Source organism: Gigantopelta aegis, chromosome 4 (assembly GCF_016097555.1).
Source record: "Gigantopelta aegis isolate Gae_Host chromosome 4, Gae_host_genome, whole genome shotgun sequence".
Lineage (NCBI taxonomy): Eukaryota > Metazoa > Mollusca > Gastropoda > Neomphalida > Peltospiridae > Gigantopelta > Gigantopelta aegis.
Window position 1 is genome coordinate 30,793,710 of NC_054702.1, and position 52,033 is coordinate 30,845,742.

At 35.6% G+C, this 52,033-nt stretch overlaps 2 protein-coding genes and 1 long non-coding RNA gene across 3 annotated transcripts in view; 2 read left to right on the forward strand and 1 right to left on the reverse strand.

The window, feature by feature from the left end:
* Positions 1–2,571, forward strand: part of LOC121372013 — a 7,736-nt gene extending 5,165 nt beyond the window's left edge. The window contains exon 3 of the long non-coding RNA XR_005957878.1: positions 2,127–2,571. This is a non-coding gene — a long non-coding RNA (uncharacterized LOC121372013). The remainder of the gene's footprint in view (positions 1–2,126) is intronic.
* A 4,652-nt stretch (positions 2,572–7,223) lies between these two features.
* Positions 7,224–26,136, forward strand: LOC121372014 (DNA-directed RNA polymerases I and III subunit RPAC1-like). The gene is made up of 11 exons (XM_041498252.1): positions 7,224–7,398; positions 10,713–10,784; positions 11,914–12,021; positions 13,949–14,081; positions 16,425–16,541; positions 17,823–17,872; positions 18,680–18,742; positions 20,017–20,083; positions 22,336–22,455; positions 23,276–23,392; positions 25,746–26,136. The coding sequence occupies exons 1-11, from the start codon at positions 7,339–7,341 to the stop codon at positions 25,880–25,882; spliced, it is 1,044 nt and encodes a 347-aa protein (XP_041354186.1). The 5' UTR covers positions 7,224–7,338; the 3' UTR covers positions 25,883–26,136.
* A 5,358-nt stretch (positions 26,137–31,494) lies between these two features.
* LOC121370366 (GDP-D-glucose phosphorylase 1-like) lies at positions 31,495–46,958 on the reverse strand. Its single transcript, XM_041495532.1, has 10 exons — positions 46,790–46,958; positions 44,081–44,170; positions 42,077–42,193; positions 40,746–40,943; positions 39,547–39,642; positions 38,980–39,038; positions 37,353–37,455; positions 35,278–35,378; positions 33,539–33,750; positions 31,495–32,654 (listed from the first exon to the last, which is right to left on the reverse strand). The coding sequence occupies exons 1-10, from the start codon at positions 46,814–46,816 to the stop codon at positions 32,515–32,517; spliced, it is 1,143 nt and encodes a 380-aa protein (XP_041351466.1). The 5' UTR covers positions 46,817–46,958; the 3' UTR covers positions 31,495–32,514.
* Between the last annotated feature and the right edge of the window lie 5,075 nt (positions 46,959–52,033).

Genomic DNA, 52,033 nt, shown 5'->3' on the forward strand with positions numbered 1-52,033 from the left:
CAATCAGTCTGTGTAATTTCACCTCTCTGGTTATAGTACTTTCATCAGAATCAAGCATTTAACCGGTGTAATGTGTGAACTATATCAGGCCTCAGACCACAATTAATTTCGCTATATGTTTCTATATAGCCTTAGTGGCTATAACATTTTTATTAATATAAGCAGGCCCGTGAAGTTTTGTATGTACCTTTGCCTGCATGGGGGACACATACCCTGAAAAGGACAACCCCTGTTGTCCAGCTCTTTCTCCCAGCATATTGGTTTAAACAGACACACCCTCTAAACCAGGCCGGAGTACACCCATTTTACACAAAAAGCACTACTTTTGCATGGGCCGGAATTACCACAAACAAGTCTTCAATGTCAACAAGTTACACATGTTTACAAACTACATGCTATCCCCTGTCACTTCAGTCAAACAGTTGCCACTTCATAGCTGTCTGCCATGAAATAATCACAGTCAAACAGCAGACTACTTGCGCGGTGAAACTTCCGGATTTTGGACAACCAAATGGGAAGATAACTGTAATCTGAGGCCAGCTACAGTGAAAATATAGACATTTTATTTACGTTTTTGTAAAAGTTCATGATTAAATTATCTCCCTTTGTGTCCTTTCTTCATATTTAAGTTTGATGATTACCAATGCATCTGATTTTTTTTTTTTTTAAAGAAAAATAATCTGAACAACTGTACCTATAAAAAAGGGATATGAAGTGCAATTACAATAAAATATCTAAAACATTGAATACGAAGCTAAATAATGATGCCACAAAGAAAGAATGAAATGTTTTATTTAATGATGCACTCAACACATTTTATTTATGGTTATATGGCATCAGACATATGGTTAAGGACCACACAGATTTTGAGAGAAAACCCACTCGCCACTTCATGGGCTACTCTTTCCGATTAGCAGCAAGGGATCTTTTATTTGCACTTCCCACAGGCAGGATAGCACAAACCATGGTCTTTGTTGAACCAGTTATGGTCAGTGCAAGTGGTTTACACCTACCCATTGAGCCTTGCGGAGCACTCACTCAGGGTTTGGAGTCGGTATCTGGATTAAAAATCCCATGTCTTGACTGGGATCCGAACCCAGTACCTGTTGACAGATGGTCTAATCACGACGCCACCGAGGCCGGTTAATGATGCCACAATGTCCTGTCATTGAGTGTAAGTTCATTTTAACAGTGTTCAATTCATTTTGTTTTGTGGGTTTTGGAGGATCGCTTTGTCAGGTATATTTGCACAGCAGTATTATTAATTCAATAAAATTAATTTTTATTCAGATTTCTTTTAAAAAGTCTAAGATCAAGTAAATCTTCTGGAAAAATGCCATCCGAAGAAATATATCATGATGTTACATGTTTTCGATAAGATAAGCGAAAGATATTAACAAAAAGCGAATAAAAAAATTAGGAAAGATGTATAAAGAAAAATAAATAGACCATTTCATGGTGTTTTTTTCGAATACAATTTTTATGTCAACTCATGCTTTGTGAAAATATGGTTTTTACACATTACAAGCTGACATAAAAATCGTATTTGAAAACCCCCATGAAATGGCCTCTATTTATTTGTAATTTTGCAGGCAGATATTTTGTTAATGTAATATCGATATAACATAATGACAAATACCTACGGTGATATTCAGATACGGTGGAAATTTTTAGTATGAAATTAGGGTTACTTTAAGTAAAACCTTTATTTTTGACCAAATTCTATAAAAAATAATGACTACGTATCAGAATTATAATATGTTTGACATCCAATAGCCGATGATTAATATATCAATGTGCTCTAGTGGTCTTGTTAAACAAAACAAACAAAATCTATATCATAGAATATGCCTACCAGTCCAAATTCCCTGTGTGTGTATTCCTTTAATACAGGTATTTTAACGATTTGAGATTCACATTAGGTGGTCGCTGGCCACGTTAGACAGGTGACGCATTTACATTAAAAATTGTTTGGGAGGGATAAAAGTGACCGCTTATGGCAAGTGTCCGCTGATTACAGGTAGCTGCTAGGACAGGTTTGACTATTAGAAATAATGTATTGGAAATATTAGAAATGAGTGAAAATATTTATGAAATGAACTTTCTTTAATAAAATTTGTTTTCAGTTTCAGTGGAGTCCACTGGCATTTTACCTCCCGATGTGCTGGTGTCCGAAGCGATCAAAGTGTTAATGGAAAAGTGCAGGACTATGTTGTCTGAACTCAACCACACAACAGATTCAAAATCCACCGAAACTTACTGAAACCAGTTTGTGTAAAAATGACAAGCACTGTACCAAAACACTTCATAGCTGGTTTATCAAAGGCAGTGTGTGTGTGGAAAAATGTATAAAAGATCTCTAGCTGTTAGCCTATGTGACAGGTTTCTTTTGTGACATGAGATATAGTGTGCCTTTAACCAGTTCTGGAGCACTGGTTGAAATGAGTCAAAACCCAATCTGCTGTTCGGATCCACCGAGGTGATTCGATCCTGTGACACAAGCACCTCGGGCGAGTGCTCAACCAACTGAGCTAAATCCCGCCCCCTGTTATAATAAATGATATACAAGTACCCATCATCTTTGTTGCTCAATGTTGTTAAGACAAAATATTGTGTGGAACGTAGGGTAGGGCCTGGACGTAGATCAGTGGTAATGCATTCACTTGTTGTATAGGTGGGTGTGCAAGGGAGGTGGATTTCAGGTGTTGAAATCCTTCACTGCATAAAATTATTTCTTTTTAAAACTATATTTTACAGGAGAGTATGCCTAGAAACTTTGCTCATCAGTCTGTCTTCCTCCACCCTACCCCCCCCCCCCCCATAATTTCCTAATTATGGACTTTTTTTTTCAATCAGCATATCACAACTGGAATTTCAGACCCTGGTACTGTACTGTCCATAATTAAGTGCATATACAAATATTTTACTTGCCTATGTGATGGCAGTGGGTTTTCTCTCTACTCTCGACCTAGTTTTGAAATAACCCCATTATAGACACCAAACTGCCATAGTTAAAAATTTGCAGGTTAGTGTAATAAGCATAACAATATAAATCCATTTGTTTAATAAACATAGCACGTTTCTTAATACCTTTTTTATGATGTTCTTAGACTGTCATTTAAAAGAAAATTTTAAAAACTATTTTTGACTGTTCTCAACTGTACTGCTATTTAGTTTCTCGATCTAGCCAGTGCTTCATGACTGGTATATCAAAGGCCATGATGTGTGCTATCCTGTCTGTGGGATGCTGCATATAAAAGATCCCTTGCTACTAATTGAAATATGTAGCGGGTTTCCTCTCTAAGACTATATGTCAAAATTACCAGATGTTTGACATCCAATAGCTGATGATTAATAAATCAGTGTGCTCTAGTGATGTCATTAAACAAAATAAACTTTAAAAACCAGTCTCTTGAACATGCCTATCTTAACCCTGGAGGTAAGCCATGTTGCAGTCACATCTTCACAAACATAGGAACTAATAATTAGACTCCTGTTATGAAATGGTGTAATAGTCCTTAAATATAGTGGAAAGTCTGCACCCTTGTACGATTTCAATCAACTTAAAATATACAAACAACTTTATATCACAGATTAGCTACAATAACCTAATAGCTTCCCTCATACAGACCAATAAAATAATATGTGATACTGATTTATGCATAGTAACAAAAATAGATACAACGTGGTTTTCTAATATAAAGTACACGTACTATACCCAGTTCGAACCTCCACTAAAAGTGTTCTTGTCAGTAATTTCAGTTTGGTTTAATATAAAAAGAAATGGAGACACATTTTGGAAATAATTTATGTGCAGTTTGTAAAAATATTCACAAGACAAAGTAAAATTATTGATGTAAAAAAACAACACTTTTAATAGAGGTTGGAAGAGGGTATTAATGTGTAATTATTCTACCAGTTCATGCACAATAACATGTATATAGCCTATCAGAATAATTATCACTTTTTTATGAATGAATGACACAATAAAATATAGGCCTACATGGTGAGCATAATACATTATTTTTATTCCTTAAATATGATATTGACAATACTGAAACACACAAGGGTAATAATCTTTTTATCATATAATCTCAAGCTTAATACAACGTGTTTATGTATGCAGTCAGCCATTACCCGATATTCATATGACATAAAAATATGTGACACAGTGTCTTTTTGAATGGAAATGACGTCATTTTGGATATCTTTACATAAACATAAACTAGTGCTTAATGTTTTTTGTTTTCTGAACACAAGAATATCCAGTGTAATCAAAGTATGTGGTATTTTTCAGATCACAGACTTTCACAATTTGATAATTTTGCAAATTAGATGTAAATTAATCAAGGTCACGACACTAAGTTTATTGACATTTAAAAAAATGTACTATAGTGAAACTCCATAATCATCATTCAAAAACATTTTAATAGCAACTTTACAGAATATAGTGTGTATACTACTGACACGCCTTTGCCATTACTTTTATTTTCATATTTTTAAATACTTGTATTGGTTGTACATGTATTTGTAACCAAAATGAATGCAAACATTAAAGTATATTTTGCATGCATCTTGATGTACGAGGGTTGTGCTTTTACTTATGAATGATATGGCCTCAGATTACAGTTATCTTCCCATTTGGTTGTCCAAAATCCGGAAGTTTCACCGCACAAGTAGTCTGCTGTTTGACTGTGATTATTTCATGGCAGACAGCTATGAAGTGGCAACTGTTTGACTGAAGTGACAGGGGATAGCATGTAGTTTGTAAACATGTGTAACTTGTTGACATTGAAGACTTGTTTGTGGTAATTCCGGCCCATGCAAAAGTAGTGCTTTTTGTGTAAAATGGGTGTACTCCGGCCTGGTTTAGAGGGTGTGTCTGTTTAAACCAATATGCTGGGAGAAAGAGCTGGACAACAGGGGTTGTCCTTTTCAGGGTATGTGTCCCCCATGCAGGCAAAGGTACATACAAAACTTCACGGGCCTGCTGATATTAATAAAAATGTTATAGCCACTAAGGCTATATAGAAACATATAGCGAAATTAATTGTGGTCTGAGGCCTGATATAGTTCACACATTACACCGGTTAAATGCTTGATTCTGATGAAAGTATTATAACTAGAGAGGTGAAATTACACAGACTGATTGTGCATACCACAAGGAATATGAAAACTAATTTATTTATTTTCTAAATATTTTATTAAATTAAAAAACATTTTTTTTGAATTTATTAAAAATTAAAATTAAAATTTTCAACTTTTAAATTTCAGTATCCTCCAAAATAGCATAACATGACCTCTGATGTTACTACAGGTTGTTGCAATATTTTTTAACAGTTTTGAGCTAATAATTTGGTAAAAAAGAGCAAAAGTTGGATTTTGTTAGTCAATATTGAGATTTTAATTTTTTTTACATATTGAATTTTAATGAGTTTCTCAATTATTGCAATTGGACAGAAGATCTGAATATAATGAATATATCACTACTAAATGTAATTAAACACTTTAAATAAATAGTATACAGTTTTTAACAAGATTAAGTACTCTAATAATACATTTCACCTACATTTATGTAAATTACACACTTCAGTCATTTTTCAAAAATGGTCTTTTATCCTTAGAAAATCTAATAGGCTAATATTCTATGCTGTCTGAATGTATTTATTGTGTTCAGTAATCAGATGCTGGTATACTTGTCAAGTTTATTGCAGAAAATGTGCCAAAAAGGTTAACATTTGGCTTGTAATACATATGGCAGAATAATCCATAATGCATATTCAGTGGTCATTACTACAAACATCCTTCCAATCAAGAAATACTACACTGAGGTATCCCAGACACTGGCACATGACTACACTTGTTAACAGTTATCACTGGAAACTGAAAAATATGGTGCAAGTACCTCTTGGTAGGATTTATATCCGCATTTTGTGACAAAATCTTCATTTTCAAAGTTGTCGTCAACAAAACAAATATTATGGTGTATACCTAAGTAATATCTGTAGGGCATATTCATATTAATATGCATTTATATGGACTGTTTTGCCTTTTACAAAGTGGCTACATGTCTAATACAGTAAATGAAGTAGATTAAGTAAATACAGCAGGTCAAAATTGAATATGAGGCCTATCATGTCTAATTTTCCCTGAAATTAGTGTGTAAACATTTGTTGCAAATGGCCCCAATTTTGTGACTTTCACCATCCCTCTGACACATTTCTAATAATGTATCATGAATTCAGTCACCATATCTTTACTAAGCCTCCACTTATCATATCTAAAATGCACAATTTTACAGTTTTAGATTTTTTTGTTTCTCAAAAATTTAAATTTAAGTTTAATATTTAATTAAAAATGAAGTAAAATCTAATGATTGATTTTTTTTCCTTTAAATATTTCAAAATCTTTCCAAGACAACACTGTGCAGATAGAACATATGTAGAAGAAAAAATAGCTGCTCATTGTATGAAGAAATTCCAAAATTTGATAAAGTTATTACATTTTGAAGTTGGTGTCCCTCAAGTTTCCATTGCTAAAATTGGCCATGGCAAGGCACTGTGGTAGGTGTTTTAACACAGCCTCTGTATACTCTCAGTTTAAAGGTGACATACCGATACTTACCGAGCATTGCTTTAATATGTATATCATTGGAATGCATTAGTGTGGGCCAGTTTTTAGGGGAAAAAATGGACTGATAGGCCTCAGATTACAGTTATCTTCCCATTTGGTTGTCCAAAATCCGGAAGTTTCACCGCGCAAGTAGTCTGCTGTTTGACTGTGATTATTTCATGGCAGACAGCTATGAAGTGGCAACTGTTTGACTGAAGTGACAGGGGATAGCATGTAGTTTGTAAACATGTGTAACTTGTTGACATTGAAGACTTGTTTGTGGTAATTCCGGCCCATGCAAAAGTAGTGCTTTTTGTGTAAAATGGGTGTACTCCGGCCTGGTTTAGAGGGTGTGTCTGTTTAAACCAATATGCTGGGAGAAAGAGCTGGACAACAGGGGTTGTCCTTTTCAGGGTATGTGTCCCCCATGCAGGCAAAGGTACATACAAAACTTCACGGGCCTGCTGATATTAATAAAAATGTTATAGCCACTAAGGCTATATAGAAACATATAGCGAAATTAATTGTGGTCTGAGGCCATATAAAAATAATGGTGTGTAACCTATTTCCAATTTAAGAAACGAGAGTAGCCTCCCTTTAGCACTTCCGCTTAATTAATCGAGACTATTTGCACATGGCTGTATTTTTAGTTGTGAGACTAAAAAATAACAAAACAAAATATATCCGAAAAGGTCACAAACCAAGCGTTAGCTCCATATTTTTTTGATGGATCACATCGAGGAAATACGCACTCGAGTTCAGCTGTTAGAACATACAGTTGACAATGTAAGCCAAAAACCAGACACATATGTGACATAGCAGTAGTCCAGCATTGACTCGATTGAGTAGTCAGAACTTGTATGGACTATGCCTATGGTGTATATGGGGGTAGTTCATCAAAATAACCTTCGAGCATACGGTTTAGTTTGATGCACTACATTATAAAGAAAACAGCCTAATATATCTGTTACTGTATATTACTATTCCCATAACATAAAAATTAATTCTGTATTGGACAACTTCAGGGTTAGCTCTGGCCTGGTTAGTCTAAAGGGTCTGAAGTTAAACTTAAAGGGACGTATAAAGTGTGGTTATTTATGGATATTGTTATATACCCTATATATAGCTTGTATTCAAAACTTGTGGCACCATGTTTCTGAACTGAAATAGTGCTACAGATGGACATAAACCAAAAATGTATAACCTACCGTACTCACTAAATCCCGATTGAAGTAAGTTCTGATTATGTTGCATCATATATTAACTGCTGTGTAGGCATTCACTATTTACATTACTTAATGTTAATTCAGGTTTGTTTTCTAAATTTTAACATAATGTTCACCTATATTTTATACTTGCATAAAGAATCACGTTTAAGTACACTGTCCCACATCCTATTTCTTACTCACAGGCTGAGGCTACAGAACAGTGGACGGTAGCTAACCAATGTATCGGTTTATTTATTCATCTAGGTAGAGCAGCTAACACAATGCAGCATAATGTACATCTGAATCAATATTAATAATTTAATAGGAAGGAAAAAAACCCCTTAAACCTGTGAAATAACACTGATTTAGATGTTTGCCGCTTTACACATTGTACAATTATGAATAAATGTACAGTGGTAAAAGTCCAGTGCACTACGACTGGTGTATCAAAGGCCATGGTATGTGCTATCCTGTCTGTGGGATGGTGCATATAAAAGATCCCTTGCTATTAAAGCCGCACACCCTAGTTCCATCCAGCGAAAATAAATTATAATTTGGTTAATCTACAAACCTGTAACACACTTAGATCACGTTTTTATCAAATGGCGTGAAAAAGCAGGTTTTATATCGATAAATACCATGGGAATCCCCATGTTCCAATTGATTGAAATAATTTTGAAAGTTAGTATTCTGATGTCACCAGTAGATGTCGCTCGAAGCACAACAATGCCTACGTCACGACAAATTTCACAGACTTGGGGTGCGTTCTTTTCACCTCTCCTGGACATGTTCCAACTGTTCTGTCCTGGTTGTATCCCCTCTCCAGATATCGTAAGAATTAGCAAAATTATTGGTTTTAAGGGTTTGTAACGTTTTGTATTGAGACACTTACTTGTCTGAACTTTATTGTTACTGAAAATGTTCACGAACTGTGAAGAAATATCTCACAAATGAACAACAAGCAAACGACAACAAATTGGATGTTGATTGCGCGAACCGTGCACGAGAAAACAAACCGAACCAAAATGATAACGGTCACGTGGTATACCAACGTCTGTGACGTTTACACAGGAAGATTCCCTCGAAAAATAGATTGGACCTCGCTTGCTTAACGTTTTTTTCTTGAATGCGCGCGACATTTTAAGAAATACAAAAAATGCATTTCGTGGTTTTACAAACATCAGGATTACCAGGATTACCAAAAAGCACTTCAGGTGAATGGAAATGTGTATTCTAAATAATAAAATGTAAGTAAAGTGCAATTTTATTTGTGAAAAAATGGGTTTAATAGCGAAAAACAACGCCGTAATGGTTAACAACTAGCCGTAACTAGGGCGTGTCCCTTTAATGAGAAAATGTAGCCGATTTCCTCTCTAAGACTATATGTTAAAATCACCACGTTTGACATCCAATAGCCAATGATTACTAAATCAATGTTCTCTAGTGGTGTCGTTAAACAAAACAAACTTTACTTTATTTATGGTGTGTGTTGTGTAGTGAAATAGAGGACTTGCCTGAGGTGTTGAGGAGGGGTTGCAGAATGATTGATATCCTGCAGTGGATCTCTGTGTGTTTTTACCTCTGTCCCAATCTGTGTCCCATAAATAATACATCAAAGATTGTGCTATGTGCCTAGCTCTGGCACTCAACAAATCTGCCAATTGTAAATTATTAAAATGCGGTGAATTTTATTTTAATTTGGCAACAGAATTTCATGTAATAATTGATATTTTAAAAAGAAAATAACTTGATTTCTGCAATTTTTTATTTTTAATGTATAATAGGGATTTCCCTAGAAATTAGGCAAGGCATGGTAGATAGACCAAACACTGGGGCATTCTCATCATTTTCAGGGCACATGTTTTTCATTAAAAATAAACAAAAATTAATTGAAATAAACATTAATGTAATTTATGTGCTTGCTTTAATAAATGAATGGCAAAAGATATAAACGGCATATTTTATTAATTAGTAATACCATTTTGGGTGTTTTATAAAGGCAATTTTAGAAATAATTACTGAAAAAGGCTTGTTTAATCTCAGGGCAGCATGGCACTGATTAAGGTAAGATGGCGCTAGACTATTGAGGCATGGTGCTGCACCATGCTAAAACAAGCTAGGGAAAACACTATATAATTTGGAAATATGTTCAGCTCATCCAGAGCTACATATAGTCCTGCATGGGTCTTGTTGTGGGAATGTGCATTTAAAAGATAATTTGTTGTTGTTAGGGTAGGAGTAGCCTGGCTTTTGTAGTAGGTTTACTTTCATTCTTGACTACTTGTTAAAATAACCACATGTTAAACAACTTAAACGACACCACTAGAGCACATTGATTAATTAATAATGGAATATGAAATTGTCTAAAATGTATGGGGACTGTAACTTTGGTATATCACACCCCTTACTATAGGAATATTTGCCAACTTCAGTGAAATGTGTAGGCCCATAGGTCAAATATTTTTTTAAATAGCATGGAGAAGAAAAAGAAGATGTGTGTTTTGTTTAACGACACCACTGAAGCACATTGATTGATTAATCATCAGCTATTGAATGTCAAACATTTGGTAATTCTGACACACGGTCATCGGAGGAAACCCGCTACATTTTTCCTAATGCAGCATGGGATCTTTTATATGCAGTTTACCACAGACAGAAAAGCACATACCACAGTCTTTGACCAGTTGTGGTGCACTAGTTGGAATCAGAAAAAACATAATCAGTTGAATGGATCCACTGAGGTGGTTAGATCCTGCAACACAAGCATCCCAAACAAATACTCAACCGAGTTAAAGTTAAACATCAACTAATATAGTCTAAAATGAGTTGAGATGTTATTAAACACACATTCCTTTACATTTTTATGTTGTTGTTTTGCTACTTGACTAACAGGTTCACAGTACTGACTTTCCTGGCAGCTATGACGGTTATGATGACACATGGAGTCAGAGCAAATTTGAAAAGGTATACTAATGATTTATATACCATCATGTACAGGCACAGTGGAGCAGGGACGCTGAGGGGGCTTTAGCCATACACACACACCCTCAGTAATTCTGAATCTAAAATATTATTGGTAGTAAATTTTAAGGCAGAGATAAATTTTATTTGTAGAATGCAGGAAATTACATTTCAGGATATCTAGTTCTCAAAAATACCTCCAAACCCCCTTGAAATTTTGCTTTGCACCCTCGATCTCAGTCAACCCCCCCCCCCCCCCCAATGTCTACTTGTTTCCACCATGCCTGGTGTATATTTTGTTCAAACATCTATTCCTACATGTAGATAGCATTAACAAACACTTTAAAAAATAACAAAAGTTAGTTTATTTTTTTTAACGACATCACTAAAGAACATTGATATATTAATTATCACCATTTGGATGTCAAACATTTGGTAATTTCAGCGTATTGTCTTAGAGAGGAAACCCACAACATTTGTCCATTAGTAGCAAAATATCTTATATGCACCATCCCACAGACAGGATAGTACATACCACAGCCTTTGATATACCAGTCATGATGCACTGGCTGGAATTAAAAAATAACATAATACCCATACTCTGGCAGAAACCTTACATGATCCCGCCAACCCTCTCACAAGAGGACAGTATGTATTTTATTGGAGTTGGAGGGGATGGGAGGAAAGTCATGGCCCAACCACTTTTCATTTTACGCTGCCTTAGTTTTAAAGATTTTTAAAAAGCAGATGTTTTCCATATACACCTGCGAGTGGACAGTTACGGATCTACTATTTGAATACTGTAATTTACAGAATTCAGTGTTCTCGCTGCTGCGTTTTCCCCCTCCTTTCATGTTCTGCTGCCCTCCTTTATTTTTCTGCGCCCCTCTTTATTTTCCCGCACCCTACTATATTTTACAGCACCCATCTCAGCTATGGGCCACTGGCAGTCAATATGCCTCTCCTCCATTTCAGTATCTCTCCTATGGCTTAACATATTAAACATTTTAAAATCATAATAATAAGCAAACATCAAAACACTGGACATCACAGTTAGGCCTACATGTATGTGATCTTTATACACCCAACTATCTTAATGATACTTTACTGACATTTTATTTTGAATTTGCAGAATTTTATAATCAATATCATCGACATCAATGAAGACAATATGGAGTTTGATATGATAGGAGTGGATTGCTCAATCGCTAATGCCTTCAGGCGAATACTTCTATCTGAGGTTTGCTTTACTAATAAAACACTTTTATGGAATATATAATATGTGATCTGACAGGAGTAAGTGTTGTGAGGTGTGATAGGTTACAAGGTTGACTCCATCCAATACCAAACTAAAAAAAATTAAAAAAAATTATTGGTATCTTTTCCTTATGTGTGGTGATGTGACTGTTTGTTGCAGCTTTTTTCCACAATGCTTACTGAGATTGCTATGGAGGGGGACACCCGGATTATGAGTTTCAAGTCACACGACAGAGCAGCTTTGGGAAACTGTTGGGTCGTAATTTGGGAAAAGTTTGGTATTAGATTGGAAATATTCATTAGGGGAATAGGGCTGGTGACCGGACCAAAAATGTATGGTAGATTATACCCTGCAATGATAGCATAATACATTCACATTTCCAATATTTGGTCAAAATTGAAGGTTTACTTAAAGCCGCACACCCTAGTTCCATCCAGCAATTTTTTTTTATAATTTGGTTAATCTACAAACCTGTAACACACTTAGATCACGTTTTTATCAAATGGAGTGAAAAAGCAGGTTTTATATCAATAAATACCATGGGAATCCCCATGTCCCAATTGCTTGAAATAATTTTGAAAGTTAGTATTCTGATGTCACCGGTAGAAGCACAACAATGCCTACGTCACGACAAATTTTACAGACTTGGGGTGCATTCGTTTCACCTCTCCTGGACATGTTCCAACTGTTCTGTCCTGGTTGTATCCCCTCTCCAGATATCGTAAGACTTAGCAAAATTATTGGTTTTAAGGGTTTTTAACGTTTTGTATTGAGACACTTACTTGTCTGAACTTTATTGTTACTGAAAATGTTCACGAACTGTGAAGAAAAATCTCACAAATGAACAACAAACAAATCGGATGTTGATTGCGCGAACCGTGCACGAGAAAACAAACCGAACCAAAATGATAACGGTCACGTGATATACCAACGTCTGTGACATTAAAAATAGATTGGACCTCGCTTGCTTAACGTTTTTTTCTCAACAACATGTTTTGTGAAAAAATGCAAAAAATGCATTTCGTGGTTTTACAAACATCAGGATTACCAAAAAGCACTTCAGGTGAATGGAAATGTGTATTCTAAATAATAAAATGTAAGTAAAGTGCAATTTTATTTGTGAAAAATGAGGTTTAATAGCGAAAAACAATGCCGTAATGGTTAACAAATAAACGTAACTAGGGTGTGTCCCTTTAAAGTATGCATGTATGTCGTACAAGAAATTTCCAGTTTATTTGAGTGTCACCATATGAAATTGTCATTATTTTTAGTATAATACATTAATATACAGGGTATTGTGTAATTATGTAGAAAATTGTGTACTCATGTTATTTTTACAAAAACAGGATTTCATCGGTGACATCACTGGAAAGAAAGAAATGTTTTATTTAATGCACTCAACACATTTTATTTACGGTTATATGGCGTCAGACATATGGTTAACAACCACACAGATATTGACTGAGGAAACCCGCTGTTGCCACTTCAGGGGCTATTCTTTTCGATTAGCAGCAAGGGATCCTTTATATGCACCATCCCACAGACAGGGTAGTACATACCACAACCGTTGATATACCAGTCGTGGTGCACTGGCTGGAACGAGATGGGGATCGATCCCATACCGGCCGCACATCGAGCGAGTGCTGTACCACTGGGCTACGTCCCACCCGACTTCACTGGAAGTATTCACGTTCATCTTTCTTCAAGGGTAATTTTGAGAAGATTATAGAACTGTTCCGTATCTCTTTTGGGAACTTCATAAATATGGCAGTACTGATTTTATATCAGATTCTTTTTAATTTAAGTTTTGTACATGACGTCTAAACAAATAATTGAACATGTAAATGATATAATTAAGTAAAGGTGATCTGTAAGCAATGTTTATTTTGAAACATTTTTTTACTTTCAGGTGCCAACTATGGCTATTGAGAAGGTCTTCGTATACAACAACACATCCATTATCCAGGATGAAGTTCTTGCTCACAGACTCGGTCTCATTCCCATTAAGGCTGATCCCAGGTTGTTTGAATACAGACAGGAAGGTAGGTGTTAAAAATTACTTCATCATATTTCTAACACAACTGAACTCCATTGATCAATAGAGCTTTTCTCATACCACTTTGTCTGGTGTCTATACATCAGTCCAGGGAGGGATGTAGCCCAGTGGTAAAGTGTTCCCTTGATGCGCGGTCGGTCTAGGATCAATCCCCATCGGTGGACCCATTGGGCTATTTCTCATTCCAGCCAGTGCTCCGCAACTGGTGTAACAAAGGCCATGGTATCTACTATCCTGTCTGTGGGATGGTGCATATAAAAGATCCCTTGCTGCTAATCGAAAAGAGTAGCCCATGAAGTGGCGACAATGGATTTCCTCTCAATATATGTGTGGTCCTTAACCATATGTGCATTGTCAAATAAATTGAAAATTAAAAAACAAACATTTCTATACATCAGTCCATTGAGCATCTGTCTATCTTTCCCTTGAAATTTTGATTGGATTGTTCTAAAACCTGTTACAGAGATTTCCTGGGGTAAACTTTTTGAAGTAAAATGTACTAGAAAATGTACTTACTCTAGTTATTCACTATCTAATTATTGTGTAACATTATGTCAAGCTGTTGTAAATCACAAAAAAAGAAGATACTTTTGAGAGATCACAGTTGCAAAGGACAGTATCAGGGCTCACCCTGGATCAAAAATACCTGTAGCCAAAATATTAGCCAAATGGAATTTTTATTAGCCATATTGAAAATGCTTTAGCCAAATTTGTTTTACGCAGTACTGTATAGAGTATTTATATATGAATATGAAAATGTATCTTTTTCAGCTAATTGTGTATAAACTGGAATAAATAGGAATAACAAAACCTCAATGGGGGTAGGGGCAGTTAATATATTACTTCGTTTTTTCAGCGGGAGTGGGGTGCGGTGGGGATGGAGTTATGCATTATCTTCAGAGTTTGAAGCCAGTACTCCATACACCCACCCCCACTTCTAAGACCTATGACATTAAATTAACAAACATACAGAAATATGGGGGTGGGTGGATGTTTACTGAGGGTAGTTGTTTTTTCTTTCTTCCTTTATTCCAAAAAAAAAATGTGAGAGCTTTTTTTATATAGAGCTCATTATTTCTTTAAATAGCAATCTTTATGTTAATTTGAATTGTTTGTTGTTTTTTTCATATTTTTTTTTTAAGTGACCCATCAATTCACCACCCCAGACACTTTCATAATTTGTGCCATGTTGCTGTTGATTTCAGTGTCGTGTTAAATGCTTTTGATTTATGCTTGCAAAATACCTCGGCTAAGAATACCGACTTCACAGTATACTCCATTTATTTATAAAAAAAAACAAAATTAAAACAAAATTAAAATGTACGGTCTTTTTAAAATCCAGCTAACTTATTAAATGTCACCTCACAGTCTTACAAATTTATAATTAACATTATCTAACAAATATGATTATTGTAAACTAATTTTATTCAGTGTAATCTGCAATTTGTATAAATACTGCATGTTCATTTCCCACGATAGCGATCTGCATGCGTGCTCTCGACCATGGGTACGAAATTAAAGACAAAGGAATAAACAAAAACTGCAGTTAGGTATTCATTGATGCGTACAACTATTGTTTTTCTACAAATTTACATCAAGATTTACTTTTGCGTAATCGTATTGTTTAATGTCCGCAACGATGTCTCTTGACACGCGGGTGTCGGTTGACTCTGAAGCGTGACGTATATTCACGCCCAGAGTTGCCTCAGTTCAGCCAACGAACGTTCTTCGCGAACTATTTGATTGGTGTTCGTCATGTCCATTTGGTTTAACGTGAAGCGCACAAACCAGTTTAGCTAACGTTTTGTTTTCGCTCGGTCTGGCTGAACTCTGCCCTTGAGATAGCCTACATGTCTTTCGGCCCTGAACTGGCATGTGTATTAAAATTGACACGCATTGTCGGGCTGTTTTTATTACTTTGGTTCAAAGATTTTACAAAGTAAAAATAACAAGTTACAGATCTTCCAGACATTGCTGTCATACACGTTGAATGCATGCCGTTAAAATTAATAACCATGATTATTAAAATAAGCAAACATTATAAGGCCTACGCTGAATTTTGCATAACACCATTTTTTTTGTTACCGGTCGTGAGATCGCCATTACGCTAATTGAATATTTGGTATTATTATTATGTTTGAGGTGTCGGATAGATTATGTAACCGTTTGTTCACATCAGAAGACAGAAAATGGCTTAGCCAAAATTTTAGCCACTTGAAAATTTTATTAGCCATTTTTTGTAAAAATTAGCCAATGGCTAATTTGGCTACCGACAGCGCGAGCCCTGCAGTATCCACTAAAGGTTTTTTTCTGTACTGTGTTTTCCCAGGTGACACAGAAGGTAGTGCTGAAGACACCATTGAGTTCCAGCTGAAGGTGAAGTGTACAAAGAACCCACAACCAAAAGATTCCACACGTCCTGATGAGATGTACAAAGATCACAAAGGTAAATTAGGCCTTGACCTTAACTTTTTTCAGTGGTAGCCTGGTTGTGGTTATAAAATCTGGTAGCCCTCAGTAAAAATCGGTAGCCCCATAATTTTAATAAATTTAAAAAAAAAAAAAAAAAAAGCAAAATCATTTACTTTTATTTAAATGTTGTTCTAGGTGTGGTTTTTTTTTAGATGTTTAAGCGTCTTGTTGATTGCAGAGTAACTGGAGTATCTAGTAGCCTGGCGGACTACTGGGTTTAGTTATCTGATAGCCCGAGCCACAAATGGGTAGCCAAAATACCCTGGGCTACCACTAAGGTCGAGCCGTGTAAATAGTCCCAGTAATGTACAAAGATCATACACTTTAAGGTAAATATTCAAATTACTTAATCACTAATTAACTAATGAAATGTTATTTAGCTTCCACCCCTAACATACCAAATCATCCGGAGATGCTAGTAATTTGAATTATCTCCCTTCAATGACTGGCAATTTTTATAAATCATGAGACATATTCTCATATAAATTATGTTCACCAAATGAAGACAAAACAGACTTGTTCAGACACTGTCCATTTTTATACACTGAAGGCGCCAAGACAAATAATAATTATAATATGAGATATGACATAAACCCATTTACCGCACATCTGTTTGTAATAAATCACATGGCCTCACCTCGGATGGTTTTTTGTGAAGCAGCAGATGAACTGGCAAAGAATAAGAACCTATTGATTACGATGAGCTGAAGCAAATAATCAAAACAAAAAGACAGAAACAAAACCCAAGGACATGGCTCAATCAAAGGATTGACAAGGGAGGAGCAAATCATCATTTTCAGACCGAGAACCGGACATAACAGACTGAACAGCCACCTACACAAACTCAAGCTATGGATTACAGCTACGTATCTATGTGGACAGGGAGAGGAGACAACAGCCTACTTCATCCAGGATTGCAGCCAGCACCAACAAATAAGAGACCAGATATGGCCTGCTTACGTATCCCTGGCAGAAAAATTACATGGCGACAAAAATCACCTCAAGAAAACTGACCAGTTCACCCTGATGTCAGGTAGAATCCTTTAAGTTGAAAAACAACCTGTTTAGAACTCGACAGTCATGATTAGAGTGAACGAGAACATGGGTTTTGCTTATATGACTAAATAAGACACTTAAGAACATCTCAACAAGAGTTTTTAATATTAGTTCCTCATACTGTAAAAGTTTATTCTGGAATTTAGTATTATACACCATCGCCCGTACTGTTACAGTAATAAATCATATTTTCTTTCAGTGACAACTAACTATATGAAGTGGGTTCCTGTGGGCGACCAAGCAAATATAGTAAGTTTTATTTATTTTCTTTTTGACAAACAAAAATACATTGCATCATACATTTCTCTTTTTACCAAGCCATTTTCAACCTGGAGTGTAATAACGCTCAGTGGTAGAGTACTTGTGATGGGTCCATGAATCGTTCGCCCTCTGTGGTCAATTTTTTTCCAGTCCCAACCAGTGTCTTACAGTGGGTACATCAAAGGTCATGGGTCATGGTATGTACTGTTATATCTACAGGAAAATAAATATAAAAGTTGGATTGCTGTTTTAGTGGTAGCCTGTGAGTTACCTCTCTCTCTGTATATCAAAGGCTGTGGAATGTGCTATCCTGTCTGTAGGATGGTGCATATAAAAGATCCCTTGCTACTAATAGAAACATTTTCTTTCTAAGACTATATATCAAAATTACCAAATGTTTGACTTCCAATAGCTGAAGATGAATGAATCGGTGTGCTTTATTGGTGTCATTAAACAAACTTTAACTTTTTAATTTTTAGTTTCTGACTTGCATCCAGTAATTGTACCAATCATGTATTTTTATGGTTAAATGTAAACTTTAAGGTAATTTTTTTTTTTTTTTTTTAAATTCTATTATTTCAACTGATCGCTTATTATATTTGATAGCTGGTTGGCAGTGGGGGTGAGATTTAGCTCAGTCGGTTGAGCGCTCGCCTGAGGTGCTTGCATCGCAGGATTAATTGGGTTCCAACCAGTGCACCACAACTGGTCAAAGTTTTTTTTTTACTGTGATAATTTAATAATTAAAATCCATATATTAATTATTCTGATTAAAAATTGCTTTTACCCTTTCAGTTTAATGCAGGTGATATAAGACCAGTAGATGACATTCTCATAGCAAAGTTACGGCCAGGTCAGGTAGGTAATATTACTAACTTTATTTTAATCTTGTGTCTAGATCTTCTTTCTATAACTTATAGACACTATTTCATATGTCTGTGGGGTGGGACATAGCCCAGGGATAAAGTGCTCGCTTGATGCACGATCAGTCTGGGATCGATCCCTGTCGGTGGACCCAAAAATTATTATCATCCACATTTCTCGCTCCATCCAGTGCACCACGACTGGTATATCAAAGGCTGTTGTATGTGCTATCCTGTCTGTGGGATGATGCATATAAAGATCCCTTGCTACTAATGGAAAAATGTTGCAGGTTGTTTCTCTAATATGTCGAAATTTCCAAATGTTTGACATCCAACAGCTGATGATTAATAAATCAATGTGCTCTAGTGGTGTCGTTAAACAAGGCACAATTTTCTTTCACATGTTTGCACTCGGTTGTTAACCATAACCTGTAGGAATTAATTATTGTTCAAGTGTAACGCAAATTATTTAATATACAGAAACGTTATATAAAGCTGCAATCTCGGGCATATTTGTATTATGTATTCTTTCAGAATGATCATCAACATTAATTTTTCTTATTGTTGAAGACCATTCTTTGAAGGGTTGGAATCTAGCTCAGTCAGTAGAGCTTGAGGTGCTTGGGTCAGAGGATCGAACCTCCTCGGTAGACACATTCTCTTAATGCATGGGTGTAGAAAGTACTCGCCTGCTCACCAAATGCGAGTATAAAATTGTGACGGATGAGTTGATAAATGCAACTCCCAGTACTACGAGCGATGTCTCTTTTTCTGACTAATTAATAGAGGACAGAAACAGATAAGAGCAGGTCAAAGGTCAATACTTCCTAGAAATGGCTTGTTTATGTTGAAAGTATGTTGCCGGTGTGTTTTGAATGGATTGAATGGCGATTGTATGAAGGTCTCAAACAGTGATAGCACATACGTTTATTAAAACTGTGGTTTTGCATTTTGAATAATATTATAACTCAATGATCTAGAAGGATTAGTTTATTTTGCATGTACCACATTTCAAATTGAAATAAGTAAACAGGAAGTGAAGATTTTAAAACACAGTTTAATCAGCAATGGTTGAATTCTCTATTTTCATCCGACGCCATATAACCGTAAATAAAATGTGTTGAGTGCATCATTAAATAAAACATTTCCTTCCTTCACTATTTTCAGGAACTGGATCTAAAAATGTACAGTGTGAAAGGCGTAGGGAAATACCATGCCAAGTTTTTAATACAGAGTTTGATCAGCAATGGTTGAATTATCTATTTTCAGGAACTGGATCTGAAGATGCACTGTGTCAAAGGTGTAGGGAAAGACCATGCCAAGTTTTCCCCTGTTGGTAAGTGTTTAAATGATCACTAAGATCAATGACAGTCACGTTTCGCACCCTTGTTTTGGCTTCGTACATAAGAAGTAAAACATATCCATGGGTAATTTTTTGATATGATATTTTTGTAAAAGGTACTTTTTATTTCTTTCTCTTTTAAAACTTAAACTTAATATTTTGTTCAGAATTATGAAAAATAAAAGCATATCGACCTGTAAACAGCGTTGTAAAAAGAAAAAAAAAAAAAATGTTTTATTTAACGACGCACTCAACACATTTTATTTACGGTTATATGGCGTCAGACATATGGTTATGGACCACACAGATTTTGAGAGGAAACCTGCTGTCGCCACTATATGGGCTACTCTTCCGATTAGCAGCAAGGGATCTTTTATTTGCGCTTCCCACAGGCAGGATAGCACAAACCATGGCCTTTGTTGAACCAGTTATGGATCACTGGTCAGTGCAAGTGGTTTACACCTACCCACTGAGCCTTGCGGAGCACTCACTCAGGGTTTGGAGTCGGTATCTGGATTAAAAATCCCATGCCTCGACTGGGATCCAAACCCAGTACCTACCAGCCTGTAGACCGATGGCCTACCACGACGCCACCGAGGCCGGTGTAAACAGCGTTGTCTGCTTGTTATAGAATTTTGACAGGGGTCACGGTTAGTAGACCGGTATTTATTTTAATGTGTCAAAACATTGTAATAATATAGCTAATTTTGAATTTGAATGACATCAGTATTCCAATGACGTCACTTTGCATCTCCTTACAATAACAATAAATTGGGTTGAGTACATGACGTTTCCATTTTCAGAACGCTGGAAAAATTTCAGTGCAAAATTGCTCTTTAATTTTTTTTTTTTAACATTACTAGTGCACCTGAATGTGTTTGAAGAAAATCTTGTGATAAAAAAAATTGTACCTTTTATGAACTATGGATTTCAAGTGAAATTACGGTAAGATGTTATATTTATTGTGTACAAAGCCAAAACAAGGTTGCGAAGCATGTCTGTCATCGACCTTAGTATGTCAATAAAAAATGAAGACAAGCTAATAAAATTAATTAACAAATATGTCTAGAAAGTGGTCGGTATCCATGTAACAGGGTCGTGGCATGGTCTGGACGGGGGTGGGGGTCGAATATGAATCTATAGTCCGTCCCATCCTACAAAAATGTTTTTAGTAAATAATTTCAGTTTTGTGTGACGTAAGAAAAAAAGTAAAAATGTTTTGGAAATAAATAAAAAAGTAAAAATGTTTTGGAAATAAAAAAAAAAGTTAAAATGTTTTGGAAATAAAAAAAAAACCACCCCCTATTTTTATGTCTTATTTAGAAAACAGTCGGCTAGGGAAATAAATAACTTGTAGTAAATTCTGTAACATGAAAAAAGGCGGACGGACTATAGTAGACCCTTTTTTTCCATGTACACATATTTTATATGAATAGCCTAATATTGCACTTTAAACAATTGTTTTAATCTCAGCAGGGAGTGGGGCGATTTGAACCTCCGATCCTTCATCCCTGTTTAATAACTTAAGGTAATCAGTTAGTTCTCAGCGTAAAAAAGGTTGATAATTTATCAGTGTATGTTAGTGGTGTAACAGTGGTGGAGCGTATGCCTGAAGACAGGTAACAGGATCGATCACCATCAGTAGACTTTCCTGAGCAGGACAAAGCCCAGTCGTAAAGCTCGCCTGAGGCACAGTTGGTCTAGGATCGATCCTCATCGGTGGGCCCATTGGGCTATTTCTTGATGCAGCCAGTGCTCCACAACTGGTGTAATAAAGGCTGTGGTATGTACTATCCTGTCTGTGGGATGCTGTATATAAAAGATACCTTGCTGCTGATCGGAAAGAGCCTCAGCCCTCTACGGACCTGGTCGGGCTGCTGGTGTTTTCTTGCACTTACCAGTGTGGGTGGTCCCTTAACCCACCCACCCGAATCCTTTTCCTGTCTTGGATGGAAGAGCCGGCACATGACAGGCATGTGCTACAACAGCTTGCTCTGCATAAGCACATTAAGCCCAATGACCTGACCCTTTGTCATTGTGGTTTTTAACCATATTTCCGATGCCATATAACTAATTGAAATATGTTGTGTCCTTAAATAAACACTCCTGCCTACCTTTCCAAAATTGATAATTTAAGCAACAAGTTGTAAATAATGGGACTTTTGTGGTTAAAATGTTAAAAATATTTTACACCGTCTAAGAACTAGGACAGTGGATTTAATGGTATATATTTATTACACGAACAGCCACAGCGTCGTACAGACTTCTGCCTGAAATCATTCTCACACGTCCAGTCGAGGGAGAGAAAGCAGAGAGGTTACAGAAGTGTTTTTCTCCAGGAGTTATAGAACTTGATAACATTGATGGTGAGCGGTCTCTTCTCATTTATGATCCACTGAAATTAGTACAAATTATACACAACCAAAGGTATTTACATGTAGTAAAATGCACACAAAAATGTGAAAGAGAATTTGTGCTCTTCATTGCATGTAAAACATGAGTAAATTGATATTATTAAAGTTACAATACACCAAGGTTTGCCAGATAAGAGCTGATGTTCAAGTTTGGTGAATATTTGATTATGATTACTGGTAGATATTTCAGGTTTATCTTTTGTTCTCTTGCCCTTATAAAGTATTGGGTTTTTTTTTATCCCCCGCAATGCGATTTGAGGGGAATATTAAAATGGGCATTGTCCATTCATCCTGCTCCTTCCATCAGTCTGATAGTTTCCAGAACATCACTCCAAAACCATTCAACAGTGTTTGACAAATGTTTGAGAAAGTGACTAGCCCTCACAGAAGATTTGACTAGTGTCCTATATATTATAGTAATACAGTTGATAATTTCCACTAGCCCAGACCAAATATTCACTAACCAGGACCAAGGGCTAGTGGATTTGTCATACTTTGAATGATTTACGGTAACTTCATGAAACGTACACATGGCATAATTTTCGCTAACAACTACTATCTTTATTTAGAACCATCGTGATCTTGAGGTCTTTGATTTGGTCCCTTCAACGTGAAAATAATGAGATTTCACTGTATTTGAGAATAATGTTCTTCTTTTTTTTTGAATTGTAAAATTGTACAGTTGGTTTGTCCAAGAAACATTGGCCAATTAGCTAACTCTAACAAAGCATTACTGCTGTATTGACTTGAGAATGGATTGTTTTTTCACCAGGGGTACTTCGTGCACGCGTCGCAAACCCGAGACGAGACACCTGCAGTCGAGAAGTTTTCCGCCATTCTGATCTTAAAAACTGTGTCAAGCTGAATCGAGTTCGAAATCACTTTATATGTAAGTTATGTGATATTAATTAAAGCTGCTGATAATTATTTCCGAGGTTACATACATGTACATCTTCCTTTTTTAGTTTCACACGAGGTTACATACATGTGCCTTTTTTAGTTTTACACGAGGTTACATACATGTGCCTTTTTTAGTTTCACACGAGGTTACATACATGTGCCTTTTTTGTTTCACAAAGAGGTTACATATGTGTGCCTTTTTAGTATCACACCGAGGTTACATATGTGTGCGTTTTTAGTATCACACCGAGGTTACATACATGTGCCTTTTTAGTTTCACACAGAGGTTACATATGTGTGCCTTGTTAGTTTCACACAGAGGTTACATACGTGTGCCTTTTTTGTTTCACACAGAGGTTACATACTGTACATGTACATTTTTAGTTTCACACCAAGGTTACATAGGTGTGCCTTTTTAGTTTCACACCGAGGTTACATATGTGTACCTTTTTAGTTTCACACCGAGGTTACATACATGTGCGTTTTTAGTATCACACCGAGGTTACATACATGTGCCTTTTTAGTTTCACACAGAGGTTACATACGTGTGCCTTGTTAGTTTCACACAGAGGTTACATATGTGTGCCTTTTTAGTTTCACACAGAGGTTACATATGTGTGCCTTTTTAGTTTCACACAGAGGTTACATATGTGTGCCTTTTTAGTTTCACACAGGTTACATATGTGTGCCTTTTTAGTTTCACACAGAGGTTACATATGTGTTCCTTTTTAGTTTCACACAGGTTACATGTGTGCCTTTTTAGTTTCACACAGAGGTTACATATGTGTGCCTTTTTAGTTTCACACAGAGGTTACATACTGTACATGTACATTTTTAGTTTCACACCGAGGTTACATACATGTGCCTTTTTAGTTTCACACCGAGGTTACATAAATGTACCTCTTTAATTTCACATTGAATTAATTTTAAGCTACTTCAAACACCAGGATGACCAAAAGGAGGTTGATTTTTCTCAAAATAATAATTTAAGCAAAAATGTATATGTTAACAGTAAACAACAGAACATTTTTTATTCCAAATCTTAATTAGCGATATTTCTATTTCAATTGAAAATTGATCAGCAACTACCGTTTAATGTTTAGAATTGTGTAGTAATCTCTGAAACTTGCTCAGCTTAACTGAACAAAATGTTCCCTGAAAAAGGCTTAATGGCTGAAACTGTTTTATACTGCCAAGAAATGTTAAACTATCAGTGCAGAAATACGACTGTGATCAAATACTTATGATTTGCATTTTATATACATTTTTACTTGCATTTAAATTGAGCAGGTTACTAACTAAAACTCTTGATAGACTAGTTGAAACATTCTTCTTTTTTTTTTTTTTTTTTCAACCTAAAGTATTTCTTTTCCTACGTTCACCGGCCTCGGTGGCGTCGTGGCAGGCCATCGGTCTACAGGCTGGTAGGTACTGGGTTCGGATCCCAGTCGAGGCATGGCATTTTTAATCCAGATACCGACTCCAAACCCTGAGTGAGTGCTCCGCAAGGCTCAATGGGTAGGTGTAAACCACTTGCACCGACCAGTGATCCATAACTGGTTCAACAAAGGCCATGGTTTGTGCTATCCTGCCTGTGGGAAGCGCAAATAAAAGATCCCTTGCTGCCTGTCGTAAAAGAGTAGCCTATGTGGCGACAGCGGGTTTCCTCTAAAAAAATCTGTGTGGTCCTTAACCATATCTCTGACGCCATATAACCGTAAATAAAATGTGTTGAGTGCGTCGTTAAATAAAACACTTCTTTCTTTCTTTCTTTTTCCTACGTTCGTGGTTTCGACCCTTTGAACCCGAAAAACTGGCCATGGCGTCAACCTCCAAATACCGCATGTGGTTTTATTTATCAACAATGTTGCTATGTAACATCCTGACCAAGCAACAGCTCTGTTGTATCTGATTTTCTTTATGCTCTTCCTGTGAATTAACTTCCCTGATTCCAATAAGTTTTTTATGGTAACAGGTGTAAATTTTCAAAAAAATATGGCTCAGAAATTGTTCTTTGTTGAACAGGTTAGCCAATGAAAATACAACAAAACAGATTCTTAGAAGTAGAAAAGTAAAAAAAACAATTTTTAGAATTTTTGGGTGATTTTATTTTTGGCCAAGTTATCAGACACCATATAACCCTAAATAAAATGTGTTGAGTGCATCGTTAAATAAAACATTTCCTTCCTTTTGGGCGAGTTCAAAGTGTTAATAGTATGTATTTTATTATCTGCTTTGTTAAAACTCTTATGTCAAACCTGAAATTTATATTAATAAAATAAAAATAGAAATGAGTGAGAATATTTATAAAATTAAGTTTCTTTAATAAAATTTGTTTTCAGTTTCAGTGGAGTCCACTGGCATTTTACCTCCCGATGTGCTGGTGTCCGAAGCGATTAAAGTGTTAATGGAAAAGTGCAGGACTATGTTGTCTGAACTGAACCACACAACAGATTCAAAATCCACCGAAACTTACTGAAACCAGTTTGTGTAAAAATGACAAGCACTGTACCAAAACACTTCATAGCTGATTTATCAAAGGCAGTGTGTGTGGAAAAATTTATAAAAGATCTCTTGCTGTTAGCCTATGTGACAGGTTTCGCTTCTGACAAAGGATGGATACAGAGTCACGATTACCATGTGAGATACCTTGTTGAGGTGTGAAACATTACTTTTTCTATCTAGAGCAAAGGATTCTGAATGGAAAATGTTATAATAAATGACACTCAAGTAGCCACCACATTTGTTGCTTATTGTAGTTGTTAAGATAAAACAATTTATCATCTATTAAAGGCTTTGGTAGGAGATATCGCTGGCACTCTAATTTGTGATATCTCCTGCAATATTCTACTAGGAGATGTCGCTTCTTACATGTATGTTATGTCGCTGTGTATGTTTCAGCACTATGTATGATTAAGTGCTAAACCTATCATTAGTGATGTTACGCCACAATCGTTCTGCTAGTTAACAAGTCAACCGCTGCCAAATATAGTGACATTCAACCCACATTACTGACATTGTTTACAATTGTCACAAATGAAAAGAATGATACGAGGGGGTTATTCTTTTTATCATCCATTGTCTTGTAGTATCATAATTTATCAGCTGTTATTGATAAAAGTATAAAAATCCTAAAATACTTGGCAAGCCTCGGGTTTCATACTTTTACTAACTCGTGCTGATAAATAGAGGAAACACCCCGAGTGTCTTGTGATATCATAATTTATCAGCACGAGTTGATAAAAGTATGAAATTCGAGGCTTGCCAAGGATTTTTATACTTTTATGAAAGAGTGCTGATAAAATTATGATATCACAAGACACAAGGTGAGTATCCTCTATGTATGGAACATGGGTTGGATGTAGCTCAGTGGTACAGTACAGCACTTTCTGGTGGTTAGATGATTTCGGGGGTCAAAACTCTTCTGCTCCCCATCAAAATGAATTTTCTGTTTTTAAATATATTTTCCAAGGGAGCACAAGAAGAAGCCCCTAGAAACACTGCTTGTCAGGCTAGATTCCACCCACCCTTGCATAATTTCCTGCACATGCACCAGGGATACAATAAGCAGGATCAGACAACCACCTCCAGTCCCAACCAATACCTCACGACTGGAAAAAAGAAAGAAGTGTTTTATTTAACGACGCACTCAACACATTTTATTTACGGTTATATGGTGTCAGACATATGGTTAAGGACCACACATATTTTTTTAGAGGAAACCCAGTTGCCACATAGGCTACTCTTTTATGACAGGCAGCAAGGGATCTTTTATTTGTGCTTCCCACAGGCAGGATAGCACAAACCATGGCCTTTGTTGAACCAGTTATGGATCACTGGTCGGTGCAAGTGGTTTACACCTACCCATTGAGCCTTGCGGAGCACTCACTCAGGGTTTGGAGTCGGTATTTGGATTAAAAATTCCATGCCTCGACTGGGATCCGAACCCAGTACCTACCAGCCTGTAGACCGATGGCCTGCCACGACACCACCGAGGCTGGTCTCACGACTGGAATATCAAAGACTACTTTCCTGTCTACAGTAAAATGCATATAAAAAAACCCACTTCTTGGCTTTCTCTTGACAAAGTTTCAAAATAACCATGTTAAGACACCACATAACTACAGTTAACAAAGAGTACTGGTGAGGTACATGATACACCTGTCAAACGTAGGTTATGGTGACCTAGTTATGTATGCAACACACTGACATCCTATGTCGTACTTTCATGCAAGGGACCGGCCTCGGTGGCGTCGTGGCAGGCCATCGGTCTACAGGCTGGTAGGTACTGGATTCGGATCCCAGTCGAGGCATGGAATTTTTAATCCAGATACCGACTCCAAACCCTGAGTGAGTGCTCCGCAAGGCTCAATGGGTAGGTGTAAACCACTTGCACCGACCAGTGATCCATAACTGGTTCAACAAAGGCCATGGTTTGTGCTATCCTGCCTGTGAGAAGCGCAAATAAAAGATCCCTTGCTGCCTGTCATAAAAAAGTAGCCTATGTGGCGACAGCGGGTTTCCTCTAAAAAAAATCTGTGTGGTCCTTAACCATGTCTGATGCCATATAACCGTAAATAAAATGTGTTGAGTGCATCGTTAAATAACACACTTCTTTCTTTCTTTTTTCATGCAAGGTTTGATGATCCTATATGAATTGATAAGGAAGAAGGAAGGAAATGTTTTATCTAACAACACACTCAACACATTTTATTTACAGTTATATGGTTAAGGACCACACAGATAATGAGAGAGGAAACCTGCTGTCATCAATTCATGGGCTACTCTTTTCGATTAGCAGCAAGGGATGTTTTATATGCACTATCCCACAGCAGGATAGTACATACCATGACCTTTGTTACACCAGTTGTGGAGCACTGGCTGGAACGAGAAATAGCCATATGGGCCCACTGACAGGAATCGATCTAGGATCGATCGTTCATTGGGCGAGCGCTGTACCACTAGCTACGTCCTGCCCCTGATAAGGAAGATGTGGCAGAGACGTGGATTTCCTTTAATGTGTGGTAATGTGTGAAAAGTAGTAGAATTGATAAGAAAAATAGGTTCCAGAAACGGACGACGTGTCACCACAATATGACCCATCAAAGACGGGCGTATAAAAATGTGCACGTTTGTTACATTAAAATTTTTTTGCTATGAATGCTAACAAGCCATGAGTTTAGAGTAAATATCACAACAATATCAATCTTTTTGTTTGGTTGCACAACTGTTATTACTAGATGCACATTATTGTTGTGGAACAAAAAGACTAAAACTGACAAATGCCCCAAAATATATTTTTATTAAAATATTTCCCTCTGAATATACCATACACAAAACAGGTAACATACACAAAATAGGGAACAGGTTGAAACATACCAAAACGTACCAACAAAAATGTACCCATTTTTGGTCAAACTATACCCACTAGTCGAAAACCCATGCCAAAATATACCTACTAAAACGTACCAACAAAAATGTACCAATATTTTTGTCAAAAACATACTCTTATTTATATTTTAGAACTTGTACATATACACATGTATGTTTACAACAGGTTTTGGTCAAAATATACCTAAAGAATTCAAACATTTCTTGAATTGGTTTCATAAATTTCAATCCAACATCAATTTAAATAACATTTTACACGACTTTATTACAAAAATGCGTAATTACATTTGGCATAATTTGGTGTTGATTAATAAAACATTTATAAAAATGAGTACATTCTGATAAGGGCTTGTATTGGTGGGTACAGTTTGAAAGATATGTTTTAGTTTTGGTACATTTTGAGTTGTATCCCACAAAATGTTCATTTTCAAAGCTAAAATTATATTTTTTTAACAAAACAATTTTGAGATATTTTTCACAGGTGATACAAGTGCCAGTGATGCCACTACTAATAGTTAACCTGTATAATCGACAACTTCTAAATAGTAACCCATAGATACAGAATTTGCAATATGACCCATGAAAATATACATGTGCTTGAATTGAGCCTCTTTAGTCAAATGTTCTTGGACCGGTATCGTGTCCATATTCCAAAATGTCCATTACCCTAGGGCTGCACAAATTATACAAACAAGTGCTTTGTTTGCACAAACTGTACTTGCGTAACCATTTGCTGTTTGCACACAAATTGTACAATGCTGAATGATATTGTGCTCATCCTTCAAAGTAAATTAAGAAGGAGAGAGAAAAAAGAACTGCATTAATATTAATAATTTTATGCATTAATTAAAACAAAAATTCTGTGGAATTAAATGTCTCGACTACCATAAACATTTATGTTGCACTGTAATTTTGAACATCCATAGGTGCAACAATAAACCAAGTTTCATTGACCTCGGACTTTCAGTTTGTGAGAAATGGATCTAAACGTGAAACTTTAAAGTTAAACTTTAATGTAAATGTTAATTCTGTAACTGCCATTCAAAATGAAATGCATATACATGTATCTCACCTTTTTATTTCGTAAAGGCGAGACAATGTTAGGTTTTTTTATGTCATTGTAGGAAATGTTTTACATTTAATAAATTATGTAGTGTTTTATATACTAAGAGAAAGAAATAAGGGAACACTTGGTATTGAAAACCAAATTGCGGTCACTAATAGGAAGGAAGAAAGTAAATGTTTAACGACTCACTCGACACATTTCATTTACAGTTATATGGCATCAGACATATGGTTAAGGACCACACAGATAGTGAGAGAGAAAACCCGCTGTCACCACTTCATGGGCTACTCTTTTCGATTAGCAGCATGGGATTTTATATGCACCATCCCACAGACAGAATAGTACATACCACGGCCTTTGTTACACCAGTTGTGGAGCACTGGCTGGAACAAGAAATAGCCCAATGGGCCCACCAAAGGATATCGATCCTAGATTGATCGCGCTAAACCAATGGGCTACGTTCCGCCCCTCACTAATAGTGTTGTACTGTCTGTATCAAGTACAAAGATGTAACGTGGAACGGAATGTCAGTAATGTCTGAAAGTCAGTAACGTGGTCAACTTCCTGACACTATGGATGGATCAGCATTTTGGTTGCAGTCACTTTTTCCTGTTTTTCTTCGTGTGATCCCTTATTTATTTCCATCAGTATATTATTTTGAAAATGGGTTATTCCGTGTTATTTTTAAAGGTCCTAACAATGAGTTTAACACATTTGTTTGACAACTTTAAGTTATATAAACCATGTATGGGTCACTGGACCTACTGCACTGACTTGCATGGCATTTGAAAGTTCAGTGTCTTATCCACTTGGCCAAATTGGCTTCTACAAAAATATAAGCACCTTAACCAGTAGTTAAGAATATATACTGTCAAACACTGTTTGAAACTAATATAACAATTCAGTATTTATATCCAGCAATTTTTTGAATTGCAACGGAGGTTAATGATGCACTCTGGGACTAATAGTTCACCTATCCTATAATTAAATTACATTCACTTAACATTAGGCATAAAAACCAGACTTGTGGGCAACTGCAAATGGACAGTCACCTTAACATACATGTACCTTACCGTACTCTTAACCCTGTTGCAATCACATACATGTATAAACAAACACAGGAATTCATATTTAGACTGCTGTTAAGAAATGGTGTAACAGACCTTCAAAATAGTGGAAAGTCTGTGCCTTTGGACGAAATCAAACTTAAAATATACAAACAACTTTATATCACAGATTAGCTACAATAACCTAATGTCTTCCCTCATACAGACCAACAAAATAATATGTGATACTGATTTGCGCATGATAACAAAAATAAATGCATAACTTTGTGTAATTGTTTCTAAAACGGCACTAAAATGTATAAAAATAATTATACTGTTTTTATGAATGAATGACCCAATAAACTATAGGATGACATAACAAGTAAGCTTGAATTAACCCATTTCTAACCGACATACATGTACTTATTTACCGTAAAAATGTTCCACAAATAAAGCAATAATAAATATATATGTGTGTGTATGTGTATATATATGTACTTATTCACCGTAGCAGTTCCCAAAATAAACCAACAAAAAAAATAAAAATATATATATATATATGTGTATATGCAATTCTCAAAACGGACAAACAATAAATAAATTTATTATCCACATGATGTACAATAAATGGTGACCTAAATATCATATTATAGGAGTCAATCTCATGCTATTACACTCTTGTAACACTTCAGGCATCGATATGAGTTGAGAACAATCGGTTAGGTTACCAGGAGGTTACCACGTCAAGAAAGTCGAGAATGGTACATCGTTCTCTACTAAAGTTTATAACAAAAACTACACCACATAAATTTGTATCATTTGAGTGTTATTCAAATACACAATACACTTAAATGTACAAAACTCAATACAAGACCAGTGATGTGAATGAATAAAACGTATCAGAGTATCTGTGGAGGGATTTAGAGCAAGAGAAATGGGAATTGTAAGCTTAATAAATGAGTTGTTACCAAGCCTGTAATTTAAGGTAACCCATACACTAGTCTATAGGACATGCTTGTGGTATCTAACAATGACATTAATATAATCAATGCAAGTATTCAAGATTGAATTCAATGATGAAAGAAAAAAATATATAACAGTTGGATTATTTTATTCTGTAACAAAGAGGAACTTACTATGCACCCCCAAAATAAACCCCAACACCAATGAAAATTTCTAAAGAGATGTATAATGCAATTTGTTTTGTTTGGGGGATGGGAAGGTACCGTTACTATACCTTGAACAATTCCAACATTCAGATAGTTAATTCTATTGCTAGTTGGCACCACAAAGTAGTTGTGTAAAATGGTGATCGAACTTGGAATATCTCAATTCCTTGGATTATTTACGTAACATTTTCAGTAAATATTAACATTTAACCATAACAACTACATGTCACTGATGTTAAAACTGTAATCATGGTTTATACAAACAAATTTGACACACGGTGATGAGTTTGAAACTTTGAAAGCAGAATATTGTTGAATCTTTCTGTAAAAGTCACAATGATTTACTAAAAACTGCAAAACCCCACAAGCTTCAGATCTGATTGATGAACAAGCATAACAAGGTTTGTTTATACGATATGAGATACTCGTTGAGCACACATCATATAGAAGCAGCTGCCTCAGTCTGTGCTATCTGAATCACCTTCTGTTTGATCCGGCTGTATTCCTCATCGGGCAGCTTCGCTGAAGCTATTATGGTGTCGGCAAGCTCATCGGTCATCGCCTCGTAACCCTTTCTCTCTAATAAAACAAAAAAATAAAACATAAAAATGGACATAAAATAAATGGAAAATGCTCTTCAAAACCCCTCAACCCAAAAAACTCCAAAAACTAAGCAAACTACATAAAATATATTGTAAATGCAAGGTAATCACCATCTTGTACTCCTTGCTGTGAAAAGCAAAGAAGTAAAAAATTAAAAATACCGCAAACATAAAAATGTATGGTAATCATGTACTGGAACCCTTGGCTCTTTGAAAATATACATGTTATATGTTTTGTGAATGTTTAGTTCAATAATTAATTAAAAGTACTTTGCCTTCAGAAAGTCTTTGTCCGAAAACATTTCTGATAATTGGTCAAAAGTATTATTTAAGATGATCCAACAACTTACCGGGTTTAAAAAAAAAAGTTTTTGATATTATTACCTCGCTATTCAGATTTTGCTAAATTTTAAGATCAGTAATATTTTATGATTTACAGTATTTTACAGAATTATTATTGTACTCAAATTATTTTGAGGATGAAGCACCTTTAAAGTTTGTATTTTTCACTGGTCATGAAACATACCAAAAAAAAAAATTCTCCCTTACAAATTTATTCAATTTACTGGGGAGGTGCTGGTGAGAGGAGAGGAAGGAGAAGCATTTACTAAAATAGAGACCAGAATGAAATTGTGGAATGCTACAGGAGTCACAATTGGATGCCTTTATCTTACAAGATACATTTTTAAACTAGTTGGAAAATAAATGATGTCTAATAGATGCAAGTGTAATATTCTAAACCAAAGGTTTCAAAGAAACTTAAAACATCTTTTCCAACTACTTTACAATATAGTTTTTTATGAATGTTTGGTGACATTCTTAGGCAGTGTACACATCTATTGACCACAATAAAAAAATTACCTTTTACTGGCAAGTGACCACCAAATTCTATGCATGCAACATTGAATTCTTCAAACATCTTCTGACCAATAAACTTTTTTCGTGGCCATAAATATATCCGAATAGTTCTGTTTTCACTGGATGGTCCTTCACCAAACACAGTTCCATGAGTCATGAACACATTATGAGCAATCTCATGTTCTTGAAAGTAACTTGTTATCTTGAATATTAACCTGCAAAACACAACATATTAAAAAAACAAATAGTATATTTATTGTAAGTAGCCAGAATTTTTTCATGAGAAACATTTTTGCGAATAAGGGTGGGACGTAGCCCAGTGGTAAAGCGTTCGTTTGATGCGTGGTCAGTCTAGGGTTGATCCCCATCGGTGGACCCATTGGGCTATTTCTTGTTCCAGCCAGTGCTCCACAACTGGTGTAACAAAGGCCGTGGTATGTACTATCCTGTCTGTAGGATGGTGCATATACATGTTTGTAAAAGATCCCTTGCTGCTAATCGATAAGAGTAGCCCGTGAAGTGGTGACAGTGGGTTTCCTCTCTCAATATCTGTGTGGTCCTTAACCATATGTCTGATGCCATATAACCGTAAATAAAATGTGTTGAGTGCGTCGTTAAATAAAACATCATTTCATTTTTTTTACGAATAAATCAGTTTCTTAAAAATACAAGTAACTAGTAACAGGCATTTTATCCTATAACCACTGTTTCTACTGGATGATTGTAATGACCGATTAAAGCAAAGTCATAAACGTATACTAGCAGAATTTGACTTTTGATGTAATGGATGTGACATCACATGCAAAGATACATTACAAAATTGTTCATTTGACCTCTAGGTCATCGTACAATGTACGTAAAATAACAAAAATAATAATTTTCGCCTCAGATGGATTGCAGTATAAAAATAATAACTAGTTAATGACATAGCATATTGAATTTATCCTGTTTAGGAAATTCCATAAGGCTTGCCATTGTTACCTTCATAGGATAAAGCTGATATTCTACATCATTAACTAGTTACTCTTTCTAAATGAACTGAGACCATTCAATTAAAAGGATTAAACTCTGGCAGGCATTGATCTTTATAATTAGTGTTTGACCAAATTTCAACCAAACCATATTGTCTGCTGAACACCCACTGAAGAGTGAAGTGTACAAAAAATAACAAGTTTAAAAACCTTCAAACTGGGATTGGGTACATGGGTGAAAATAAATATAGATTTATGATCATCTCTGATTCTTATATCTGGTTACATCCATGTTTGAAAGTGCCACGGCTATACAACTCCGAACCGATGTAGAATTGATAACTCCATTTATGGAATGTATTCACAATTACATTACTGTGTCTTTCCACCATAACAGATGATATATTACAGACAATTTGTTAAATTTCAAATCCCTGTAATTTGGTTACTAATGTTTGCTCGTATCAGAAGACCATAAACAATTTAATGCTGCAGAAAAGTAATCAACCTACTGTAACTCTAGTGAACATTTAATAGACCATGACCGACATCGCAAAAATGGATATTTTTGTAATGTCATTCAGTCAATTAATTGGCCACCAAAGACCACTTATGGTCGTCTGATGGATTTTACTTCAATATTAAGTTGAGAAAAAAACTTTAACAGTACAAATGCCAATGCCATTTAAATAAGGTTATATTGTGTAAGCTGACAGTTTTAAAAATAAGAAATTATTAAATTAGGTTTTTTAATAAAAAATCAGCCCACACCTGGATATTTCTTGCAGAGATGACCCATGAAGTTGAAATGCAAAGCCTGGAGCTGGCATCGCCAACATTTCAGACAGATTTTTCGCCAGTGGCTTCACATCCTGGAAAATACATGCATTTGTGAGTAAGACATTAACAAGTAAAAGAGAAAAACATTCTTATAGTCGTTTTATAAGATACTGTGTATTTGTCCACAAAATGTCATGAGTATCCAATCGGTTATGTAAGAGTTAAGTGGGCATGCAACTAGAAACTGAAAACAACATTGAGGTATTAATTAGATATTAGCATATACTAATTTAGATAATTAAAAACATCCCTCCACTTTTAGGGTGTATACTACCAAATCAAATCCCATAGACGACAATAGTAACACATGTGGCTAAAACTCCTACCTTCAGCATATCAATCAACATAAACGCCATTGATATAAATATTACCACCCCTCACCCTTAAAGTGAATCAGAAAAATTGGGGGTCAAGCTGCACATTTCTGAGATAACGGATAGTGTCTATGACTACCCTAGTTCTGCACAAAATTTGAGTACTTTTTTTACAGGTACCCCATACATGTTTCAAGCACATGGCTACTTGACACAGTGATACTAGATGAAATAAAATTGCACATTTTTTTACCCAGATGAAACTATTATTTTTTACAACCAACACACTCACATTTATAACCAATCACAGGACTTGTGGTGTTCACTTCTCTATCAAAAGTTCAGTGCACCTCAAACTTTGACCCAGCCGGAAGTTATTTGGTTTAGTACTACCTATAGAGGCCATGGTTATGCAGACAGGAAAGGAAAGAAATGTTTGTTTAACAATACCTCAGAACATTTTAAACTGACTCTTTAGTATTTGGTGTGAAGAACCTTGTTTGTTTCACATAACATGCATTTTGACTCAATATCAAGCCAACCAGAAACATTGGATTTGCCAAAATGTACAATTTAAGCAAAAGTTTGTTAGTAATGTGTAACTTTATGATAAAACAAGCATTCGGAGAGTACTGCTAAAGCAACACATGGCCCCTACTGAGCCCAACAAATTTCTATATCTCCTAAATTCAAGGGCCATAACTGTGTGAAAAATTGATAAATTGTCATGAAAGTCAAACTTGATCTGTAACAGAAGATGATAAAGCTATATACAAAATTTATATACTCAATATTTTGAGGTACTGCAAAAAAATGCCTGGAAAACAAATGTTCGTATCTCCAAAGTTCAATGGCTATAACTCTGTGAAAAGAGTTAGTAAATTACCACGAAAGTCAATAATGATCTGTAACAGTACATGATAAAAGAAAGAAAGAAATGTTTTATTTAACGACGCACTCAACACATTTTATTTACGGTTATATGGCGTCAGACATATGGTTAAGGACCACACAGATTTTGAGAGGAAACCTGCTGTCGCCTTTACATGGGCTACTCTTTCCGATTAGCAGCAAGGGATCTTTTATCTGCGCTTCCCACAAGCAGGATAGCATAAACCATGGCCTTTGTTGAACCAGTTATGGATCACTGGTCGGTGCAAGTGGTTTACACCTACCCATTGAGCCTTGTGGAGCACTCACTCAGGGTTTGGAGTCGGTATCTGGATTAAAAATCCCATGCCTCGACTGGGATTCGAACCCAGTACCTACCAGCCTGTAGGCCGATGGCCTAACCATGATGCCACCGAGGCCGGTCAAAAAAAGGAAAGAAATCAACCAAGTGGAAACCTGATCAAAGTTTAACCTGATTTTAACCGAATATTGATGGCAGTCAGACGGCCAGACGGAAGATGTCTTTGTATCGACCGAAGTCGGTCAGTACATGATAAAGCTACACACCAAATTTTAGCTCAAAATCTCAAGACACTATGAACCCCCCCCCCCCCCCCCCCCGAAAACTGTATAATATGGGACACACAGATGGACACACAGACAGACAGAGGCAGATGGACGGAGATGAAACCTATAGTCCCCTCCAGTTGGATCAACAGGAGACTAGAAACAATGTATTAGCACCAAATATTCTGCACTGCCTAATAAGTAGGGTCAGTGCGTTTAACTAGCAGCACTTACACAGGATTCCACCATCAGCTCGTGTTGAAGATAGTAGGCGTGGAAATGGAGATGATTGACAGAGGCGTAGGCACACAGACTGTTATAGCCGATCTTGAAACCCCTGAAAACATAGTTAAAAATCAAGGCTGGTTAATATTATCAGCACTGACTCTGTGTTTAATATAAAACAGCATGTTAACATGATGATGTACATGTATATTCCATTTTTGTGTGATTTTATTCCAATACACTGTTGTGGACATGTCACCCAGATTTAGATCCTACAAATGGCTACTTTTACCTTTAATAACTACCTTTTTTCTTTATGTAGATAAGAAACTAAGAGTTTATTTTGTTTAACACCACCACAGGAGCACATTGATTTATTAATCATCGGCTTTTGGATGTCAAACATTTGGTAATTTTGACACAGTCAGAGAGAAAACCTGCTACATTTTTTCCATTAGTAGCAAGGGGTCTTTTATATGCACCATCCCACAGACAGGATAGCACATACCACAGCCTTTGATATTATATTATACCCATCGTGGTGCACTGGCTAGAATGAGAAACATGTGCTTCTTATGGTTTTTAATAACATGGTTATGTTGAACCATGTGGATAATAACTACATTTTTGTTTTCTTTACTTATTTGACTACAAAATATCATTGTAAAGTGAAGCCACTCAGTGTAAACAGTGGTTTACTCAAGACCTGTTGGCCAATAATATACAGTACATAAAGTACAATGTTCATTGCATATCCATTAAAAAACATGTACCAGACAGTTCTCGGTTAATCTGGCAGTGCAATTAAAATTCAAACAGTAGCATCACCTGTTAAGCTGAAGTTCACCATTAATGAATTCTGCAGTAATATAAATTTATAATTCCAATCTCTAAAAATGCCTTTGTTATAAACCCTTGGATTGGTCAAATTCGTATCACGTGATGATAAAAACTGACATTCATAGCACCATGAATCTCAGTTTAGCGCTATTTTTGGCTTATAGCCAGAACTACTTTATGAATTATGTCAACAAAGGAATCTCTGAGGAATTTCTTTGAGATTCTATTTTTAGACAAACAGTAATCGCCTGCTGTCGAACTTCCAAGTGTCACCGTTAGACATCGTATGTTTATAGTGAATTCAAAATGTTTCTAGTTGGTATTGACATTTAATGCAAAAAATTAATAAGAATTGTATTAATGATTGTAACGTTGTCATTCTCTCATTCGGCTATTGACGGGAAAAGCCGAACCACCATAGGGATTCCGCTAATGTTGAGTATGAATTTCGTGTTAATAAAATAGTAAATAGTTGGAAAATAGAGTTCACTTTTTATTTCAAAGAGCTACACCATTCATACAGTGTGTAAAGCGGTTTTGCGTTTCATACTAGCATGAAACTCAATAATTTCCACGTTCAATTCTTAAATAAATAGTAGTAAATGAAATTATTATGTGGTAATTTTTGGTGTGCATATTATTCAATATATAATCATTACATTTTACAAGAAAAATTTATTAAATTTGTTTAGTCATTATGCAACTTTAAAACTGGGCCTTTAATGCCAATGTGTTAACCATTACATTACTGAGGTTGGTAAAAGGAAATGGGTGGCGAGGATAAACACACACATACCTGTGTAAGCTGAGCAACATACATTCCAACCCAACTTGAATCCCACACTCTGTGAAAATCTGAAAACACAAAATTAATAATATTCATAAATCCTACATGGTAGGTACATGAACTTACCAAGATGTTTAAAACAATCATTATGGTATGTAAACAACTTATCTAATATTTAGCAAAACAAAGTTCAGTTTTATTAATATATGCTATATTTCACTATAGAGTTAATTAATTAATTTTTTAAAGTAAAACCAAGGTTAAGGGTTTTTTTTTAATTGACAAAAGCACCAGAGCACACTGATAAAGAGCAAGGGCTATTTTATATGCACTTTCCCACAAACAGGACAGCATATATCACAGCCTTTGAGATACCAGTTGAGGAGGCACTGGTTAGAACAGGAAAAAAAACCCTTGACATCAGGCGAGTGCTCTACCGCCCAAGCTAGATCTTGTCCTTTATCAACAAGCTCATCAAATAAAATAAGATTCAAAAGCAAATTTCTGCTGTAAATAAAGAATTAAAACAATATGGTCACAATACAACAGTGATTGTCGCTTTGGCGTTGAACAAACCTGAGGCTGGCAGGTGTCTACGTGTGGAACAATAAGCACATGACCATATTCTAGAGGACTGATGTTGATTATGACGATATGTCGCTCTTCTCGTAGCTGCAAATATAACAATCTGAGGTATTAAAAAACAATATTCATTACCAGACCTCACGCGAAGTCAAAATCAGAGCAAAGTCAATTTGCTCTCATTTAACAATTCAGGACTACAGGTAGCTCAGGGAGATATATTTGGGGGGGGGGGGGACAAATTATTTCAAAAATGCAAAACCTATAGCTATTTTCCAACAAAATATCAATAATTACACAATTTTGTTTTCATCAAATCAAAATAAAAGTTACAGATGGCAAGTGGCAGAGCTATCCCTGCAATTTTACAGTTTGTAATTTGTGACTATAACTGAGGACTGTTTTTAATGAAAAGGAAAGGAAAAAACCCCATTAGTTTTAAACGACGATCTATTTGATGTCTAATATATCCATGGCTATTTCCATACTAGGTGGACTGAGAGAAGAAATCTACAACCTCCATAGCCACAGAAGCCATTCCTTCTGAAAAGCAGTAAGGGATCTTTTATATGCATTTTGAAACAGACTGGACCAAACACTAGCAAAATGAGAAGCTTATACAGTGAATTCGTTTTTTAAATGTCATTTATAGAGATGTGTATGATGATAATTTTTGTATCGCGATATGGCTTCCCTGTATCACAATACATATTATAATATATTATTTACAGCAACATCAACCGATTACGGTATAGGAAAAGCTTCTAGGAAAATAAAGAAAATACACAATACCAGTTGAAGATTATTATTTAAAGAATGAAATATAGGAATCATTTTAGTGTACTGAAGCTCTTTTAATACAGTCAGGCCCTTACTTCTTTCTGACCTCCATGAACACAGTTAAGAAAACCAGTCACATCTAAGAGATCAGGTTTCCAAGTGAATTCAAATACAGACATTACACAAGTGTAGCGGTAAAGGTGTATCGTAATATATATTATTTACCCTTTGAATTATAAAATATTAGTACCGAGTATGCCAACAATTATTAATACTGAGCATCCCTAGTCATTGACCAGTTTTAAATCCATGATAACCCATCTCAAAATATGAAATTAAGAGTATGTTAATGTCCTAATTTATCCATAAAATGTTTTACATTCAAGACTATTTGTTACGTTCTACATACTTACATCTTCTTTTGTTGTTTCCTTTACACCGTTGCAAACGCCATTACAACTGTCAGATTTATTCTGAGTTACATTCCTAATTTCAAACAGTATTTCCTTTGGATTTATTTTAGTGAAGTTAAACTGTTCGGGGTCGAAGGGCTGATTTACATTCATTATTGACTGGGGTGTCCGTCTTTCTTTTGCTCTTTTTTCATTCAACTGAAAAAGCCAATAAGGTCTTTAAATATACAAATACAATGTAACCATCAAGCAATGTTAATGATAAATGTTTCCATTCTAGATAAGATTAGAATGGATCTAAAGGGTATAATAATTAAACCAGCATAGTCAGAGGGTGGATATTGGGCAGTCATGCCCATAGGTGTACGGGCTCACAATTGTGTAGGGTGTTGTCCAAATTAAATAAAAATACCTGAATATGGATAATAAGGTTTATCCATGTTTGCATTGCTACCAAACAGCTGTATACATGTAGGGTTCCTAAAGAAGCACAACACACTTTTACATCGATTACAACTCATACTATGAGTAGACTGATGGTAAAAATTATTCAGGCCAGCTTATTTTCCCCGAAAGTCACCATCATTTGATTCCAAATTTCAGCACTTGGTAGGGGGGGGTTTAGTTGTTAGTCGTTAGTGAGAGAGAAGATGGTGTAGTGGTCTTATACGTACCCAATGAAACCGTTAAAACTCGCTCTAAGTGGGAGTCGGTACCAGGCTGCGAACCCAGTGTACCTACCAGCCTTATGTCCGATGGCTTAACCACGACACCACCAAGGCCAGTATGCCTTTCTATTTCCAGCTGCTAATGAGTGAATGAGTTTCCATACATACTGACATCTCAACTATTGGTCTTAGCCAGACAGCCGAGTTGCAAGTGAGAAGAAATCTCGAGTGTGCTTAGTGATATTTGTCGATGAAATACACCATAATGTATCCACCATCAATAAATGGGAACTTAAAAGCAATAACATCTGACAATTTACTTAGTTTGTTCCTTACAATATCCAACTAAACAATTAGAATGAATAGATTATACAAATAACAATTTATTTTTGTATTCATGAATAATATATTTGTAATAAGCTTATACGAAATGTACGTTGTTTATGTGTATATTCTCAATATCGATAAAATACCCAAGATAACTTTAAAACTTGAAACTTTATTTCGACATGAGGAATTGCTGTACAATAGGTATTTACAATAATAAGATGGCAAAAGGAGTTCTTCTAAATAACAAATATAATACAATTTTTTTTTTTTAAATGAGGATAATAATAAATAATATTTGTTATAAATAAATATAAATTTCCTACAACTGATTACCTGTACAACATATTTGTTAGATCCGGACAGTATCCGAGTTTCCACGTGGTCCATTGTGTAACGGAACAACCCGTTGTCCATCCCATCATCCCACCGTGTACACAGCTCTCTGTCAAACTGAAGTACAACATGTAAAAGAAAGATATTAAACATAATTAAACAAGTATTTTGAAAGTACTACTAAAGCAATACATGTCCCTACCAGGCCCAACAATTTTTTGTATCTGCTAAATTCAAGGGCCATAACTCTGAAAAGTGGGTAAATCACCACAAAACTTCAACTTGATCTGTAAACCTTACAGATCAAGTTGAATTTTTTTGTATATAGCTTTACAGTGTAAAGGTATATACAAAAAATATTAATGATAAAGCTATATACAAAATTTCATCTTGACATTGCAAAATTCCGGAAAACAAATTTCAAGGGCCATAACTGTTAAAAATGGGTAAATCGCCATGAAAGTTAAACTTGATCTGTAACAGTATGTGATAAACCTATACACAAAAGTTCAGCTCAATATCTAGACGTCTTCTTTAAAAACAAGTCCGGGAAAACAAATTTTAACATCTCCTAAGATCATGGGGTGGGACATAGCCCAGTGGTAAAGTGCTTGCTCGATGCACTGTTGGTCTGGGATCGATCCCCGTCAATGGGCCCATTGGGCCATTTCTCGTTCCAGCCAGTGTACCACGACTGGTATATCAAAGGCTGTGGTATGTACTACCCTGTCTGCTGCTAATCGAAAAGAGTACAGCTTATGATGTGGCAACAGCGGGTTTCCTCTTTCTCCTAAGATCAAGGGCCATAACTGTCAAAAATAGGTAAATCATCATGAAAGTCAAATTTGATCTGTAACAGTACATGATGAAACTATATACAAAAAAAAATTTCAGCTCAGTATCTCAAAGCTTTCTGCAAAAAACATCTGGAAAAGATATGTGAGACAGACGGAGATGAAACCTATAGTCCCCTCCAGTTGGACCGATAGGGGACTAATAAATAAGGGTGTAATATAAAATTACATAGATATGACACCCTAACACATTGTTTAACCATGAGACTATAAATATTATGTTAATGGTGACACAATGTCATGCAGAGAATAAGATAATTACCTGGTAAATGTAGAAACAAAAAACAAAAAAATTCCAGGTTAACTGATTTTTCCAGGAGTTTTAAGTACATTCCAGGGTGAAATTTTTAAAAGCACTTTCCAGTATTTTCAAAAATGTGTGCAAACCCCGATATAAAATGGTAAGCAAGATCAGTATCAGCAGACTGGTTGGAATAGGAAAACCCAATGCATCTGTCCACTGGAGATGAACTGAACCTTCAAACCAATGGACCACAAGATATACTCAGTCAGGTACATGTACACCCTACTGCATATTCATAATAAACAAAGTATATATTCATGTAATCTACACAGTATATACACCAAAACAGGCATCTGAGAATTGAACTATTACATAAACCATTTATGGGTTACACAAAAACAAATTCAGGTAACCCATTTTGTTTTTACATAACCCATCATGAACTTGTAAATGATGTCCTAAATTCAATGCATGAAACGAAAAATGAGCTACGCAAAACTATACTTATGCGAGCAATGCGTGAATGAATCTATTTTCAGAGGCCTGCAAAGTTAATATTAAACAACAATTCTGCAGAATTAAATGTGTTACCCACCAAAAACATACTGAGTGACCCTGATAGTTGCATTGACAGCTGTTAAAAACAAAAGCTTGAAATTCTTATTTTTTTATTTTTTTAAAAACAAAACATTGAGATAAATATTCATAGATATAACTTCCATGTATGTAGGATGTACAGTTTGTGAGAAATGGAAACTCTAACATTGAGTTAAACAAAGATTTACGTCATTGTCACCAGTGAAAAAGTAATACCTAGATATATCTCGCTTTTTGTTTTTACTTCATAAAGGTGAGACAAAAAATAATGTTACATGTTATGATGTTAAGAACAAAGTTGTTTTTTACCCTGCTGGTCTTAAAGTTCTTGTATTTCCAAGAGTCTGTCTGATGAGCGAAGTCTTCAGAAGAATACTCAAATATAAACACACCTGATTCCTGTAAAACAAAAACCATAGTTCTTTAAAAGCCCATAATTTAATTATATTTTCATAATTACTAAATTAGTTGACCCTACTAAATTCTATATTTTATTATTCTGTTAATCTGTCTCTAACCATTAGTTTAAAAAAAATGTATGTATAACGTAGGATTTAAACAAATTTCAAAAACATAATTTCATTCTCTGTGGTGCAGTCAATATTCTTCACTGTGAGTAAGTATTGCTGTTTTATTACGGTATCATTATTGAAATTATCAGTCAAGATATACATGTATATATATGTATTTTTTTTTGTAAATAATTTCAGTTGACACATAGACAGGTCTCCTGACTTCTCCTAGTTCACCAAGGTAAACATCTACGGTCCGTTTTTTAACATTTTGACAGTTATTGGACCCGATGTTTACAAGTTTAACAGCAAAAGCAAGCGTGCACTTTCCACCCAGATTTCAGGCAGAATCGATACAACCATGGAATTAATTATTTTGTGGCGAAATATGAGATGTACCAATAAATATAAACACTTACTGTATTAAAAAAACGTCCCTAGTCACGTTTTACGCATAAATAGACAGCTTGTCCAAATAGTAATCCTGCATTAATCAATTTTCAGTTACGAACAAAATCTCGAATATTCCCGCCGGCCATTATGAGCATATTTAAAATGTGATTGAAAACTGTTGGCAGAATCGGATTATTTTTATTATTATTCGTCTCGGGTTCACAAGTTTCTTCCACGATATTTAATGGAATATCACATTTAATAATAATAATAATAATAATAATAAATAAATAAACTTAATTAATGAATGATATTTTGTTGTTTTGTTGAGGATTGCCTCGCAACCATATGAACATGTTTTGTAATTAATGCATAACTGTGACTTGATGACAACTGCTGCTTGTGATGACTGCCTTGTACCTGTATGCACACTGGTGTGCACTTGACAATAACATGCAAGTAGTCGGATGGATGTGTATCATTCCTGTTCTTTTGTTGGTACCAGGATTACTTCATGTAAGTTTACAGTTAACATGTTCATACACTTATGTTAATTTCTAAATGTTATGGTTAACATTTGAGACTTAATGCTTGATAATTATGTAGTTCAACATACTTTTTCAGTACTTTATTTAAGTACATTGCTGTGCAGATTTGTAATGTAACTACATATGACTTATAGTACAAGTTTTGAAAGTAGCTACATGAATATGTTTCAAGGAATAAATTACATGGAGCTGACAATCATTATAACATGTTAGATTTACATGTATAAAATGTTTTCAACGGCCAGTTTAACTTTCAAATTGTCTGTTTCCCCATTCTTTGTGTGTCTATTCACCTTTCCCCAGAACTTGCTATAAAAGATTAATATAAATATTATGAAAGGTTAATGTTCAAATGATTTTTTAGGTGAACAAAAAAAGAGAGAAAAACCTTTGAAACACATGTAAGCAATGGCCTGTAATAATAATATATATAACAAAAATACTAAAGGAAATAATAATTTCTAAAAAAGTAAATAAATGAAGGCCTTAAAATAAGTAATGACCTGTACTGATAATCATTATTTTTTTAATATTAAAATGTGTTGAGTGCGTCGTTAAATAAAACATTTCTTTCTTTTTTTCTTTTTATTTTTTTAATAATAATAAAAAATAATAATACACCCCAAAACTTTAATGTGATAATACCGGTATTAATAATGCATATAATGCAACCCACACAAAGCACATATATAGAAACAAAAATAACAAAATAAATAATCCATTCCATTCAGTTCCGCAATATTTCTTTTTATTTGGTGTACGTAAAATGCTTGATACGAATAATTCTCATTCCGCAATATTTTCATTCCACATTTTCGATGTGCCAGGATAAAAATAGCTTTCAAATGTTTAAATGTGTCATCTTCAAACATGTTACATCTAATCCTGGAAAGGTTACCAAAGGTATTGTACTTAATATTTTTGTCTAAAATTTATTAAAATATGTTGTTGTACGCAGGGTTCAAACTTAATGGTCGCCTGATCGCCCCTGGTGACTGAAAACGACGATGGGCGACTGAAAACCCACAGTAAAGTTGCTCGCCTGGCGACCAATTTTTTTTTAAATCAATAATTAATAAATAAATAAAAGTATTATAAAGGCAAGTGAAAATAGATCTGGGCAAGTGAAAGTGCTGTCACCACTTGCCCGGATGCCAATTCAAAAAAAAAGTTAAGCGCAAACACTGTGTAGGTGTTGAGGCTCTTAAATAAAGCACATATGCCTGATTTTATTAAATCGTGATTGCAAATGGAAAATTTGATCCAATGGATAAACGTTATGGCACAGCAATAAACATCACAATAATAAATATTGTGCCGGAGACGTTTATCTTGATGAACTAGACTCCTCCCTGCTTATCTTGACCAATGTTTGTACAAATTACACATACAAATAATATTTTTGTTTTTTTTTCAAAAAAAATTCCTTTTTTTTCAGTCAAACTGAAAATATCGACCCCCAAAAAATAAAAATAATTAATTTTTAAGTTGTTACGAAATACTCGAGATAGCAGCTTTAACTATGATCTATTTATAGCCTGCCGTGACTCGTTTACACAACTCACGTCTTTCCCTGGACTATGTCGTATCATTCTGTGGATTGTAAATCGTTGTTTGATTTCATTCAGAAATAATCTAGTTATGCGAAAAGTTTTCGTTTTGTTGTTTGTTTGTTTGATTCGTTGTTGCCTTAAATTAAACGCTGAACATGTCGTTGATGCATTAAATACTATAGACTGGTCCACACTCACAGATTAGACTGGTCACTGTTGGATACTTTGGTCACGGGGAACTCCGAATGATTATCCGGTATAATTCGTAGAATCGGCCGAGGAGTTGCGAATGGTCTCTTAGATTTTGATACAGCCCTGGGGCGGGGCGTAGTCCAGTGGTAAAGGCCTGATGCACCAGTGGTAAAGGCCTGATGCATTGGAATATTTCTCGTTTTATCCAGTACACCATGGCTGGTATATGTGCTATCCTGTCTGTGGGATGGTCACGGTGATATGATATAAAATATCCCTTGCAATTAATGGAAAAATGTAGAGGGTTTCCTCTCAAACTTCTAAGACTATATAATATGTCAAAATTATCAAATATTTGACATCCAATAACCGATGACGAATAATCAAGGTGGTCTAGTGGTATAGTTAAACAAAACAAACAGCCCGTGGTTTATATTGATAAACCTGTTGAATATATATTATAATACTTATACACACTTTCCAAAAATTTAATATTCAATGTGGGTTTTTTTTGTGTATTTTTTTTCCATTTCAGGCAGATCCCGAACATGCCGGGTGCCCCATTTATTTCAGAAAACACCTCCCTATTTACAATAAACCAGGTTCTCCTTGAATGTGGCCAATAAAGATCTACATATGAGTGTCAGTGCTTGTTTCAGAGTAATATACATTTCAATTAGTGCATGTTTGTATTTTTGTTTTCTTTATATTATTATAAGTGTGTGTGACTTAAGTGGTGTGTATTTACAATATCTTAACCTGGTTGACGGACCTGGCCTCCAAAGCTACAAGCCGGGGGGTCCAGGTTTATTTTGTTCTACAGTTTGTGCAATTTGCCAATCTTTATCATAGTTTATATGTAATGTCAAGGGCGTCATTGCACGATGCGATGACCCCCTTGAAGCACCAGTGATTTAGGAATTTTTCTTTTCTGTTTGGCCACTCTAAGGCGGCGAAATATTCTACTTCGACCCTTGAATATATTAAATGTTTGAAAAGAGCCATTTCATTACATGGCTTATCTCCCTCTAGTAATTTTCTGGTTGTCCATATTACCCTTATCGCTTTACTCCAGAGAAAAATTCCCAATTGCGATGCATAATCTCCAGGCTTATGTTTTATGCCGAAAATCATGGCATACGGATTCAGACGGAAATTGTTACCAAAAAGTTTTTTAAAGATCGGTTCAATTTGCTTTATGAATAGTTTTGTTTTGTTGCAGTGAAAAAAGGCATGGAAGACTGAGTCCACTCTGTTGCACACAAGGCACTCCGGAGTGGTCGCAATCTTCCAGTCATATAGATGTATATTCAATGTGTTACCGACATTTAAAATTTCAAAAATGCAAATTTTAATTTTCTTTCAGTTTTGCTTCTGGTATATATTAATTAATGGTTTACATTATTCATTCATTCATTCTCTCTCTCTCTCTCTCTCTCTCTCTCTCTCTCTCTCTCTCTCTCTCTCTCTCTCTCTCTCTCTCTCTCTCTCTCTCTCTCTCTCTCTCTCTCTCTCTCTCACCCATCGACCCTCCCCTATGTACGCCCATGTTATACACGCACGGAGGCTGATGGAGAATTTTTCTCTGTCTCTGTCTTTATCTCTCCTCCCTCTCCCTCCCTCTCCCTGTCTCGCTCATGTACGTTTATACACATGTATGCGCACGCACGCACGCACACACGCACACGCGCGCGCACACACACACACACACCACACTTATATACGCACGGAGGCTGAGGGGAAATATGACATGTATCACATGTCTGTGTCTGTTTATAATTTTTGTTTTGTTTTATTGATTTATTAATTGATTTATTAATCATTTGGTAATTTTGACATATAGACTTAGAGACGAAACCCGCTACATTTTTTTTCATTAGTAGCAAGGGATCTTTTTTATGCACCATCCCACAGACAGGATAGCACATACCACGGCCTTTGATATACCAGTTGTGGTGCACTGAATGGAACGAGAAATAACCCAATGGGCCCACCGACGGGGATCGTTCCCAGACCAGCCGCGCATCAAGCGAGCACTTTACCACTGAGTTACGTCCCGCCCCTGTCTATTTATATATATGTTCGTCTGCACTTATGCATGCATGTATGTGTGCGCGTGTGCGTGTATGCCTTTTTGACTTGTGTTATAATATAATAAAATATATATTTAAAAAAAAAATATATATATATATATTTTTTTCTTTCTTTCTTTCTTTTTCCATCAACTTGAGTCAACCATGGGAGTGTGCAGCGTAAACACAAGTTGTGTTTTAAATACGTGACTCGCGACCACTGGTGTCGTATTTAAATCCGGCAAGTCACCGATTTGTAAACAATGCAGTCACACACTAGGTTAGGCCTGTTGTTTTACGATTTTTTTATCTGAGACAAAATATGCAGACAATGTTCACCTTTATAGTTATAGTTTTTAAGGAAGGAAGGAAGGAAATGTTTTATTTAACGACGCACTCAACACATTTTAGTTACGGTTATATGGCGTCAGACATATGGTTAAGGATATTTTTTTCTTTAAAAAATCTGTATTGTTACTGCCAATTTTGTTTATTTTTTAATATTGTATACTATTAGCATTGAAATTAGCTTGATTAGAGGTGACCATTTCATAATTAATTTTGGTGGACTTCTTATATGCTTGTTTGTGGGTCATACTGTGGATGTGTGGGTGTGGGTCATTATTGGCATGCTTCCATCAGAGAACTGTTCAAGCACGCCTGTCGTGGGCACAACATCTGACTTCGCCAGAGAGTTATGTCCATGTCAGGGTATGGGTCATACTGAGATGAATGGTTAATAAATAAATGATGTTACAATTTGTTGTGGGTTATTCCATAAATGGACAGGAGCGGGACATAGCTTGATGCCCTGTCGGTCTGAGATCGATCCCCGTCAGTGGGACTATTGAAATATTTCTCGTACCAGCCAGTGCACCACGACTGGTATATCAAAAACCGTGGTATGTGATATCCTGTCTGTGGGATGGTGCATATAAAAGATCCCTTGCTACTAATAAAAAAATTTAACGGGTTTCCTCTCTAAGACTATATATGTCAAAATTACCAAATGTTTGACATCCAGTAGCCGATGATTAATACACCAATGTGCTTAAAACAAACTTTTAACTTTTGACGAGTTGGTCCATGTGCCTTCCCCCACCCCCCGAAATATTTCATCGATCCGCCCCTGCCCACTCCCAAACCTAGAACTAACCTGTTACGTGTATTCGTATCAAACGTATTTCTTGTGCATACTGCTTTAAAAAAAAGAGATATATACTAAAAGGCAAAAGTTGTTGTAACATGGATTGTTCGAGTAATAAATTTGTGAATGGATTTATGGATGTAAACCAAAGAATATGTGCATGAAACAGCTCGAAGAAATGCAACCAAGCAGTTGTTGCAGCGATTGCATGCTTTGTGCAAGAAACATGGAATATTCGGGAGAAATCCTCTCCAGTGTTCACCACAAAAGGCCAGACATTCAGTCGCAAATCATTGCCACTCTGTGCAGCCTTCAGAAATTAAGAAGTCAGAAAAAACACCATTAGTGAACTGTGTGATGCAGTGTCGTCATGCCACGCCTCATTGAAAATGACACATGGCGAGTCATAGGGATTCTTGAATCTGGGACCTCGTAGCGTGACGTCGTACGTCAATTTAACGTCCACATAAACACCATATGGCACTTATGGCAACGATATCAACAAAACAATCAGGTCAGGGACCGTCCCCGTAGCGGCCGACCACCCGATACAACCCCTCGCCAAGACACGTGGATCCGAACCACGCATCTGCGAAACAGGCATTCCCAACAACTTTCTCCAGCGTTTAGTGGCCTCAATGAGACGACGGTGCCAGGCCTGTATCAATGCTCAAGGTGGACACACTCTCTACTGATTGTGTGAACTTCACTCTGGACCCCCTCTAGTGATGTGGCTCATTTGCATATGGCAGGTGCGCCCTTTTCATGGTCTATTGCTCGTTTCCATACCTTCGGACATTTCCCTTTCCATATTATAACGTTTCATACACGGCAGTAAAAACTTATCATCAATTATCTTTGTCTTTTGTGTATCACAATAACTTTTGTAAAACTGTAATGAAAATGAATAGATTAGTCTGTACTTTATGAAAGGTTTAATACAAATGCGTAAATTGTTCTGTACTGTTTTAAAAGGTGTAATACGACTAAATATATTGTCTGTATCATAATATATAATATCGAGTGGTCATAATACCGGAGTAATTTTACTATAAAATAATAAGGAAATATTCCTGTCTTTAAAACATTAGTCTTTATAGTGGGGCAGAGAGAGAGAGAGAGAGAGAGAGAGAGAGAGAGAGAGAGAGAGAGAGAGAGAGAGAGAGAGAGAGAGAGAGAGAGAGAGAGAGAGAGAGAGAGAGAGAGAGAGAGAGAGAGAGAGAGAGAGAGAGAGAGAGAGAGAGACAGAGACAGAGACAGAGAGAGAGTTTGTTTCTTCTAAAATTTAGTTTTGATTAGGGATTACAGTCCCATCATCTAACTCGATTCTTAAAATTAATTTACTATGGAAATTATTCGATTCTATACTTCAAACAAACGTATTTGGTTGGTTTTTCTCTTTTCTCAGTTCATTTGGCTTTTGAGTGTACCCAATATCCTTCTAATTTTTCTTTTCTATGTTCTATTTATTTATTTATTTATTTTTATCTAAAAGTTTAATATATTGTCATCTTCTTCCAACATTTTAATTTTATCTTATAATTATTATTTTTTAATTCTTTCTTTTGTTTTGTTTTTAAGGCCAAAAAAGCTATTATTTTACCTCAAATTTCCACAAATTTTCTAAAATAACGATTGATCTTTATTGTTAATTGAATATTTTTATTTGAAATTAGTTGTATATTTTCTAGGTTAGGCTTATATACCTGGCTTACATACTGGACTTTTAATATTTTCATTTATCTTTTTACTGTGGTAGCATATTGTATTATATTTGAAAAGAAAGTGATTAAATGTCCAACATCCGTCACCCTTTCAAAGATGATTAAGTACGGTATAAAACAA

What these genes read in the sequence shown, in the direction of transcription:
- LOC121372014 (XM_041498252.1), top strand. Translation starts at nt 7,339, where the DNA reads ATGGATCACATCGAGGAAATACGCACTCGAGTTCAGCTGTTAGAACAT. An exon ending in GTCAGAGCAAATTTGAAAAG is followed by an intron (nt 10,785 to 11,913) that starts GTATACTAATGA and finishes TTGAATTTGCAG; the next exon opens with AATTTTATAATCAATATCAT. An exon ending in TGCCAAGTTTTCCCCTGTTG is followed by an intron (nt 20,084 to 22,335) that starts GTAAGTGTTTAA and finishes TTACACGAACAG; the next exon opens with CCACAGCGTCGTACAGACTT.
- LOC121370366 (XM_041495532.1), bottom strand. Translation starts at nt 46,816, where the DNA reads ATGATACGACATAGTCCAGGGAAAGAC. An exon ending in AGAACTTTAAGACCAGCAGG is followed by an intron (nt 42,194 to 44,080) that starts GTAAAAAACAAC and finishes GTTGTACTTCAG; the next exon opens with TTTGACAGAGAGCTGTGTAC. An exon ending in ATGTTGCTCAGCTTACACAG is followed by an intron (nt 37,456 to 38,979) that starts GTATGTGTGTGT and finishes CTATGTTTTCAG; the next exon opens with GGGTTTCAAGATCGGCTATA.